This window comes from Vigna unguiculata, chromosome 11 (genome assembly GCF_037176805.1).
Source record: "Vigna unguiculata cultivar grain cowpea cultivar isolate G323 ecotype 2 chromosome 11, ASM3717680v1, whole genome shotgun sequence".
Classification (NCBI taxonomy): domain Eukaryota; kingdom Viridiplantae; phylum Streptophyta; class Magnoliopsida; order Fabales; family Fabaceae; genus Vigna; species Vigna unguiculata.
This window is the reverse complement of record NC_140802.1, coordinates 29,981,260-30,053,348: the sequence shown is the minus strand read 5'-3', so window position 1 is coordinate 30,053,348 and position 72,089 is coordinate 29,981,260. Positions and strand designations below refer to the sequence as shown.

General features: G+C 35.5%; 1 protein-coding gene and 9 non-coding genes across 10 annotated transcripts; 9 read left to right on the top strand and 1 right to left on the bottom strand.

Annotated features, from left to right (window-relative positions):
- The first annotated feature begins 20,747 nt into the window (after window positions 1–20,747).
- On the top strand, window positions 20,748–20,831 carry TRNAL-CAA (transfer RNA leucine (anticodon CAA)). The gene has a single exon. It is a non-coding gene; the product is annotated as a tRNA-Leu (tRNA).
- Window positions 20,832–26,016: 5,185 nt separating this feature from the next.
- On the top strand, window positions 26,017–26,322 carry LOC146881746 (signal recognition particle RNA). Its single transcript, XR_014986708.1, has one exon.
- A 2,439-nt stretch (window positions 26,323–28,761) lies between these two features.
- Window positions 28,762–29,067, top strand: LOC146881745 (signal recognition particle RNA). The gene has a single exon (XR_014986805.1).
- A 2,439-nt stretch (window positions 29,068–31,506) lies between these two features.
- On the top strand, window positions 31,507–31,812 carry LOC146881744 (signal recognition particle RNA). Its single transcript, XR_014986707.1, has one exon.
- Window positions 31,813–34,252: 2,440 nt separating this feature from the next.
- Window positions 34,253–34,558, top strand: LOC146881743 (signal recognition particle RNA). Its single transcript, XR_014986837.1, has one exon.
- A 2,437-nt stretch (window positions 34,559–36,995) lies between these two features.
- Window positions 36,996–37,301, top strand: LOC146881742 (signal recognition particle RNA). The gene has a single exon (XR_014986794.1).
- A 2,437-nt stretch (window positions 37,302–39,738) lies between these two features.
- LOC146881741 (signal recognition particle RNA) lies at window positions 39,739–40,044 on the top strand. The gene has a single exon (XR_014986783.1).
- Window positions 40,045–42,482: 2,438 nt separating this feature from the next.
- LOC146881740 (signal recognition particle RNA) lies at window positions 42,483–42,788 on the top strand. The gene has a single exon (XR_014986836.1).
- Window positions 42,789–45,226: 2,438 nt separating this feature from the next.
- On the top strand, window positions 45,227–45,532 carry LOC146881739 (signal recognition particle RNA). Its single transcript, XR_014986704.1, has one exon.
- A 15,034-nt stretch (window positions 45,533–60,566) lies between these two features.
- Window positions 60,567–61,594, bottom strand: LOC146881738 (uncharacterized). Its single transcript, XM_085669328.1, has 2 exons — window positions 61,062–61,594; window positions 60,567–60,975 (listed from the first exon to the last, which is right to left on the bottom strand). The coding sequence occupies exons 1-2, from the start codon at window positions 61,592–61,594 to the stop codon at window positions 60,567–60,569; spliced, it is 942 nt and encodes a 313-aa protein (XP_085525454.1).
- Window positions 61,595–72,089: the final 10,495 nt, after the last annotated feature.

Genomic DNA, 72,089 nt, shown 5'->3' with positions numbered 1-72,089 from the left:
TATTTTTATTTTTATTCTTTTGATTTGATTTGATTTTTTATTTTTATTTTTATTTTTATTTTTATTTTTTTCTTTTGATTTTATTTTTTTGTTTATCACTAACATTTTTTTTATCTCAAATTTTTTGTTCTAACAAATTTTTTATATTCTTTAGTTATTTTATTTTATTTTTTTAAAGCATAGTTTTTGTTCTAACTAGTTGGGAAACACTCTGGCTAAGGAAAGACAAGGTACTTAAGTTGTCCACTGAGACGCACCTCTCCTTCCTGGAAGTCTACTCATCAAGGTTTCAACTTATTTCTTTTCAGAAAACCTCTTTCAAAAAGGCAAAATAATTTTTCATATGAAAATAATCAACATTGTAGTTTTCAAATGGATTACAATTGTTATCCACAATAACCACGTGATTTTCAACAACAAATTGTCACACCTACTTCTGCACCTGATATAAGTGGGTTAACTTTACGACAATTTAATGATCTATATCCTAGATCATCTTTTTTGGGATATGAGCAACAACCATATTTTGAGTGTCCACCTCAGCAACTATATGTTCCAAATAGTTTTCAACAACAATATGTACCACCACAGCAATTTGAAGCAACCAATGGACCATCCTATAGGGAAGTTATGATATTAATGGGTGAAGTTATAGAGAAATTAGAGTCTATGGATGAAAGGTTGCGAGTTGATCAAAGATGCAGAAATATTGAGCAAGAGTGGTACGAAAATAAGCAAATATTGTCTGATATGTTGAGGGATGCAAGTAAGAACAACTTCATAGAATTACTTGTAACTGTTAATACCACCCCTCAACCCCATCAAAGATTTCCTGAAAATCTAGATTTTAATGCACTTCGTCATGAAATCAAAAATGTGCTTCTGAAGTTGGCCATCAGAGCTGAACAAATGTCTGAAGATTTGAGTCAGCTAATGAATGATGCAGTGAGAAAGGTCACTTTGGAAGATATGATGAAAATGATGACTGAAATGATGAAGATGAATCAGACAGATCATAAACAGATGATGAATGCCGCCACACAAAGCTTGCAGAGTCAGTCTGAAAAACCAATAGCGGAATCACATCACATTGATATATCTACTGATGGATATAATGATGCTCAAAGTAATATGTCTACTGATGGACATATCAATTTTGCTAAAGATGTTGCTGATGAAGAAATTAAAGATTCTCACACAAACATATCTACTGATGGATATGTTGATGCTGCTCAATGTGAATATAAAATTGTACCCGTTGATGAGGATATGAGTACAAATGATCATTTTCAAGAGCAAAGTTATGAGAACAATACAATAGAGGAACCAAGTGCAGTTGAAGAGAAAACAATATTCAAAGATGCAGCTAAAGCATCTACTATTGCAACTGACTTGGTTAATGATGAAGCAGTAGAGTCAACAACACCAGGTGAAAAATTGTGCTCACAAGATGAGATTACAAGGATTACTGATGATCCGATTAACCATCCGAATGCACCTGATGATGCTCAAGTTGAGTTGAAGCCACACACTCCACACATCAAGTTTGTTGATGTAAATGATACAAATAAGTTTTCAGTGGTTATCTTTGTTGACATGGCTGCAAAAAAAGAAGAAAGGTTGCTACAACGGATAAAAAGCTTATATTCAAATTCTTTTGAAATCATTGTTGATAGAAAAGTTAATTTGCATGCATGTTTGTTTTTTGTTTCTGTTTTTAATTTTAAAAATATTAAAAAAATTTCAAAAATATGTGTTTTTGTTTTCTTTAATAAAATTGTACAAGCTGACTTGTACTTTATAAAATTAAAGAAAATAAATTTTGACATATGGCCAGATTGAGCCAATAGTCACAAGATTTTTCGTTTCCTCCCCAAAATAAGTCCATCAAGGACATTTTTTTTGAAATAAGTATGGGGGAAACAAACTATATTTAGAATTTTTCTTTTTTCTGTTTTTCAATTTTTTGTTTTTGTTTTCATTTAAAAAGAAAAAAAAATTGTGATTTCTTTTTGAGAAAATTATGAAAGTATTAACGTTTTACTAAGTGGAACTTTTAAACAATATGTCTCTTAAGAAATCCACCAAAAATATTTCCCTGTTTTCAATAAAACATATTGACATTGGATTTTTAGGATTTGATTCAATAATTGGGATGATCATAATTCTGGAAAAATAAAAGTCATGTTGATATGAGTGAATTGTTTCTATGATTTGCTAATTGAGTTGATTTGAGAATTTCTTGATTAAATCTTTTGTGAAAGAATATGATCTTGTGAGTCTTGAGCCTTAATGCAAAGGATGGACTGCCATGTGCCATTCCTATTTTTTCTTGAGTGACTTGCTCATGTTTGTTTATACTCAAATATTTAGCTTGATTGTTTTGTTTTGCAACTTAGGTGAATATGCATGATTTGATATGATTGAGGCATTTCTTATTTTTAGCTACTTGGCCAAATAAGCCCACCTTGATATTAATCCATTGGTAGCCCCTTTGAGCTTTAAACCTCTTTTTCTTGTTTTAAGCCTATTGCATAAACATTGAAAAGAAAAAGACCATGTTTTACCTTAGGAAGAAAGAAGGAGCTAATGGATTGTGTTCAGGAATTGTTGAGGAATAAAGTGTGTGGTTGAGTACCTCACCCACAAATTAAAAAAAATGGCAAAAGGAAAAATTGTTGATGAAAAAGTGCTGAAATGAAAAAAAAATAATAATTGCTTTCTAAAAAAAAGAGAGAGAGAGAGAGAGCAACAAGCAATAAACACAAAAGAGTTGTTTTTGAAATTATGATCCATTATTCTGTCTATATTTAAATTTCAAAAACCCAAAAATCCTAAAATTTTTCCTACCTTTGCCTTGGCCCCATTATAACCTGTAAAAGAGTCCTCATGATCTTTTAATGCATGTTTTTTGAAAGTTTGTGAATATTAGAGTCTTGTTAAGTATTACAAGTGTTTACTTGCATGAGTATTTTGAGTGAAAACACAAGCCAAAACACTTGAGCGAATTTTGGTGAGAAAATACACATTTAACTTGAGTACTTTCTTTCATAATTGATTGTCTTGTGAATTCAAAAGATTAACTCATGTGTGAAAAATAGAATCTTTCTGTTTGTATATACATGATAATTGATTTCTAGAAGATTGATTTGTCTCCAATGATGTTCATTGCTTTGATCCAGTATTGATGTGAAATAAAATACCTCAGAACAAGTTTTGAAATTACTCAATTTTGCCAAGGAGTGCAAAAGGATAAGTGTGTGGGTATGATGAGTGCATATTTTTGCCCTCATTTAATGTTTAATTCTGGGTATTTAATTGAATTTGTGTGCTTAAAGATTGATTTAATTGGGATTTCCTATTATTGGGATTATTGAGCATGAGATACAAAAACATGTTAAAAATAGCTTTTTAGTTGCATAAATGTTCTTTGGATATTTTGAAGTGTGTTAATGCAGTTGCAGCTAAGTTGAGCTCATGGAGGTGTGGAAATAAATTGATTAAAGCTTCATGACACCTTAAAGATAAATCCAAGAATAAGAAATTATCAAAAGCACAAAAATCCAAGCCAAGCATTGCATGAAGACGACAAGAAAAGCTTGAAAAAGTGAAGAAGTTTGGCTAAACCAAGAAGAGAGGAAAGAAAAATTGGACCTTGCGGTTTTCTTTATCTTTATGATAGAACATAATTTGGGAAAATATATCTTTAGATATTTTATTTGATATTTTTAAATAATTATCTTATTTAATTATATCATAAAATATTAAAAGATAATAACTACCAAATCTTTTCAAATATGACAAGATCTTCTTGAATCTTTTTAGTTCCATAACAAACAAATATATCTTGAAGATATTGGATTCTTTAGAAGATAATTTAAGGAGATTGCAAAGGGTTGATTTGGAAAATTAATACAAATACTAATTGGTGATAATTTATCATATATCTTTAATTAATTAATTAATTTAATTATATTAGATATTGATATTATCAACCAATTATATTTGTCAAATAGTCTATATCTCTCCAAATATTTTTAAATATTTATCTTTATCTTTATTTTAAAAGATATTTGAGAGATTTTAGCAACAGAAAAGCCCAGTCCAATTCCTATGTAAAGAGACCAAGGGAGAAGCAGAAAAAAGACAAGCTCGGGACTTCGGAGTTTTGGAACCCTTAGGGGTGCCTAATTTCGTTTCCTTTCTCTCTCTTTTCTTGTCTCTATTCTTCTATTTTTATTTTGCATTCATGGAGTTCTAAACTTCTTGGGTTGATTCCATTGTAATTTCTTAATTGGATTCTGAGGTTAGATCAATTAATTTCTTTGTTCTTTTTATTATTGTTGAGATTTTAATTCATCTATGTCTTTTATCTTTGAATCATGTAAGAAGTAATGATTTTAAATCTATATGCATGTTGGTCCTACGAGTCCAAGGGTTTTTAAATTGAATTGAGACTTTACTTTGATTTTATTTAGAAACTTTCATATGATTAAAGGAGTTTTTACCAATAATTGAGACTTTACTTTGGTTAAAGGTATTTACTCTAAATACAATTAATTGAGACTTTACTTTGATTAATTAAGCTTTTTTATTTGGTGAGGAGATAAAAGAATAGACATGATTAATTATAGTAAAGTTGATTGAGACTGTACTTTGGTTGAATTTACTATGGATAATCTAAAAGTTCTCACTTTTAATTGAGACTGTACTTTGGTTAAAAGTGAGAACGCCAACAAATTAATTGAGACTTTACATTGATTAATTTGTAAATTTACAACAATAATTAATTGAGCAATAATCTTTAGATAACCGATGATGAATCTATTTTGAAAAAGCAATGGAATCAATCTATTTTCTTTACTATTGTTTTTATCTTTTTTTATCTTTCCTTTATCTTAATCTTCCAATAATTTTATTATTTTATTTGACTAACCGTTTTGTATAGATTTTATAAGAACTAACTTGTTAAAAATCAATTCCGTGTTCGTTTGGAGACGACTTAGGGTTACTTTATCCTTTCTATTTTCTTGACTACTATCTTAGCAATACTGAAGTTGCTATAGTTTAGTAGTATTAATTTGATCGCGTCAATGACAGCGTTATCAAATTTGAGAAAACCAGAGCTTATCTCTGTTCTCTCGTGCATTTACACTCCACAGGTCACAAATGGCACAAATTCCTCGTATCCCAGTTCATATAACATATCAAACATAACCAAACGGTAAAACAGAGGCACAATCAATATTACTCAAAAGAAAAAGGGTGAACCCTAGCTTCCCTTACCTGGAAAGGGTTACACGAGGCTTCGACACGGGACTACGGAGCACAACAGCTCGAGAGACGGCCTTGGAAACTTGTAGAACAGTAGGAAAATAAGATTATTACTGAACCCTAAACGGTGGAATACGAAGAAGGGCTTTAGGGAGTAAGGGCAGTAGGTTTAGAATTACTTACATGGAGCAGAACGTAGTACTTGAGCCTTGAGCGGACTGGTTCGAGACGGGAAAGCTAACCCTAGCAGAGCTCTAGTGGTACAGTTGAGGGAGACAGCTGCAAATCTGTGAATGAATGAAAGTGGAAACGTTAGGGTAACTGGAAAAGGTTTTATCCTTTGGGCCAACCTTTAGGCCCAACAGTTGTTAGGCAGCCCTTAAAATGCTAAGGCAGAATAATTGGGCCTTACATTCTCCCCAACAAGAAAATTTTCGACCTCGAAAATTAAGACTCACCAGGTAAACAAATGTGGATGTGATTTTCTCATGTCCTCCTCTAACTCCCAAGTCGAGTCACCCGTCCTCCGATCCTAGATGACTTTAACAAGACTAACGGCCTTTCCTCGGCGTTCCTCAACCTTGCCATCCTCTAAAGTGATGGGGGGTACTTCCACTGTGAGGTCTTCCCTAATCTGTATATCTTCAACTTCTAGCACATGAGACGGGTCGAAAACATATTTTCTCAGTTGTGATACATGAAATACCGGGTGAAGGTTCGCCAACTGAGGGGGGCAAAGCTATCTCGTAAGCCACTGGCCCAATCCTCCTCGTGATCTGATATGGACCAAGGAACTTAGGAGAGAGCTTCCTCGAGCGGAGAGCCCTTCCCACACCAGTGGTTCGGGTCACCCTCAGGAACACATGATCGCCCGCCGCAAACTCCAAGGGTCTTCTTCTACGATCTGCATAAGCCTTTTGCCTACTCTGAGAGGCTTGCATCCTATCTCTCACCATCTTGAATTTCTCCGTAGTTTGTTCCAACAACTCTGGTCCGACAAGCACTGCTTCCCCATCCTGATACTAACATAGGGGAGTCCTACACTTCCTACTATAAAGAGTCTCATACGGCGCCATGCCAATGCTCGCATGAAAGCTGTTGTTGTAGGTAAACTCGATCAAGGGCAACACCTCATCCAAGCCCCTAGGTGATCCAATATACACGTCCGCAGTAAGTCCTCAAGTGACTGAATGGTCCTCTCTGATTGGCCATCGGTTTGGGGATGGTAGGCTGAGCTCATAGTCAACTTGGTCCCCAAAGCCTCTTGTAAGGTTTGCCAGAACCGGGATGTAAATCGTGGGTCTCTATTAGAAACTATGCTCGAAGGTACTCCATGCAACCTTATGATCTCCTTAATGTACAACTAGGCTAACTTGGCCATGGACATCCTCAAGTTCATCGCCAAGAAGTGGGCACTCTTGGTCAGTCGATCCACGATCACCCAGATGGTGTCATGTCCTCTAAAAGTCCGTGGCAGATGGGTCAAAAAATCCATGGAGATGCTGTCTCATTTCCACACTGGTATCTCTAAGGGTTATAGGATCCCACCGGGTCTCTAGTGCTTCACTTTCGCCTTCTAAAAGGTCAGACAGGCTGATACAAACAGGGCCACATCTTTCTTCATCCCCTGCCACCAGAAGGTCTCCTTGAGGTCCTGATACATCTTAGTCATGCCAGGATGCAAGCTAAGACGACTTTTGTGTCCTTCCTCAAGGATTAACTTCTTCACCCCTGCATCATCAGGTATACATACTCTACCTTGGAACCTCAGTATGCCATCATCACCCAAAGCAAAGTCTCTGGCTTCATCTGATCCAAGTTGTTCTCTGACCTTGTTCAAACTGGCATCCAACAACTGCCTCTCTCTGACTGAGTCCAAAAAGTCACTAGATATAGCAAGAGTACTACAACTAATGGATTCGGGCCCCAACTCCACCTGCAGCCTCATGTCTCTGAACTTCTCCAATAGTTCCACCTCCTTAATCATAAGGTGTGCAATGTGCACTATCTTCCTACTCAAGGTATCTGCCACCACATTTGCCTTCCCAGGATGATATAGGAGCTCGAAGTCATAATCCTTTAGCAATTCCATCCACCTCCTCTGCCTCATGTTCAGCTCCTTCTGATCAAACAAGTACTTGAGGCTCTTGTGGTCACTGAACACGCGAAACTAAGCACCATACAGATAGTGTCTCCAGATCTTCAAGCCGAATACTATGGCTGCCAACTCCAAGTCATGAGTGGGATAGTTATGCTCATGTACCTTAAGTTGTCTTGAAGCATACTAGTATAACAACGCAGTCTTGGGGTCCTTAACGCCACCCCTACAAAACTAGGCACACCACGATGCCAACAAAAACAGGATAACGGTTTTACCAAATGTATATAAATCCAAGAACAAACAAATAGATGGGCCATAGCCCTAAAGAAAAGCCCAAAAGAAACTAAAGTCCAGTCCACACGGACTATGTGGCGGAACCATCACCTCCCTGTTGCCCACGGGTGTTCCTCGCATCTGCTCACACCAACAAGTTGATGATCATCGCAAAAGGGAGTACCACACAGTAGAACACACAACAAAGAAAGTAGGGTAAGCTAGAGCACCAAAGATTTCATCCATACGATCAAATATATATATTCACCATACCATACACACATATCACCCAAGCATGTTATGACTTTTCAAACAATACACTAAGACACGACTCGACTCATCCGGATACATATAACCTGGTCGGATTCAGCGGATGCTTGCACTTGTGGTGGATACCTCTGCTCACCCCCGATCTATGTGTTACAGTGTTACAATTGTCAACACCCAATTTCGTCCGGGTGAATAAATTTATTTTCGAAAAAAATAAAAAAAAATAAAAAAAAAAGGTTTTTTAGTTAATGGAAAATAAAAAAAAATGTGAAACAAAATTTTCTTCAAAAAGATTTTCAAACATCAACTTTAGAGAAAAAAAAAAAGGAATAAAGAGGGAAAAGCCCAATTTGTTATTAATTTTCATGAGCCCAATAAATCAAATATTTTCTACCTTTGTTCCTGATAGAGAAATTAATTATATAATAATAATTAGAAGCAATATTTCTTCAAATGGTAAGAATCAATATTATTAATTGGGATTAATTTTGTGCTCTAATTTGCTGCGATTTGATACTCATAATTTGATACTATCATGACCAATTCCTTCCTTATATTGTTCGTTACAATTAAGGCTGAGATTGCATTGACATTGCATGTTGTGAATATAAATACGCACTCTATCATGACCAGAAAAAAAGAATTCTCTACACTTCTCTAATTCGTTCCCATCACCACTCTCACATACACACCTCCTTTTTTATATCTCTTAAAAAAACATTGAAGGAAGTAGAAAGAAGAAGAAGAAGAAAACATTCTCTACACTCTCTCTTCCTCTCATTATCACCCACATAGGCACCTCTCATTTTTATCTCTCTTGAGAAAAAACACAAAAATATTAGAAGAGGAAGCAAAGAAAGAAAAAAGAAAAGGTGAGGAGATATTGAAATTTTTGTAAGGTACGTCATTCTCAATTCTTTCATCTTTTGATTTAGTTTTTTTAATTTTCATTCTTTTTTTTATCATAAATTTTTTTTTCCCATTTCTTTATTGTCTGCCCAGCCGCTCGCGTCGCATGACATCCAATTTAGACTTTTATTTTTTCTAAAAATATATACAAATGATATAAAAATAAAAAAACATTTTTCTTTGTTTATTCTTTATATCTATTTGGTTGCTCATGTCGCAACGACATCCATAACTATTTTAAAATAACTTTAAAAAAATATGAAAAATATATAAATGATTTAAAAAGATAAAAAAATAAAAGATTAGAAAACAAGAATTTATTTCAAGTGTCTATCCGACCGCTCGCGTTGCATGACACCAATTTTAAAATAATACTAAAATTTAAATAAAAAGGTTTTCAAAATTATAAAACAAATTAAATCATTTTTTAAATAGTTTTCCAAATAGTTTTTTCAAAACGTACTACGTAACCCTGATTCTCCATTCACATGGAGATACGTAGGAGTGAGGATTAATCCTCGTCGGGCCCAAAAAATCAAAAAAATAGTTTTGTTGTTTTTTGTACAATCTTTTATTAATATTTTTAGGGAAAATTAAATATTTTGAAAAAATCACATAACTTTTGCACATTTAATTAAAGGTATTGTCTTAGGACGGACGTGGTGGGGGTGCTAATACCTTCCCCACGTGTAATCGACTCCCGGACCTAAATTCTGGTTTTTCGCAGACCTTGCTTTTTTTGTTATGGTTTTCCATAGTTTCCTATAATAACTATGGTGGCGACTCCAAAACTCTGTTTTTACAAATTTTATTTTTTTGGTTTGTCGTCCCGTTGCGATTTCGGTTGCGACAACAATGAATCAATTTCCCTCACCACAAGGTTAGTCCTTAAAGAATTTCAGGCCTCCTGCTACTCTCACCACAGGAGTCAGTCCGCTCTAGGTGAGACTAACTGACTCCTTAGAGTGTCAGGATGCAACCTTACCTTGAATCCTTACCTGGTTATACATATGGGGCACCACCATGGACACCCACTAAGAGGGGCCATGGAATTACGTCCCGACCACTAAAGCACGACCCTGAAAGTCTCACCTAGAGACCCCAAGGAATTATGCACTAAGATCGACCAAACATGATCATACAGCCAAGAACATTCACCATGCATGTATATGTTCATCATACCAATCTTGAAAGCCAACGCCTTTCATGTTCCAGGCCCAACTCATTCCAACTCATCATAAGCCTTTCATGCATAAAGGATTTCCAACTCTTCTCATTATCATGCATCTTTAATACCAACCATCTCATTTGAAATCAATGATAAACTCATGCCAACCCATTATTCACATCTCATAACTTTACACTACTCATACATACTCATTTATCTCATACTTTCAACACAATACTTAAAACCAAGCAAGCATTATTCATACAAGGTCAAGAAAGCATCCACACATCGCACTGCCTCGCACAGCACCTCGCTTAGGCTGAAGGGTCTCGCTCAGGCGAGGGCTCGAAAAAGGGGAACAGTAGCTCACGCAAGGTCTCGCTTGGGCGAGATGCTCGCTCGTTCAGGAGCAACGTGGCTCGCCTGAGCGACCGCTCGCGTGAAACATCTTGGGCGAGCCTCTGTTGATCTCGCTTAGGCGAGACAAGCTCGCTTGGGCGAGAAAACCAGAGGTCACCTTTGTTCTCTTGTGCATTTACACTCCACAGATCACAAATGGCACAAATTCCTCGTATCCTAGTTCATATAACATATCAAACACAACCAAACGGCAAAACAGAGGCACAACCAATATTACTCAAAAGAAAAAGGGCGAACCCTAGCTTCCCGTACCTGGAAATGGTTACACGAGGCTTCGACACGGGACTACGGAGTACAGCAACTCGAGAGATGGCCTTGGAAACTTACAGAACAGTAGGAAAATAAGATTATTACCGAACCCTAAACGGTGGAATACGAAGAAGGGCTTTAGGGAGTAAGGGCAGTAGGTTTAGAATTACTTACATGGAGCAGAAAGTAGTACTTGGGTCTTGAGCGGACTGGTTCGAGACGGGAAAGCTAACCCTAGCAGAGCTCTAGTGGTACAGTTGAGGGAGACGGCTGCAAATCTGTGAATGAATGAAAGTGGAAACGTTAGGGTAACTGGAAAAGGTTTTATCCTTTGGGTCAGCCTTTAGGCCCAACAGTTGTAAGGCAACCCTTAAAATGCTAAGGCAGAATAATTGGGCCTTACAAAAGTAAACTATTTCTGGTGTTTCTGTTGCTATCAGACAAGTTATTTTTTTTTGTTTAGCATATAAATCTTAAATTTACTTTCAGTTGTTTCTTTTTAGGTGAAGATTTTGTTTTACTCTAAAGCAGATTGCAGTACAACATTATGTTCTTTACATTCAAATTTTAATTGTTTTCATTATTCACATGTTTTGATTAAATAATAATTGCATTGTTATGGAGTTTAGAATGTTGGTATTACTTTCCCTTGAATCCAAAGTTGACTTCTGATGAAGAGAGGAAACAAATGTTGTGATGACATTTTCATTTAATGTTCTTTGGTTTTTTATGCGTGTTTGTGTCTAAAATCACAATCATAATTATTTATTCATTTAAAGTATTTTAGAAGAAAAAAAAAAGCTTGATCCTTTTGTCGCAACCGAGATCGCGAGGGGACAGCGAACAAAGAAAGAAAATGAGTTTAAAAAAGAGATTTAGGAGTCGCCACCATAGTTATTCTGGAAAACTACGAAAAACCATAAAGATAAGACAAGTTTGCGAAAAACTAGATTTTGGATCTGGGAGTCGGTTACATGTAGGGAAGGTTTTAGCACCCTACAACGTCCGCCCGAGGGCAGTACCTTTAATTAAATATGCAAAGTTTATGTGATTTTCAAAATGTTATTTTACCCAAAAATAAAGAGACAAAGATGCTAAAAAGAAACAAAAATAATTTTTAATTTTTTGGGCCCGACAAGGATTGACCTTGGTCCTACGTATTCTCATTCAAAATGAGAAATTGGGGTTACGTAGTTCTTAAAAGATATATGGAAGACAAAGAAAATGATTTGATTTTTGGAGGTGAACCTGACAAGAACTGGCCTTGCTCCTACGTATCTCACAGTGGAGAATCAAGGACCACGTAGTTCTTAGGAGAAACATAGTTGTTTGAAAATGTTGATATTTTTATATTTTTGAAATTTTATATTTTTTTTGTATTTGTTGAATTACTTGAAAATATGTGTCACACGACGCAAGCGGTCGGACAAACACTAAAAGAGAAAGAAAACTATTTTTGGTATTTTTGAAAATGAGTGTCACGCGGTGCAAGCGACCGGACAGACACAGTAAAGTGAAAAAGAATTTTTAGATTTTCCTATTTTTGTAATTTTGATAATTTTCAAATATATTTGTTTTTTTTAAATAAATAAAATAAAATAAAGAATAATAAAAAATAGATAAATAAATAAAAGGATGAAATTATTTAAGAAGGATAAAAGTGGAAAATAAAATACGGGATGCATGAGTAATTAGTGGGAGATACATGAAGTAAATGAGGTGTGTTTATTAAAGGTGGGGTACAACAAGTAAAGTATAAAACAAACCCAAAATAGGAATAAAACACAAGTGAGTAGTAGAGTTAGTAAACCTGGTGGTGCAGCAGGTAGTTACTAGAGATGTGTGAAGTGGAACATGGGTTGCACACAGTAACAACAAACGAATCCAAAACAGAAATGGGGGTGTGGTGCTAACAAATATCAGGGGTGCACGAAAAAAAAAACAGAAACAACCCAACTCAAATAAATGGAGGTGCAGATATAAAAAAGGAGTGCGCGGAGAAAACAAATTCAATTCTAATACACAAGAGTGGGAGGGTGAGAATATTAAAAGTGGCGGTGTAAGAAGGGAAGTGGGCTAATCAGCCCAATATGAGATGTGGTATGGTGAACTTAACCTAAACCCTAGTTGCTTGAAAAAACAAGAGCCAAGCCCCCTCTCTATCACTCTCGACCCCAAAAATATCCTCATGGGTACTGTCCACCAACACACCACCTTCATCATTGCATCACCACGCCACCGCGCCTTCATGCAGCTAGCATGCCGGCGGCACCTATTGACGCTGGAGACGTCGCCCTCGTTCTCAACGGCTCAAAGACTCGTTCTCGCGCACTCATCTAACCCAAGAGATCATCTCCCCGCTGCAACCAGCCAAAGACGCTGTTGGCGACAACGACGCCACCACAGACCTCGATGAGAGCCTAGGATACGCGACCTTCACTCTCCCACCTCCCAGGCACGACTTGAACGACCGTTGCTCCAGCGTCCAAGGCCACTGCCGACAATGCATAGATCACCGCGACCCAAATCGCCATCGTAGCGCCGTTGCCGGGAACTTGGAACACCGTTGGAGATTCTAGTTCAATTCCCTTTTCCTCGCATCAACACGGCTCAACCCTAGCACCAATTTGCACACGAGTCCTCTGCGAGAAACCCTGACTCGCCGGCGGCTTCGCGTCAACGCGGCTCAATTCCTTTTTTCATTTCTCTGTTCCGATTGGATGTAGCTAATGATGAATGTAATGCAAGGACAGGAATGAACGCTTGTTGTTGAAATGGGGTTCTAGTCTTGTGTGATGTTGAATTACAGGGGCGAGGCTGTAACAGAATCAATGGGTGGTTCCTATAGATGATGAAGAATGGATGTGATTCTGGTTTGGTTTTTTGCTTGTGTGTTTTGTTTGCAGGTTGAGATGGTATTGTGATGTTGAGGTGAATGGGAATGCTACGGGATTGAAATGGAGAATGGTTTTTTTTTGTGTATTGCTGATGCCAACTATCAGAGTGAACCGAATGAACGAGCCAAGAAACCACCATGTTATTGCACCTTCTCCATGCTTGATAGATGTCTTCATCCTTTGCTGGTTCAGGAGTTGATCCATCAACGAACTCGAACTTGTTCTTTGCAATGAGAGCCGTAGTCATGGACCTCTTCCATGAATGATAGTTGTTGATGTCTAGGACCGGCAAGACCAACGCAACAGCCGGACTTTCATTTGGATGCAAGTATAGGTAACTATTGACAGAAATGATATCAGATGAATCTTTGCTCATGGTGAAAGAAAGAAAGAAGTACCAGAAATGCAATAACAGATTAAAGAACAAAGAAAGAAAGAACGATCAAAGATGCGCAGTAGAGCACTTCAAATGAAGTGCTCTGATACCATCTTAGAATCGTATGGGCATATCAAAAACACTTGAAGATGCAGCAGAGCGTTAGGCATGCAGTGCGAAAGTTGCATATTCGCTCAGACTCAACATGAAAAGCAAAAAGCACAGAGAAAAGAAAAGAAAAGAGAAACTGTATATTGAATGATAGTTTTGTGTACAAAAAGAGAGAGAAAGGTGGGTATATAAAGGCTAAGAGGAAAGGTCCGTGTGTATGTGACGTGCAGGGTTACCCAAGCAACGAACCATGCACACGTGATTAATAAACAGTAAAAAAGGACGTTTTAAGTGGAAGCACACTAAACAACTTCTACAACTTGGTGATCCTCTTTCTGAAGCTTTATCCCATTATTCTGACATACTCAGATTTGTTGATTAGAACCCAAGGTGGAACTGTTGTCTTAGGCAGTGTTGGAGTCTATACATAATACAATTTAAGGTAGCACAAATTACAATTCAAGATCGAAGTAAGTTCATTAACTGCATTGTGATCTTCCAGCAGAGGCATTGTTTTATTAGCAAGACATTTCTGTTTTATTATCATTTCATCATCACAACATATTGGCATGTTACTTCTATCAAATTTGACTATATCATCATTGTTATTCTTAAGATTCGGTGATTGGATGTATAAGGAATTATGACGTTACAACAGAAAAAAAAGTGTACAAGAGCCAAGCAAATAAAAATCATAGCAGAATTTTGTAACAAGATCGCGCAAAATTTTTAACTAATCATTAAGCATAGATCGTATCATTTTATGTCTAATGATCATGGATAGACCTAGGTGAAATAGGTTTCTTCCATTGAAAAGAAAAAAATTCAATGAACTACAAATAAAAAACGTTTAATAGTACATGTTAAGTTATATCATTTTGTTAAGTTATATCATTGTAGTAGTAAGCAATTTGATTATGATACAATTTTATAAACCAACATTGCTTTAGTAATTTATTTAGTATGGAAGTTGTTACTATTGTCCTTAAAACACATTAATTGTTGGATGGTAAGTGGGATTTTTGTTTCTATAAGGGGAATGTGGTGGAGCACTTGGATGGTCACACAAACATTATTCACAAGCAACTATTTAGTGATTGGTTACCTTGGTAAAGATCCAAGCCTTTGGTGCCAATCATTTCCTGTGCGCATCAGTTTTTTAAATTTAATATGTCCGTCACCACCGCTAATTGCAAAATGCTAATTTCAGGTGCTCAAAATCATCAGATCCTGCAATTGTCTTCCATTTTCTCAACTTATTCTTTCAGGATTGGATTCATACTGTCTTGATATTTGTTCAATGTTATTACATTTAAATCTAGGTTATGCACATTTATTTTTATTTAAGATGTTTTCTTATTCTTTCAATGTCCTGTGAGCATCAGTTTCTTTTTTTCAATTCTTTTGATTTTTTTTTCAATTCTTCCTTTTAGGTTGAAGTTCATTTCTTGATCACCGTTTCGGGTATATAATAAGAAATTGTTCATGAAATTGTTTCACTGACATATAATATGTTTTAATATAATCGAATCATTTAAACACATATGAACTAATTTAAACACATATGAATTATTGCTTATTAAGTCATTCATGGAATATTTTGCAGTCGTCCCATTATCTAATTTATCCCTTTAAATACGTCATCTTCTTTTGAAGTGTGAGAATTGATAAGTTAATTAACTAATTTTCAAATTTATTTTTTCGTTAGTCTTTATACATATACATATATATAATATAAAAGAACCTCTTTAATGAAACTTTGGTTTCGTGACTGATTTTGTTTTCTATTCTTTTGATGTGATATGACTAGGCATTCCATATGAGTACAAAGAAGAGGACCAAGTAAAAGGAGAACATTATAGTCTAGGTGAATTCAGAGCGACAAAGCAAAAGGAGAGTATTATAGTCCACGTGAATTTAGAGCTCAATAAGAAATGTAGTGTGATACGAGCCAAACTTAACAGTGGTAAGGAAAGTTTCTTTGATTGTAAAAGTTTCTATTATCATCAGAATTCGAGAGATTGAATCCTCTGTACTATGTTTCCATATTAGTTGATGATAATGTAGTGGTTTTAGTAAGTCTAATGATAAGGACTATGTAGTATGTAGAATTCAGAGGGATGACAACCTCATATCTTTACTTTTTGCTGATTTTTTTTATGATATGATAAATTTTAGGTTTTTCTTTTATAGTTGTAGTTTCTTTCAAGTTTGTAGAATAATTAATGATTTTATTTTAATACTGATTTTGGTGAAAAAAGAAGGTATTTAAGCTCTCTCATTAATATTTAATTACATAATTTAATATTTAATTTAATTTTTTAGTACTTTATTTTATATTGTGCACTTTTAAAATATAATATTTTGTTTCAAACACGAAATATTAATATATAATTTTGAAATTATTTATATTTGTTTTTTTTAATAATAAGTATGGAAATATGAAAAGAATTAAAATAAAATAAAAGAGGGAAAATAAATCAAAAGAAATAATCTTTTACCAGTCTTAACGAATAGCATTAATATATAAAATATAAAAATATGAAAAGAATTAAAATAAAATAAAAGAGGGAAAATAAATCAAAAGAAGCAATTTCTTATCCATCATGAATAACATTAATATAAATTTATATATACAAGAAATAATAAATACTAACATTATAATTAATAAATACGAAAAGTAATAAATACTAACGTTATAATTAATAAATACTAAATGTTATTATGTTTTGGTTCTATACAAAATTGTGGTTGCAAAATTACGAAATTATGATTGTATTAAATTTTAATTGAAAATTTGTGTGATGTATTGTAGTTGGATTTTAATTATATTATTTTTTTATTGAGAAATGAATTTTAGTTATATTAATATTTAATTTAATTAAGAAATGAATTTGTGTGATGTATTGTGAATATTTAATTTAATTAGTTATAAACCCTCTCTAAAGTTGGACTTTATCTTCCTCGCTCCATATTCATTCATGGACAACTATATGTAACAGATTCTACAGTGAAATAATAAAGAAGATTGGATTGAAAATACTAATTATGGATGAAAATGGAAATGTAACTAACCGCTACAACTACAAATGTGGTTTACAAATAAATATTTAAAAATATTTGATAAGAGGTATACAAATTAATCTTATACTATTTTGGTTATTTGTCAATTATTGTATTGCATTCTTTTGCTTTTTTGGTCAAACTTTAAATTTAATAAAGTTATATCAATTTTATATTGCAGACTATAATGGTCTTCTAACCCATGAAATCTATCAGAAGTTTTGTATACATATTATAAATGTTCAAAAAGTTAAAACTTTATATTAGACAAAACAATAATTACTACAATTAATATTGTTATGATCCTGAATGTTCAGAATTTTATGCATTCATTTATAAACATGATAAAATTAATATCACCTATTTTAAACTTATTTATCATTACTATTAATATTTATTTTTAATTTCTTAATTTTTTTCCATTTACTATAAAAAAACAAAATTCATTCATCTAAAAAATACCCTGTGCGTTGCACGAGTCATAATTCTAGTATATATATATCAACAATCTCACTTAAATGATTTTTCCCCTTTCTAGTTTGGCTCTCTAACAGTTTGCATTCTAAGTTAGTGTACAACTAATAGTGAACCTTCCCAACTAATCAACTTCACTTACAACAAGTCATCTAACCAAAAGTCTCAATACCATATAAGATCTCCAAACCGAAATTTCAACTAATTATAATGTCTTAAGTACAATCTTACTAATCCAATAAATCATTGATAGTCTTACGCACCTGTTCTAACTTCATCATCTTGTCATATAGCTAAGCTTATATCAGATTTCCTTTGTTTACCAATCTTTGTTTAGTACTAATATATTACAATTTATCCACTTTGGCTTATCTCAATTAATCATACTATTCTGTGTTTTCTCCTATCCCCATTACTGTCTCCATGCGAGTTGTACAACACCCCACTGTCGCTCCAGCTGTAGCCCTTGTTGTACCTAAGATATATGTCCTCTCCACTTCAACTCTCCAAATGTCATACTCCAATTTCCACATATCACCACCAAGTTTTCACATCCCTCTACTGCACCCAACTTTGTTCTCCTCACAAATCTACTCCTCCCCCAAAATCAAGACTCAGCAACAAAACCCCTCCAGTACACCTCACAGCCACACAATTTCCCCTTCTCTGTGCTTGCACCTGGCGACTAAACCATTACCGCCAGGCGGTGCTTAGGATTCTGGGAAACTCCAGAAATTCCAGCGCTATAAAGCCCACCTTGGACACTCCTCCATTTTGTTCTATGTTAGGTTCATCTTTCCGATCGTACACATGCTAGCAAGGGTACAAATTTTCAGCGTCGACCACATCTAACACAATTCCAGTGCAAATCACCACCCATTATCCAAAAATTCGTTAAAACATCACTTTGCCAACCCTACGTTCCATACTCACTGTTCATCGAATTACTCTATCAACTACGCCCAAAGTCAGAGATTTACTAATCTCGATCATCTCCTAAGAGCCACTCCTCGCTTTTGCTGGTCCACGCATGTCGCCTGGCGACAATTTTTCACTCCCCAACATTTCCAAAACGCGTTCCTCTAATGATTTTCATAATTTAACAGTCAATTGTACATCCCACGCTAGGAAATATCAATTCGGAAGAGTGCCTACAGGTACCCAACTTCAATTCGCACCTTAATCCTTATCAACTTGAAAACCCCCAATTTCTTAAACCCTAAACCGATGTTCCTACAATTTCCTTTCAATTTAACCCCCAATCACATGAAATTCGACGATACCTGGCATCTAATCATTCACCAATAGTTAGAATATCCCTTTTTCCCCATCAAAATCATTCCATAACCAGTAAAACTACAAAATTGAGTCACTATCCTCAGATCGCTTGGCGGGTATTCATCATCGCCAGGTAGTTCATGAAAAAACCTATAAACTGGGTGGATTAGGCTTGTGTCGCTTGGCGGCACGTTGCTTACCGTCAGGCGGTTCCTTAGCAGGAACCCAAAAAACCACACAAAATATATGAGTCGCCTGACGGCAGTTCATATCCCGCCAGGCGATTTTTGGAAAAATTTTAGAAAAACGAATTTCAATGCAAAAGAGGAATGATCATACATATACATGCTATAATTCATACAGTTACACATAAAACATAAATAGAATGTGGTTCAGCTCCCCTAACCTTTTTTCCATTGCTTAAAATTGGACTTTTGAGAGTTTCTTTTATCGCCAATGGCCTCCCTTTTTGCTCTCTCCCAATTCAGTTCCTTTGCCTCAATCACTACCAAAGTTTCACTCTTAAGATTCTAGGATTATATTATCACTCATCATGATCCATCATATTATTAAAATAATAATCAAGTAAATATCACATATATGGCACACATAGGACTTGAACCCAAGTCCTCTCACATAACCAAGTACTTTCAACCATTTTAGCTAATACTTTTCTACATCACATTAATTAACATTTAATGTTATAAAGGCTCCTCCTACCCACATTTATTAATTAATTATTTATTTATTTAATTAAATTTAGCGAATCTTACACCAACTGTGGCTGAAACACATGAATTTGTGGACTCGACAATGGAGAATAGATTAAAGGAAATGATTCATGATGTTGAAGTACAAACATTTGCTAAAGCTGTGTATGAAAATATGACTACAAATGCAGAGACCCCGTTGTACGCTGGTTCACCTAACTTCACACGGTTATCATCAGTGTTAAGGTTGATAAATTTGAAGGTATTAAATGGATGGAATGATAAAAGCTTCACAGAATTGCTTCAGTTGTTGAAAGAAATGCTTCCTGAAAGTAATACACTACCTGATCTAATGTATGAGGCAAAAAAGATACTTTGTCCAATGGATATGGAATATGAAAAGATTCATGCATGTCTTAATGGTTGTATTTTATATAGAAAATACAAAGATAGTGACAAAGAGAATAGTGATGAGGTCACAAAGCACGACCCTCCTTCGAAGGCAGTTTGGTATCTACCAATAATTCCAAGGTTTAAATGTATGTTTACGAATCCAAATGATGCTAGAAACCTTAGATGACATGCTGATGAGCGGAAATGTGATGGACTAGTTCGTCATCTTGCAGATTATGTGCAATGGAAGAACATTGATAAAGAATTTCCTACATTCAAAAATGAATCAAGAAATTTGAGACTTGGACTAGCTTCAGATGGAACGAATCCTTATGGGAATTTAAGTACCAATCATAGTTCATGACCCGTTTTGTTAGTGATTTATAACTTGCCTCCAAGTTTATGTATGAAGATAAAGTACACGATGTTATCTATGATGATATCGAGTCCATTGATTAAGGACATGAAGTTATGGGATAATGGGGTTGAATTTTTTGATGGGTTTGCTAATGTACCTTTCCAAATGCATGCCATATTATTTTGTACAATCAATAATTTTCCTACATATGGAAAATTGTCAAGTTATAGTGTGAGATGTCATAGAGCATGTCCGATATGTGAAGAAAACACATCATACGAACAGTTAAAGCATGAGAGGAATTTTTCTATTTGAATGCATATTCCTTTTAGGGTTAAGGGTTAATTACACGTACTTTTTTATATAGCTTTATTAAATATATAAATATAGTATATACAAGCTAGGCTTGAGACTTGCATTTGTGTCAGGATGGCCGAGTGGTCTAAGGCGCTAGACTCAAGTTTTGGTCTTTGAAAGAGGACGTGGATTCAAATCCCACTTCTGACATTTTAACAATATTTTCTTTACCGTTTTATATTTTTTAATTTACATTTATATTATTAGTGCAGAAAGATAAGAGAATGAATGACCACAATTGATCGAGCTTAGGAACTTAATTTGATTTTTGGAAATTTAGGAACTTAATTAATAAAGGTTTTTTACTTCACCACAGTGTGAAGATTACATTCCTCATGTCCAACGTGAAGAAATATCCTTTACATTTAGCATTATCATGAAGATATATTTAATAATATGTTTTTTGTGTATATATTTTTTATAATATTTGCACTTATTCAATTTTAAACTATTTAGAATAATATTTTAATTTTAATTTAACATATGAGAATAAATTACAGGAAAACATTTTACAATGATTCACCTTAGTTGAGAAGCACAAGCCCCTTTTTCATAGAGAATTTCTTTTATCCAAAAGAACTTGTTGACAGTGTTTTTATTAAAAACATTTGTGAAGAACTTTAACACTTTGTTAGATAAATCTTTTGATAAGTTTTGTCATTTGGCCAATGAACCTATTTGACAAATGAAAACAGGAAGCATTCTTTTAAAAATATCTTTCTCAAATAAGAAATGATTTCTTTCCAAGTTAATTTTACTAAAATCTGTATAAGTAGAGGATAAGAAATCAAAAGGAAAGACAATAATGAATCAAAACTAACAAAAGGTTAGAATCGTACTTATATTTAGTTTTCCATATCTTGAATTTCCTTCAAATATATCTAATCTCACGATCCTCCATAACAGAGAACAGAAACTTGTCAAAACTTTTGGAAGGTCCAAAATAATATAATTTTTTTATAATTAAACTAGATTATTAGTATAATGTTTCAAAAAATAATTCTTTAAACTAAACAATTGGATCATTAGATTAGATTATTAGTATAATATTTTAAAATATATGAAGAAGTGGAATGTATCTGTTTTTATCTTCATGAATACCTTTCCTTAAATCATTTAAAAATAAATAAATCTATTATTTTATTTTCCATCTATATAAATATTTTTTTTTTCAAAATAATATTAGAATACAAATTTTATCTTATATATTCATAAAAAAATGAATTTGCAAAAGGCTTGTAAGATAAAAAAAATCATGTTAATAACTCTTCAACTAATATTTTATTATCAGGGAAGACGATAGAGAGTTACCTTCTTTTTTTAAGAAAGAAAGAAACAAATGAGAAATCAAAAAAAAAATGAGTGTGTCTAATTTTTTTTTCTTCAAAAAGAAAAAAGAAAACATATGAGAATGAGAGATGATACAATTTGTGAAAAATTAGAAAGACAATGAGAAAGAAATAAAAAATATCTTAATAAATATTTGGTTTAATGATATTTTTTGTTTCTTTATTGTCCAAAAATGTCTAGTTGGTTGTCTAATGTTTTCTTAGTCTCAATTTGTTGAAAATTGAAACGATTAATAAGGATGTTTTGTTTTGTTGGTGCAATTAACATAACCCAAGTGTATCAAAACTCTTTTGATTCGCTTCAAAAAATTTAATGAAAATAACCAAATTGCATCAACTTTTTCAAAAATCGAAACCAAATTGAGACTAAAAAACACTACATGACCAACTTTGTTAAGATTTAAAGGTTGTGTTTTATAAAAAAAATAAAAAGTCACACAATTTAATTTCCATTAATTTCTAAAATATACTACATATAATTTTTAAAAATATATAGAATTTAAAATAATTTCAAAAATATAAATATAATTTTAAAAAATTTCAAAAACATACATATAATTTAAAAAAAAATAAAAAATATTTGGGGGGGGTGGCATGGCCCCTCCCTGCCCTGTGAATGATTTGTCCCTGCTTTAATGGTTGTTTCTCCAACATCTCAAAACACTCAAATCGAAAACGTAGCCAAGTACCATACCTCCATAGGTGGAGCCTCATAGAAGCAGGGATGGGCCTAGGCCCCCCCAAATATTTTTGATTTTTTTCAAAATTATATATCCATTTTTTTAATTTTTAAAAATTTTGAAATTTTTAAAATTATAAATAGTATATTTTAGAAATTGATGATAATTAAATTGTGTCTCTTTATTTATTTTATAAAATACAATAGTTAATGTTAATAAATAATAAAAAATAAAAAAAATATATTTAGGTTTAATTAGTCTTCTAGTATCTGTTTTCGTCTAAAAATATCAAATTGTCACTAAATTGAAACTAAAAGAATTGGAAGATCAACTTACATTTTTGAAAACCGTAACCAAAAGAGTAATTAAATCAAACATTTATTAAAATATTTTTTATTTTCTTCTGTCATTGCCTTTTAAAATTTTAACAAAATTGTACTCATCTCTCACTATCATATGTTTTTTTTTAAGAAAAATGAAGTTAGACACATACTCATTATGTTTGCTCTCATTTCTCATCTGTTTCCTTCATTTCTCGAAGAAACAAAATGTAACTCCCTCTTGTCTTACTTAATGATGAAATATTACTTTAATAGTTATTAAAATTATTTTTTATCTCATGAGCCTTTTATGATTATAGAAGAAAAAAATCATGTATTATGTGTTTTTTTATAACCGATTTTTAATTGTGACTTGATTATAATATATTTTTCTTCTAATACTTATGTCACTCAATATTTTATTAGATTATGATAAATTAGTTTTTAATATATTTAAAAAAAAAGCATATAGATGAAGAATAAAATAATGAATTTATTTTGTAGAAGTAGTAAAAGGGAAGCTACACGTGAAAATGAAAACAAGTTAAATTATATTTCTTCACATCTTCTAAAGTATTTAAAGCATTATACTAATAATCCAATCTAACGATCCAATTGTTTATAGAAGAGTCATTTTTTAAAGTGTTATACTCTTGGTCAAGATCCGCCACTGCATACCTCTTCTTTCTTTTTGAAGTCCCACATTGAAGAGTTAACGGAAGATAGAGGGCTTATAAGCCTTTGACTTACAAGAGGGATTGCCAAGCTAGGTCGTGATAGCTTGTAATACAAACAGGAGTGTAAAAGGTGGTGGCACTTGTAATATTAGACTCAGAGTGGTGCCTATGGTGGTAGCCTGCTTCTCACTTGAAGAAAAGTGGTATCTCCTCCGGTACCACTAGTGCAGAATTCCCATTTTACCTCGCCTTATATGCCTCAGTTGGCCAAAAACCGAAGCATATAATGGTGCGGTGGTATTTTTGCAATTAGAGCCAAGTTTTAGGCCTCGGTTCTCCAAATACCCGAAGCCAAAAAGGGGTATAGGCCCCGGTTCGCTCAAAACCGGTGCCAAAGAGGGGTATAGGCCTCGATCTAGTAGGACCCGAAGCCAAAAAGTGGCTGGAAGTCAGGGGTATAGGCCTCGGTCCAAGGAGACCCGGTGCCAAAAGGGGGTCAATGGCTTCAGTTCCTCTAACAACCGAAGCCATAGGGTTTATTTAGGGTTCGAAATTCGCGAACCCTTCTTCCTCCCTGCGCCAGCGCCTCTCTAATTCCACTCTCTCTCTCTCCGCGAGCACGAGCCCTTCCTTCACTTTCCCTTTCTTCCTCCTTCACCGTCCGCATCCCGCGCCGCCGCGCGGATCACTTTTTCCCTCTGTGCTCCACAATAGGAGCTTCTGTCGGCGGATCCTTCGGAGGACACAATGGTGGGCATTGTGGTGGTCACGGACACGGGTCATGGTGGCGGCGGTGGTGACGAGGAACACAATAGTGAGGGAAAGAACGAGGCTTTAATGGTGGTGATGGAGGCGGGGAGGGTTTTGGACAGCGTGCTGGCGGATTTGCCGGTGGGATACGTGCAGATTCCTGTGCGGGTGGCGGGGCCGTTGCTGCTGGACGGGTTCGAGTACACGGTGCCGATGGCCACCACGGAGGGGTGCCTTGTTGCTAGCACCAATCGAGCCTGACATGTGAATTTATTTATAGCAATTTTTTTTCATCTATCCACAATTAAGTTTCATTAAATTATGTAACAATTTCATGTGGAAAGTGAATCACATTAAAGAGAAGCAGATAAGTAAAGATCATAAAAACTTTTCTTACATCTATTGGTTTTCCATTTATGAGACACACATAAGACAAGTCAAGAAATAACCTTGTCTTCGTAAACTTCTATCAAAACACATGTAATTTACCGAAATAAGTAGTACTACCTTGTAACCTAAGCGGGGTCATTAAGATGACGGAATACCAACTTCATTGTTGATTGTCTTGTCTTTTTATGACATTATTACTGCATCACGGTGTGGTAGCTCTTATGAGACCGACAGTAGTGGTTTCTCAAGAAATCTCATATTGTGAACGATGTGTACAACTACGTGGGTTCTTCATTAACAATATTGGATAAGGTGGATGTCTACACACAATCTTAAAAGAGCAGCGGGTGCTTTAACTCCGGATGACCTACACCTTATTGTGAAAAGGAGTAACGGACTACTAGAACTTGAAAAGTGATTCATGAACATTATGCTTGAACCATCTACATTCTTTCTTTTATGAAATCATCAATATGGAAGTTGAACAAACTATATATTAAAGCAATTTGTAGTATTGTACCTGTGCAGAAAGATGCAAACTAAGAAACAACATCAAACATTATTTTGGTTGTTACTTAACAATCTAGTAAATAGTTGAATTGATCATATGTCTTAGAAAGATAGAAAGCAATGGATTGATTTTTTTTTTCTTTTGTGATCTCTATGTTCTTCATTGACAAGAAGGTGGGTTTAACTTCTACCTTTTTTCCTTTTCTTTTTTTCTTTAAATGAGCTACAAGAAAGTAAAAATAGTTCGTAAACAAAGAGTATCCTTCATTAATCTTAAAATAAGATATAAACACATATTTGCATTTTATGATTTATCTTCCAGAATTCTATTTTTACAAAAAAATAATTGGAAAATATTTGATCGACAACCTAACTGTCCATCTACAAATAAAACGAGAAAAAGAAATAAAAATGGCAATTTGTAAGAGAAGCGATAGTACGAAATGAGAGGGAAAGAGAGAAACAAAGACGGTAACATAGGTTTGTTAAGAAATGTAAAGAGATACAAGGTTGTGAATGTGTGTTAGTGCATTTGAACCATATTTTTTCATAAGGGTTGGTATAATTTACCATTTATGCAATGTAATGTAAAACTCCCACATTGTGTGGAATGTGAAAGAAAAGAAACTTTATATAGTGGATGAAAAGGTTGTGTTCTCGCCGAGCTAAGTAACAAGAGCTTGTAACCCAAGTGGGGGCACGAAGGTGATGGAACAACTTTGAGGCTCCCTGGTTGGAGTTGTGGATGCCAAAAGTTGGCTTGCCCATTCCAAGTTGAGAGTTGGGTGATGGAACTTGTGTGAAGGCATAGGTCCCATCTCTCTTAGACAAGAGGGCACTGCGTGAGGCTGGTTTCACAGAGCAGCGATTACCTCTACCTCCCAACAGTGGAGGGATAACAAGTTGTTGCAACCACCCTCAAAACAAATACTTAGGCAGCCTCACTTGCTTGGACTATCACCTTTTTCCAATTTTTATTCAACATTGCTTTAGATTTGAGATATTACTTAACACCTCTCTCTAATATCTAATTTTCCTTTCAAAGTTTTTATAGTTGATTCTCTCAAAGTAACATATATGAATATGGTCGATATAACTTCTACAATGATGCTTAGGTATGTCCACTAATTTTTTTATTCTCAATTATTGTCTGTTTATGATATACATAAAGTATACTAAAGTCCACTTTTATACTAATACTGACAAACTTTCTTTTTCTAACCAAAATATTATTTTTCTTCAAATTGTTTCAATATGATGTAGTTACCTATATTTTTATATATTCTATACACTGTTTTGGAGTATTAATGTATCACTTTTATATATTTAACAACCTTTTAAATTTGAGATGTAATAATTAAAACAAAAGTAAGGAAATAGGGTTTGATATGTTTGAATGAGTCTTTTTTATTTTACATGTGCTAGTAAAAATTAAACTGGATTTTGTACAATGACATGATATTAAAATGTTTAAGAGTTATGAATTCTGCAGTACTGTTATTTGTCATTATTCTAGATCTATTTCTTGGTTGACCAATCCCATAACCAATTAGAGAATTGGTAAGTTTTTGAATAATCCTCACACACCGAATGACATACAATAATTAGACAAATGTAACAAAACAAACAACTTAAACTTGAAAACTACTATAGGAAGAAAAAAAAATACTTATGAGAGTAGAAGAAGATAAATTAGTAGTGATGTTTAATAAGGCTTGCATCTATAACCAACAAAATTATGCAACCTAGCAATTGAAAAATAAGTGTTGCAAATTTTCAACAATCTATCTATTTTTCATTAAATAAACAAATTATAACATAAAAGAATAAATAAATAGTTTACATAAAACAAAATAAATAAATTTATCACGAACAAAGTGGATTTTTATATATTTAGCACCGTATGAAAATTTTCTATTTTTTCTTAGACACGACAAATATTTAAGAATCACACTATTTAAAATTAAAAGGAAGTGTATATTGTATATTTAGAAAAAAAAAGGTGAAAGTCTAACTTAATAGAAAATCGAATACCATTTTTCCATTTAAAAAATAATATTAATTTCCAACACGTCAATTTGGATAAGTTATTTGAGTGAGCCTGACATGTGAATTTATTTATAGCAATTTTTTTTCATCTATCCACAATTAAGTTTCATTAAATTATGTAACAATTTCATGTGGAAAGTGAATCACATTAAAGAGAAGCAGATAAGTAAAGATCATAAAAACTTTTCTAACATCTATTGGTTTTCGCATTTATGAGACACACATAAGACAAGTCAAGAAATAACCTTGTCTTCGTAAACTTCTATCAAAACACATGTAATTTATCGAAATAAGTAGTACTACCTTGTAACCTAAGCGGGGTCACTAAGATGACGGAATACCAACTTCATTGTTGATTGTCTTGTCTTTTTATGACATTATTACTGCATCACGGTGTGGTAGCTCTTATGAGACCGGCAGTAGTGGTTTCTCAAGAAAGCTCATATTGTGAACGATGTGTACAACTACGTGGGTTCTTCATTAACAATATTGGATAAGGTGGATGTCTACACACAATCTTAAAAGAGCAGCGAGTGCTCAAACTCCGGATGACCTACACCTTATTGTGAAAAGGAGTAACGGACTACTAGAACTTGAAAAGTGATTCATGAACATTATGCTTGAACCATCTACATTCTTTCTTTTATGAAATCATGAATATTGAAGTTGAACAAACTATATATTAAAGCAATTGGTAGTATTGTACCTGTGCAGAAAGGTGCAAACTAAGAAACAACATCAAACATTAGTTTGGTTGTTACTTAACAATCTAGTAAATAGTTGAATTGATCATATGTCTTAGAAAGATAGAAAGCAATGGATTGATTTTTTTTCTTTTGTGATCTCTATGTTCTTCATTGACAAGAAGGTGGGTTTAACTTCTACCTTTTTTTCCTGTTCTTTTTTTCTTTAAATGAGCTATAAGAAAGTAAAAATAGTTCGTAAACAAAGAGTATCCTTCATTAATCTTAAAATAAGATATAAACACATATTTGCATTTTATAATTTATCTTCCAGAATTCTATTTTTACAAAAAAAATAATTGGAAAATATTTGATTGACAACCTAACTGTCCATCTACAAATAAAACGAGAAAAAGAAAGAAAAATGGCAATTTGTAAGAGAAGCGATAGTACAAAATGAGAGGGAAAGAGAGAAACAAAGACGATAACATAGGTTTGTTAAGAAATGTAAAGAGATACAAGGTTGTGAATGTGTGTGAGTGCATTTGAACAATATTTTTTCATAAGGGTTGGTCTAATTTAACATTTATGCAATGTAATGTAAAAGTCCCACATTGTGTGCAATGTGAAAGAAAAGAAACTTTATATAGTGTATGAAAAGGTTGTGTTCTCGCCGAGCTAAGTAACAAGAGCTTGTAACCCAAGTGGGGGCACGAAGGTGATGGAACAACTTTGAGGCTCCCTGGTTGGAGTTGTGGATGCCAAAAGTTGGCTTGCCCATTCCAAGTTGAGAGTTGGGTGATGGAACTTGTGTGAAGGCATAGGTCCCATCTCTCTTAGACAAGAGGGCACTGCGTGAGGCTGGTTTCACAGAGCAACGATTACCTTTACCTCCCAACAGTGGAGGGATAACAAGTTGTTGCAACCACCCTCAAAACAAATACTTAGGCAGCCTCACTTGCTTGGACCATCACCTTTTTCCAATTTTTATTCAACATTGCTTTAGATTTGAGATATTACTTAACACCTCTCTCTAATATCTAATTTTCCTTTCAAAGTTTTTATAGTTGATTCTCTCAAAGTAACATATATGAATATGGTCGATATAACTTCTACAATGATGCTTAGGTATGTCCACTAATTTTTTTATTCTCAATTATTGTCTGTTTATGATATACATAAAGTATACTAAAGTCCACTTTTATACTAATACTGACAAACTTTCTTTTTCTAACCAAAATATTATTTTTCTTCAAATTGTTTCAATATGATGTAGTTACCTATATTTTTATATATTCTATACACTGTTTTGGAGTATTAATGTATCACTTTTATATATTTAACAACCTTTTAAATTTGAGATGTAATAATTAAAACAAAAGTAAGGAAATAGGGTTTGATATGTTTGAATGAGTCTTTTTTATTTTACATATGCTAGTAAAAATTAAAATGGATTTTGTACAATGACATGATATTAAAAGGTTTAAGAGTTATGAATTCTGCAGTACTGTTATTTGTCACTATTCTAGATCTATTTCTTGGAAGACCAATCCCACAACCAATTAGAGAATTGGTAAGTTTTTGAATAATCCTCACACACCGAATGACATACAATAATTAGACAAATGTAACAAAACAAACAACTTAAACTTGAAAACTACTATAAGAAGAAAAAAAAATACTTATGAGAGTAGAAGAAGATAAATTAGTAGTGATGTTTAATAAGGCTTGCATCTATAACCAACAAAATTATGCAACCTAGCAATTGAAAAATAAGTGTTGCAAATTTTCAACAATCTATCTATTTTTCATTAAATAAACAAATTATAACATAAAAGAATAAATAAATAGTTTACATAAAACAAAATAAATAAATTTATCACGAACAAAGTGGATTTTTATATATTTAGCACCGTATGAAAATTTTCTATTTTTTCTTAGACACGACAAATATTTAAGAATCACACTATTTAAAATTAAAAGGAAGTGTATATTGTATATTTAGAAAAAAAAAGGTGAAAGTCTAACTTAATAGAAAATCGAATACCATTTTTCCATTTAAAAAATAATATTAATTTCCAACACGTCAATTTGGATAAGTTATTTGAGTGAGCCTGACATGTGAATTTATTTATAGCAATTTTTTTTCATCTATCCACAATTAAGTTTCATTAAATTATGTAACAATTTCATGTGGAAAGTGAATCACATTAAAGAGAAGCAGATAAGTAAAGATCATAAAAACTTTTCTAACATCTATTGGTTTTCGCATTTATGAGACACACATAAGACAAGTCAAGAAATAACCTTGTCTTCGTAAACTTCTATCAAAACACATGTAATTTATCGAAATAAGTAGTACTACCTTGTAACCTAAGCGGGGTCACTAAGATGACGGAATACCAACTTCATTGTTGATTGTCTTGTCTTTTTATGACATTATTACTGCATCACGGTGTGGTAGCTCTTATGAGACCGGCAGTAGTGGTTTCTCAAGAAAGCTCATATTGTGAACGATGTGTACAACTACGTGGGTTCTTCATTAACAATATTGGATAAGGTGGATGTCTACACACAATCTTAAAAGAGCAGCGAGTGCTCAAACTCCGGATGACCTACACCTTATTGTGAAAAGGAGTAACGGACTACTAGAACTTGAAAAGTGATTCATGAACATTATGCTTGAACCATCTACATTCTTTCTTTTATGAAATCATGAATATTGAAGTTGAACAAACTATATATTAAAGCAATTGGTAGTATTGTACCTGTGCAGAAAGGTGCAAACTAAGAAACAACATCAAACATTAGTTTGGTTGTTACTTAACAATCTAGTAAATAGTTGAATTGATCATATGTCTTAGAAAGATAGAAAGCAATGGATTGATTTTTTTTCTTTTGTGATCTCTATGTTCTTCATTGACAAGAAGGTGGGTTTAACTTCTACCTTTTTTTCCTGTTCTTTTTTTCTTTAAATGAGCTATAAGAAAGTAAAAATAGTTCGTAAACAAAGAGTATCCTTCATTAATCTTAAAATAAGATATAAACACATATTTGCATTTTATAATTTATCTTCCAGAATTCTATTTTTACAAAAAAAATAATTGGAAAATATTTGATTGACAACCTAACTGTCCATCTACAAATAAAACGAGAAAAAGAAAGAAAAATGGCAATTTGTAAGAGAAGCGATAGTACAAAATGAGAGGGAAAGAGAGAAACAAAGACGATAACATAGGTTTGTTAAGAAATGTAAAGAGATACAAGGTTGTGAATGTGTGTGAGTGCATTTGAACAATATTTTTTCATAAGGGTTGGTCTAATTTAACATTTATGCAATGTAATGTAAAAGTCCCACATTGTGTGCAATGTGAAAGAAAAGAAACTTTATATAGTGTATGAAAAGGTTGTGTTCTCGCCGAGCTAAGTAACAAGAGCTTGTAACCCAAGTGGGGGCACGAAGGTGATGGAACAACTTTGAGGCTCCCTGGTTGGAGTTGTGGATGCCAAAAGTTGGCTTGCCCATTCCAAGTTGAGAGTTGGGTGATGGAACTTGTGTGAAGGCATAGGTCCCATCTCTCTTAGACAAGAGGGCACTGCGTGAGGCTGGTTTCACAGAGCAGCGATTACCTCTACCTCCCAACAGTGGAGGGATAACAAGTTGTTGCAACCACCCTCAAAACAAATACTTAGGCAGCCTCACTTGCTTGGACTATCACCTTTTTCCAATTTTTATTCAACATTGCTTTAGATTTGAGATATTACTTAACACCTCTCTCTAATATCTAATTTTCCTTTCAAAGTTTTTATAGTTGATTCTCTCAAAGTAACATATATGAATATGGTCGATATAACTTCTACAATGATGCTTAGGTATGTCCACTAATTTTTTTATTCTCAATTATTGTCTGTTTATGATATACATAAAGTATACTAAAGTCCACTTTTATACTAATACTGACAAACTTTCTTTTTCTAACCAAAATATTATTTTTCTTCAAATTGTTTCAATATGATGTAGTTACCTATATTTTTATATATTCTATACACTGTTTTGGAGTATTAATGTATCACTTTTATATATTTAACAACCTTTTAAATTTGAGATGTAATAATTAAAACAAAAGTAAGGAAATAGGGTTTGATATGTTTGAATGAGTCTTTTTTATTTTACATGTGCTAGTAAAAATTAAACTGGATTTTGTACAATGACATGATATTAAAATGTTTAAGAGTTATGAATTCTGCAGTACTGTTATTTGTCATTATTCTAGATCTATTTCTTGGTTGACCAATCCCACAACCAATTAGAGAATTGGTAAGTTTTTGAATAATCCTCACACACCGAATGACATACAATAATTAGACAAATGTAACAAAACAAACAACTTAAACTTGAAAACTACTATAGGAAGAAAAAAAAAATACTTATGAGAGTAGAAGAAGATAAATTAGTAGTGATGTTTAATAAGGCTTGCATCTATAACCAACAAAATTATGCAACCTAGCAATTGAAAAATAAGTGTTGCAAATTTTCAACAATCTATCTATTTTTCATTAAATAAACAAATTATAACATAAAAGAATAAATAAATAGTTTACATAAAACAAAATAAATAAATTTATCACGAACAAAGTGGATTTTTATATATTTAGCACCGTATGAAAATTTTCTATTTTTTCTTAGACACGACAAATATTTAAGAATCACACTATTTAAAATTAAAAGGAAGTGTATATTGTATATTTAGAAAAAAAAAGGTGAAAGTCTAACTTAATAGAAAATCGAATACCATTTTTCCATTTAAAAAATAATATTAATTTCCAACACGTCAATTTGGATAAGTTATTTGAGTGAGCCTGACATGTGAATTTATTTATAGCAATTTTTTTTCATCTATCCACAATTAAGTTTCATTAAATTATGTAACAATTTCATGTGGAAAGTGAATCACATTAAAGAGAAGCAGATAAGTAAAGATCATAAAAACTTTTCTAACATCTATTGGTTTTCGCATTTATGAGACACACATAAGACAAGTCAAGAAATAACCTTGTCTTCGTAAACTTCTATCAAAACACATGTAATTTATCGAAATAAGTAGTACTACCTTGTAACCTAAGCGGGGTCACTAAGATGACGGAATACCAACTTCATTGTTGATTGTCTTGTCTTTTTATGACATTATTACTGCATCACGGTGTGGTAGCTCTTATGAGACCGGCAGTAGTGGTTTCTCAAGAAAGCTCATATTGTGAACGATGTGTACAACTACGTGGGTTCTTCATTAACAATATTGGATAAGGTGGATGTCTACACACAATCTTAAAAGAGCAGCGAGTGCTCAAACTCCGGATGACCTACACCTTATTGTGAAAAGGAGTAACGGACTACTAGAACTTGAAAAGTGATTCATGAACATTATGCTTGAACCATCTACATTCTTTCTTTTATGAAATCATGAATATTGAAGTTGAACAAACTATATATTAAAGCAATTGGTAGTATTGTACCTGTGCAGAAAGGTGCAAACTAAGAAACAACATCAAACATTAGTTTGGTTGTTACTTAACAATCTAGTAAATAGTTGAATTGATCATATGTCTTAGAAAGATAGAAAGCAATGGATTGATTTTTTTTCTTTTGTGATCTCTATGTTCTTCATTGACAAGAAGGTGGGTTTAACTTCTACCTTTTTTTCCTGTTCTTTTTTTCTTTAAATGAGCTATAAGAAAGTAAAAATAGTTCGTAAACAAAGAGTATCCTTCATTAATCTTAAAATAAGATATAAACACATATTTGCATTTTATAATTTATCTTCCAGAATTCTATTTTTACAAAAAAAATAATTGGAAAATATTTGATTGACAACCTAACTGTCCATCTACAAATAAAACGAGAAAAAGAAAGAAAAATGGCAATTTGTAAGAGAAGCGATAGTACAAAATGAGAGGGAAAGAGAGAAACAAAGACGATAACATAGGTTTGTTAAGAAATGTAAAGAGATACAAGGTTGTGAATGTGTGTGAGTGCATTTGAACAATATTTTTTCATAAGGGTTGGTCTAATTTAACATTTATGCAATGTAATGTAAAAGTCCCACATTGTGTGCAATGTGAAAGAAAAGAAACTTTATATAGTGTATGAAAAGGTTGTGTTCTCGCCGAGCTAAGTAACAAGAGCTTGTAACCCAAGTGGGGGCACGAAGGTGATGGAACAACTTTGAGGCTCCCTGGTTGGAGTTGTGGATGCCAAAAGTTGGCTTGCCCATTCCAAGTTGAGAGTTGGGTGATGGAACTTGTGTGAAGGCATAGGTCCCATCTCTCTTAGACAAGAGGGCACTGCGTGAGGCTGGTTTCACAGAGCAACGATTACCTTTACCTCCCAACAGTGGAGGGATAACAAGTTCTTGCAACCACCCTCAAAACAAATACTTAGGCAGCCTCACTTGCTTGGACCATCACCTTTTTCCAATTTTTATTCAACATTGCTTTAGATTTGAGATATTACTTAACACCTCTCTCTAATATCTAATTTTCCTTTCAAAGTTTTTATAGTTGATTCTCTCAAAGTAACATATATGAATATGGTCGATATAACTTCTACAATGATGCTTAGGTATGTCCACTAATTTTTTTATTCTCAATTATTGTCTGTTTATGATATACATAAAGTATACTAAAGTCCACTTTTATACTAATACTGACAAACTTTCTTTTTCTAACCAAAATATTATTTTTCTTCAAATTGTTTCAATATGATGTAGTTACCTATATTTTTATATATTCTATACACTGTTTTGGAGTATTAATGTATCACTTTTATATATTTAACAACCTTTTAAATTTGAGATGTAATAATTAAAACAAAAGTAAGGAAATAGGGTTTGATATGTTTGAATGAGTCTTTTTTATTTTACATATGCTAGTAAAAATTAAAATGGATTTTGTACAATGACATGATATTAAAAGGTTTAAGAGTTATGAATTCTGCAGTACTGTTATTTGTCACTATTCTAGATCTATTTCTTGGAAGACCAATCCCACAACCAATTAGAGAATTGGTAAGTTTTTGAATAATCCTCACACACCGAATGACATACAATAATTAGACAAATGTAACAAAACAAACAACTTAAACTTGAAAACTACTATAAGAAGAAAAAAAAATACTTATGAGAGTAGAAGAAGATAAATTAGTAGTGATGTTTAATAAGGCTTGCATCTATAACCAACAAAATTATGCAACCTAGCAATTGAAAAATAAGTGTTGCAAATTTTCAACAATCTATCTATTTTTCATTAAATAAACAAATTATAACATAAAAGAATAAATAAATAGTTTACATAAAACAAAATAAATAAATTTATCACGAACAAAGTGGATTTTTATATATTTAGCACCGTATGAAAATTTTCTATTTTTTCTTAGACACGACAAATATTTAAGAATCACACTATTTAAAATTAAAAGGAAGTGTATATTGTATATTTAGAAAAAAAAAGGTGAAAGTCTAACTTAATAGAAAATCGAATACCATTTTTCCATTTAAAAAATAATATTAATTTCCAACACGTCAATTTGGATAAGTTATTTGAGTGAGCCTGACATGTGAATTTATTTATAGCAACTTTTTTTCATCTATCCACAATTAAGTTTCATTAAATTATGTAACAATTTCATGTGGAAAGTGAATCACATTAAAGAGAAGCAGATAAGTAAAGATCATAAAAATTTTTCTAACATCTATTGGTTTTCGCATTTATGAGACACACATAAGACAAGTCAAGGAATAACCTTGTCTTCGTAAACTTCTATCAAAACACATGTAATTTATCGAAATAAGTAGTACTACCTTGTAACCTAAGCGAGGTCATTAAGATGACAATACCAACTTCATTGTTGATTGTCTTGTCTTTTTATGACATTATTACTGCATCACGGTGTGGTAGCTCTTATGAGACCGGCAGTAGTGGTTTCTCAAGAAAGCTCATATTGTGAACGATGTGTACAACTACGTGGGTTCTTCATTAACAATATTGGATAAGGTGGATGTCTACACACAATCTTAAAAGAGCAGCGAGTGCTCAAACTCCGGATGACCTACACCTTATTGTGAAAAGGAGTAACGGACTACTAGAACTTGAAAAGTGATTCATGAACATTATGCTTGAACCATCTACATTCTTTCTTTTATGAAATCATGAATATTGAAGTTGAACAAACTATATATTAAAGCAATTGGTAGTATTGTACCTGTGCAGAAAGGTGCAAACTAAGAAACAACATCAAACATTAGTTTGGTTGTTACTTAACAATCTAGTAAATAGTTGAATTGATCATATGTCTTAGAAAGATAGAAAGCAATGGATTGATTTTTTTTCTTTTGTGATCTCTATGTTCTTCATTGACAAGAAGGTGGGTTTAACTTCTACCTTTTTTTCCTGTTCTTTTTTTCTTTAAATGAGCTATAAGAAAGTAAAAATAGTTCGTAAACAAAGAGTATCCTTCATTAATCTTAAAATAAGATATAAACACATATTTGCATTTTATAATTTATCTTCCAGAATTCTATTTTTACAAAAAAAATAATTGGAAAATATTTGATTGACAACCTAACTGTCCATCTACAAATAAAACGAGAAAAAGAAAGAAAAATGGCAATTTGTAAGAGAAGCGATAGTACAAAATGAGAGGGAAAGAGAGAAACAAAGACGATAACATAGGTTTGTTAAGAAATGTAAAGAGATACAAGGTTGTGAATGTGTGTGAGTGCATTTGAACAATATTTTTTCATAAGGGTTGGTCTAATTTAACATTTATGCAATGTAATGTAAAAGTCCCACATTGTGTGCAATGTGAAAGAAAAGAAACTTTATATAGTGTATGAAAAGGTTATGTTCTCGCCGAGCTAAGTAACAAGAGCTTGTAACCCAAGTGGGGGCACGAAGGTGATGGAACAACTTTGAGGCTCCCTGGTTGGAGTTGTGGATGCCAAAAGTTGGCTTGCCCATTCCAAGTTGAGAGTTGGGTGATGGAACTTGTGTGAAGGCATAGGTCCCATCTCTCTTAGACAAGAGGGCACTGCGTGAGGCTGGTTTCACAGAGCAACGATTACCTTTACCTCCCAACAGTGGAGGGATAACAAGTTGTTGCAACCACCCTCAAAACAAATACTTAGGCAGCCTCACTTGCTTGGACCATCACCTTTTTCCAATTTTTATTCAACATTGCTTTAGATTTGAGATATTACTTAACACCTCTCTCTAATATCTAATTTTCCTTTCAAAGTTTTTATAGTTGATTCTCTCAAAGTAACATATATGAATATGGTCGATATAACTTCTACAATGATGCTTAGGTATGTCCACTAATTTTTTTATTCTCAATTATTGTCTGTTTATGATATACATAAAGTATACTAAAGTCCACTTTTATACTAATACTGACAAACTTTCTTTTTCTAACCAAAATATTATTTTTCTTCAAATTGTTTCAATATGATGTAGTTACCTATATTTTTATATATTCTATACACTGTTTTGGAGTATTAATGTATCACTTTTATATATTTAACAACCTTTTAAATTTGAGATGTAATAATTAAAACAAAAGTAAGGAAATAGGGTTTGATATGTTTGAATGAGTCTTTTTTATTTTACATATGCTAGTAAAAATTAAAATGGATTTTGTACAATGACATGATATTAAAAGGTTTAAGAGTTATGAATTCTGCAGTACTGTTATTTGTCACTATTCTAGATCTATTTCTTGGAAGACCAATCCCACAACCAATTAGAGAATTGGTAAGTTTTTGAATAATCCTCACACACCGAATGACATACAATAATTAGACAAATGTAACAAAACAAACAACTTAAACTTGAAAACTACTATAAGAAGAAAAAAAAATACTTATGAGAGTAGAAGAAGATAAATTAGTAGTGATGTTTAATAAGGCTTGCATCTATAACCAACAAAATTATGCAACCTAGCAATTGAAAAATAAGTGTTGCAAATTTTCAACAATCTATCTATTTTTCATTAAATAAACAAATTATAACATAAAAGAATAAATAAATAGTTTACATAAAACAAAATAAATAAATTTATCACGAACAAAGTGGATTTTTATATATTTAGCACCGTATGAAAATTTTCTATTTTTTCTTAGACACGACAAATATTTAAGAATCACACTATTTAAAATTAAAAGGAAGTGTATATTGTATATTTAGAAAAAAAAAGGTGAAAGTCTAACTTAATAGAAAATCGAATACCATTTTTCCATTTAAAAAATAATATTAATTTCCAACACGTCAATTTGGATAAGTTATTTGAGTGAGCCTGACATGTGAATTTATTTATAGCAACTTTTTTTCATCTATCCACAATTAAGTTTCATTAAATTATGTAACAATTTCATGTGGAAAGTGAATCACATTAAAGAGAAGCAGATAAGTAAAGATCATAAAAATTTTTCTAACATCTATTGGTTTTCGCATTTATGAGACACACATAAGACAAGTCAAGGAATAACCTTGTCTTCGTAAACTTCTATCAAAACACATGTAATTTATCGAAATAAGTAGTACTACCTTGTAACCTAAGCGAGGTCATTAAGATGACAATACCAACTTCATTGTTGATTGTCTTGTCTTTTTATGACATTATTACTGCATCACGGTGTGGTAGCTCTTATGAGACCGGCAGTAGTGGTTTCTCAAGAAAGCTCATATTGTGAACGATGTGTACAACTACGTGGGTTCTTCATTAACAATATTGGATAAGGTGGATGTCTACACACAATCTTAAAAGAGCAGCGAGTGCTCAAACTCCGGATGACCTACACCTTATTGTGAAAAGGAGTAACGGACTACTAGAACTTGAAAAGTGATTCATGAACATTATGCTTGAACCATCTACATTCTTTCTTTTATGAAATCATGAATATTGAAGTTGAACAAACTATATATTAAAGCAATTGGTAGTATTGTACCTGTGCAGAAAGGTGCAAACTAAGAAACAACATCAAACATTAGTTTGGTTGTTACTTAACAATCTAGTAAATAGTTGAATTGATCATATGTCTTAGAAAGATAGAAAGCAATGGATTGATTTTTTTTCTTTTGTGATCTCTATGTTCTTCATTGACAAGAAGGTGGGTTTAACTTCTACCTTTTTTTCCTGTTCTTTTTTTCTTTAAATGAGCTATAAGAAAGTAAAAATAGTTCGTAAACAAAGAGTATCCTTCATTAATCTTAAAATAAGATATAAACACATATTTGCATTTTATAATTTATCTTCCAGAATTCTATTTTTACAAAAAAAATAATTGGAAAATATTTGATTGACAACCTAACTGTCCATCTACAAATAAAACGAGAAAAAGAAAGAAAAATGGCAATTTGTAAGAGAAGCGATAGTACAAAATGAGAGGGAAAGAGAGAAACAAAGACGATAACATAGGTTTGTTAAGAAATGTAAAGAGATACAAGGTTGTGAATGTGTGTGAGTGCATTTGAACAATATTTTTTCATAAGGGTTGGTCTAATTTAACATTTATGCAATGTAATGTAAAAGTCCCACATTGTGTGCAATGTGAAAGAAAAGAAACTTTATATAGTGTATGAAAAGGTTGTGTTCTCGCCGAGCTAAGTAACAAGAGCTTGTAACCCAAGTGGGGGCACGAAGGTGATGGAACAACTTTGAGGCTCCCTGGTTGGAGTTGTGGATGCCAAAAGTTGGCTTGCCCATTCCAAGTTGAGAGTTGGGTGATGGAACTTGTGTGAAGGCATAGGTCCCATCTCTCTTAGACAAGAGGGCACTGCGTGAGGCTGGTTTCACAGAGCAACGATTACCTTTACCTCCCAACAGTGGAGGGATAACAAGTTGTTGCAACCACCCTCAAAACAAATACTTAGGCAGCCTCACTTGCTTGGACCATCACCTTTTTCCAATTTTTATTCAACATTGCTTTAGATTTGAGATATTACTTAACACCTCTCTCTAATATCTAATTTTCCTTTCAAAGTTTTTATAGTTGATTCTCTCAAAGTAACATATATGAATATGGTCGATATAACTTCTACAATGATGCTTAGGTATGTCCACTAATTTTTTTATTCTCAATTATTGTCTGTTTATGATATACATAAAGTATACTAAAGTCCACTTTTATACTAATACTGACAAACTTTCTTTTTCTAACCAAAATATTATTTTTCTTCAAATTGTTTCAATATGATGTAGTTACCTATATTTTTATATATTCTATACACTGTTTTGGAGTATTAATGTATCACTTTTATATATTTAACAACCTTTTAAATTTGAGATGTAATAATTAAAACAAAAGTAAGGAAATAGGGTTTGATATGTTTGAATGAGTCTTTTTTATTTTACATATGCTAGTAAAAATTAAAATGGATTTTGTACAATGACATGATATTAAAAGGTTTAAGAGTTATGAATTCTGCAGTACTGTTATTTGTCACTATTCTAGATCTATTTCTTGGAAGACCAATCCCACAACCAATTAGAGAATTGGTAAGTTTTTGAATAATCCTCACACACCGAATGACATACAATAATTAGACAAATGTAACAAAACAAACAACTTAAACTTGAAAACTACTATAAGAAGAAAAAAAAATACTTATGAGAGTAGAAGAAGATAAATTAGTAGTGATGTTTAATAAGGCTTGCATCTATAACCAACAAAATTATGCAACCTAGCAATTGAAAAATAAGTGTTGCAAATTTTCAACAATCTATCTATTTTTCATTAAATAAACAAATTATAACATAAAAGAATAAATAAATAGTTTACATAAAACAAAATAAATAAATTTATCACGAACAAAGTGGATTTTTATATATTTAGCACCGTATGAAAATTTTCTATTTTTTCTTAGACACGACAAATATTTAAGAATCACACTATTTAAAATTAAAAGGAAGTGTATATTGTATATTTAGAAAAAAAAAAGGTGAAAGTCTAACTTAATAGAAAATCGAATACCATTTTTCCATTTAAAAAATAATATTAATTTCCAACACGTCAATTTGGATAAGTTATTTGAGTGAGCCTGACATGTGAATTTATTTATAGCAACTTTTTTTTATCTATCCACAATTAAGTTTCATTAAATTATGTAACAATTTCATGTGGAAAGTGAATCACATTAAAGAGAAGCAGATAAGTAAAGATCATAAAAATTTTTCTAACATCTATTGGTTTTCGCATTTATGAGACACACATAAGACAAGTCAAGGAATAACCTTGTCTTCGTAAACTTCTATCAAAACACATGTAATTTATCGAAATAAGTAGTACTACCTTGTAACCTAAGCGAGGTCATTAAGATGACAATACCAACTTCATTGTTGATTGTCTTGTCTTTTTATGACATTATTACTGCATCACGGTGTGGTAGCTCTTATGAGACCGGCAGTAGTGGTTTCTCAAGAAAGCTCATATTGTGAACGATGTGTACAACTACGTGGGTTCTTCATTAACAATATTGGATAAGGTGGATGTCTACACACAATCTTAAAAGAGCAGCGAGTGCTCAAACTCCGGATGACCTACACCTTATTGTGAAAAGGAGTAACGGACTACTAGAACTTGAAAAGTGATTCATGAACATTATGCTTGAACCATCTACATTCTTTCTTTTATGAAATCATGAATATTGAAGTTGAACAAACTATATATTAAAGCAATTGGTAGTATTGTACCTGTGCAGAAAGGTGCAAACTAAGAAACAACATCAAACATTAGTTTGGTTGTTACTTAACAATCTAGTAAATAGTTGAATTGATCATATGTCTTAGAAAGATAGAAAGCAATGGATTGATTTTTTTTCTTTTGTGATCTCTATGTTCTTCATTGACAAGAAGGTGGGTTTAACTTCTACCTTTTTTTCCTGTTCTTTTTTTCTTTAAATGAGCTATAAGAAAGTAAAAATAGTTCGTAAACAAAGAGTATCCTTCATTAATCTTAAAATAAGATATAAACACATATTTGCATTTTATAATTTATCTTCCAGAATTCTATTTTTACAAAAAAAATAATTGGAAAATATTTGATTGACAACCTAACTGTCCATCTACAAATAAAACGAGAAAAAGAAAGAAAAATGGCAATTTGTAAGAGAAGCGATAGTACAAAATGAGAGGGAAAGAGAGAAACAAAGACGATAACATAGGTTTGTTAAGAAATGTAAAGAGATACAAGGTTGTGAATGTGTGTGAGTGCATTTGAACAATATTTTTTCATAAGGGTTGGTCTAATTTAACATTTATGCAATGTAATGTAAAAGTCCCACATTGTGTGCAATGTGAAAGAAAAGAAACTTTATATAGTGTATGAAAAGGTTGTGTTCTCGCCGAGCTAAGTAACAAGAGCTTGTAACCCAAGTGGGGGCACGAAGGTGATGGAACAACTTTGAGGCTCCCTGGTTGGAGTTGTGGATGCCAAAAGTTGGCTTGCCCATTCCAAGTTGAGAGTTGGGTGATGGAACTTGTGTGAAGGCATAGGTCCCATCTCTCTTAGACAAGAGGGCACTGCGTGAGGCTGGTTTCACAGAGCAACGATTACCTTTACCTCCCAACAGTGGAGGGATAACAAGTTCTTGCAACCACCCTCAAAACAAATACTTAGGCAGCCTCACTTGCTTGGACCATCACCTTTTTCCAATTTTTATTCAACATTGCTTTAGATTTGAGATATTACTTAACACCTCTCTCTAATATCTAATTTTCCTTTCAAAGTTTTTATAGTTGATTCTCTCAAAGTAACATATATGAATATGGTCGATATAACTTCTACAATGATGCTTAGGTATGTCCACTAATTTTTTTATTCTCAATTATTGTCTGTTTATGATATACATAAAGTATACTAAAGTCCACTTTTATACTAATACTGACAAACTTTCTTTTTCTAACCAAAATATTATTTTTCTTCAAATTGTTTCAATATGATGTAGTTACCTATATTTTTATATATTCTATACACTGTTTTGGAGTATTAATGTATCACTTTTATATATTTAACAACCTTTTAAATTTGAGATGTAATAATTAAAACAAAAGTAAGGAAATAGGGTTTGATATGTTTGAATGAGTCTTTTTTATTTTACATATGCTAGTAAAAATTAAAATGGATTTTGTACAATGACATGATATTAAAAGGTTTAAGAGTTATGAATTCTGCAGTACTGTTATTTGTCACTATTCTAGATCTATTTCTTGGAAGACCAATCCCACAACCAATTAGAGAATTGGTAAGTTTTTGAATAATCCTCACACACCGAATGACATACAATAATTAGACAAATGTAACAAAACAAACAACTTAAACTTGAAAACTACTATAAGAAGAAAAAAAAATACTTATGAGAGTAGAAGAAGATAAATTAGTAGTGATGTTTAATAAGGCTTGCATCTATAACCAACAAAATTATGCAACCTAGCAATTGAAAAATAAGTGTTGCAAATTTTCAACAATCTATCTATTTTTCATTAAATAAACAAATTATAACATAAAAGAATAAATAAATAGTTTACATAAAACAAAATAAATAAATTTATCACGAACAAAGTGGATTTTTATATATTTAGCACCGTATGAAAATTTTCTATTTTTTCTTAGACACGACAAATATTTAAGAATCACACTATTTAAAATTAAAAGGAAGTGTATATTGTATATTTAGAAAAAAAAAGGTGAAAGTCTAACTTAATAGAAAATCGAATACCATTTTTCCATTTAAAAAATAATATTAATTTCCAACACGTCAATTTGGATAAGTTATTTGAGTGAGCCTGACATGTGAATTTATTTATAGCAACTTTTTTTCATCTATCCACAATTAAGTTTCATTAAATTATGTAACAATTTCATGTGGAAAGTGAATCACATTAAAGAGAAGCAGATAAGTAAAGATCATAAAAATTTTTCTAACATCTATTGGTTTTCGCATTTATGAGACACACATAAGACAAGTCAAGGAATAACCTTGTCTTCGTAAACTTCTATCAAAACACATGTAATTTATCGAAATAAGTAGTACTACCTTGTAACCTAAGCGAGGTCATTAAGATGACAATACCAACTTCATTGTTGATTGTCTTGTCTCTTTATGACATTATTACTGCATCACGGTGTGGTAGCTCTTATGAGACCGGCAGTAGTGGTTTCTCAAGAAAGCTCATATTGTGAACGATGTGTACAACTACGTGGGTTCTTCATTAACAATATTGGATAAGGTGGATGTCTACACACAATCTTAAAAGAGCAGCGAGTGCTCAAACTCCGGATGACCTACACCTTATTGTGAAAAGGAGTAACGGACTACTAGAACTTGAAAAGTGATTCATGAATATTATGCTTGAACCATCTACATTCTTTCTTTTATGAAATCATGAATATTGAAGTTGAACAAACTATATATTAAAGCAATTTGTAGTATTGTACCTGTGCAGAAAGATGCAAACTAAGAAACAACATCAAACATTATTTTGGTTGTTACTTAACAATCTAGTAAATAGTTGAATTGATCATATGTCTTAGAAAGATAGAAAGCAATGGATTGATTTTTTTTTTCTTTTGTGATCTCTATGTTCTTCATTGACAAGAAGGTGGGTTTAACTTCTACCTTTTTTTCCTGTTCTTTTTTTTTTAAAATGAGCTATAAGAAAGTAAAAATAGTTCGTAAACAAAGAGTATCCTTCATTAATCTTAAAATAAGATATAAACACATATTTGCATTTTATAATTTATCTTCCAGAATTCTATTTTTACAAAAAAATAATTGGAAAATATTTGATTGACAACCTAACTGTCCATCTACAAATAAAACGAGAAAAAGAAATAAAAATGGCAATTTGTAAGAGAAGCGATAGTACGAAATCAGAGGGAAAGAGAGAAACAAAGACGGTAACATAGGTTTGTTAAGAAATGTAAAGAGATACAAGGTTGTGAATGTGTGTCAGTGCACTTGAACCATATTTTTTCATAAGGGTTGGTATAATTTACCATTTATGCAATGTAATGTAAAAGTCCCACATTGTGTGCAATGTGAAAGAAAAGAAACTTTATATAGTGGATGAAAAGGTTGTGTTCTCGCCGAGCTAAGTAACAAGAGCTTGTAACCCAAGTGGGGGCACGAAGGTGATGGAACAACTTTGAGGCTCCCTGGTTGGAGTTGTGGATGCCAAAAGTTGGCTTGCCCATTCCAAGTTGAGAGTTGGGTGATGGAACTTGTGTGAAGGCATAGGTCCCATCTCTCTTAGACGAGAGGGCACTGCGTGAGGCTGGTTTCACAGAGCAGCGATTACCTCTACCTCCCAACAGTGGAGGGATAACAAGTTGTTGCAACCACCCTCAAAACAAATACTTAGGCAGCCTCACTTGCTTGGACCATCACCTTTTTCCAATTTTTATTCAACATTGCGTTAGATTTGAGATATTTCTTAACACCTCTCTCTAATATCTAATTTTCCTTTCAAAGTTTTTATAGTTGATTCTCTCAAAGTAACATATATGAATATGCTCGATATAACTTCTACAATGATGCGTAGGTATGTTCACTAACTTTTTATACTCTATTATTTAATGTTTATGATATACACAAAGTATACTAAAGTCCACTTCTATACTAATACTGACAAACTCCGGATGACCTACACCTTATTGTGAAAAGGAGTAACAGACTACTAGAACTTGAAAAATGATTAATGAACATTATGCTTGAACCATCTACATTTTTTCTTTAATGAAATCATGGATATTGAAGTTGAACAAACTATATATTAAAGCAATTTGTAATATTGTACCTGTGAAGAAAGATGCAAACTAAGAAACAACATCAAACATTATTTTAGTGGTTACTTAACAATCTTGTAAATAGTTGAAGTGATCATATGTTTTAGAGAAGATAATTATTTTAAAATATCAAATAAAATATCTAAAGATATATTTTCCCCATATTATATTTTATCATAAATATTTATGAATTATCAAAGCCTTTTCTTTTGGAAAAGGATAGAGAAAATCACAAGGACCAATTTTTGTTTTTCGTTCCCTCTTCTTGGCTTAGCCAAACTCTTCTTCACTTTTTCAATTTTTTGTTGCCTTCTTCATGCAATATTTGTCTTGGAGTTTTGTGATTTTGATAATTTTCAATTCTTGGATTTATCTTTAAGGTTTCATGAAGCTTTTATCAATTTATTTCCATACCTCCATGAGCTCAACTTAGTTGCAGCTACACTAACACACCTCAAAATATTCAAAGTACATTTATGCAACTAAAAAGGTATTTTTAACATGTTCTTACATCTCATGCTCAATAAACCCAATTATAAGAAATCTCAATTAAATCAATATTTTAAGAACAAAACTCAATTAAAAATCAAAAATTTAACTTTAAATGAGGGTAAAAATATGCACTCATTAGTGACAAAGTGATGGAGTGACAAAGTGGAAGTGGCGTGTGGAGTGGGTGACGAAGCTAGAGTAGTGCCTAGAGATGGGAGTTACAGAGTGGCTGAGGGAGAACGTGCTTAGGTTTTCTATTTTGTGGAAAAAGTCTTAGTAGTGTAAAGTTTTGGATGGGAATGAGTGAAAGAAATGAGGGAAAAATGTATTATAATTTATAGAGGTGATAAACCTCTTCAGAAAAAATACAAAACCCCAACTATTATGAGCATTATGATAATCCACCAGAATCATCCTAAATCATTTTTATTTGTGGGGTTTTTTATAACCACCGCAAAATAACTCCCACAAAATAACTTCTTTTTTTGCAGTACTATAGTTCTTCACCTACAAGAAGACATTGGATTGGAGTACATATACTTCGTTACCTTAAGGATATTATGACTTTGGACTTATTTTATCCAAATGATTCAAAATTAAATCTAATGGGTTTTGCATATACATGTTATTTATTCGATCATCATATTGTCATAGTAGTTGATCACAAACAAGATATTTTTTCACATGTGGTAGCACAATACTTTCATATCTGTCTGTGAAACAAATAATCACAATAACATCGTCAGATCATGTAAAATTTTAGCATTACATGAGGTACATCGTTAATGTGTTTGGTTAAGGTCTATAATTCAACATGTACAACAAATTTGTTGTCTATCCTTGGAAAAAAAATGGAATCAACAACCATATATGAAAATAATAGTGCATTGTTCAATTAAAAGGGTGATATAGAGATCCAAAAGATATGTTCATGTGAAAATGTAGCAGATTTATTCACAAAGTCTTTGTCAAGGAGAACTATTGAGCAATAGGTTCACAAGATTGAATTCCTTCATCTTAATGATGTAACTTTACATAAGGGTGAGAAATAGAATATGTAATGAACAATATTATATTGAAAATATAGAATGATAAGATTGATACACTTACTCATATGATTGATACGATTGATTGATTTGCTATAGTTACTCATATGATTAATTACCCTTTATGAGGTTTAAAAATTTGTATTAATTATTTAATTTGTATCCTTTATGGGTTACATTTTGTATTTATAAACAAGACTCTTTCTATTAGTAATAAGACACACAAAATAATTGTTCTACATTCTCTATTCTTCCTTTTCATTTTCTCTCTATTATGAGCTTGATTTTATAACAATACAAAGTTTATTTTGGTTTAATTACTTGGATGGTACCCACTTTGGTAGAGTTGTGTCATTCTAGTACCCGTTTTTAAAAAAGTGTCAATTGCATCCCAACTTTTGAAAAATGGCTTCAATTAGGTCCTATTCAGACAGAGATGACTAACATTATTAACAGCATGCCACATGTCAGTCTGTGGTTTTTTTGACTTTTTTTTTTGGAAGCAAAGAGGAAAATGTCGACTATCTCGTGAAGCAGAGTACAACCCTTGGAAGCTTCTTTGACCATGGGAAGAAGATGACAATGAATAAGGAGAAATGTCTCTTTATGTGTTTTGTGAACCCCATCTTTAATGAAGTGGAGAAAAGAAAAAATAACTCGAGGGACGAACGTTAGAGACTATGAGATCCTGAGACCCTCTTTTAGCATTGTCTAAGATATTAACTATGTGTGGAGGTTGAGAGAAACATGGAGATAATCTAGATTGTGGGAGTATCAGTAGGATGTAGTTGAGTAACGGTAACATATAACCACTTATTTTGAGATTTCCTTACTTTTTCTAATTTCAATTTTACTTCTTTCTTTAGTAAAAACTATATATATCTTTTTATTTTATTTTTATTTTTATTACTTTGTTTTATATACTTATTAGCCTAATATATTTTTTTTTAATAATATTTTTATAGTTTTTTTACCATTATCTTTTTTTTCATTTTTTTATAAATTCAATTATATTTTATAAAACTATTTTTATTATTTAAAAACTATTTTTCTATTTTAAATTTATCATTACTATTATTTTATTATAAAACTCTTTTTCTTTAATTCTTATTCTTAATCATTATTTTTATGTTTTTTTTTGTGTTTATCTTTTAAAAACTCATTTTCACTGTAAAAATATTTTTCTTATCTTTTTCTATTTCGTTTACTTTTTTATTTAAAAAAAATGTTTAGTTATGTTATATTATATATTTAAATTATTTGTCTAGGAAATAAGAAAAAAATAAGATTATTATTACTAAAAATTATTTAGTTACCCGGACGAAATTGAGTATTGACACATTCATATCAGAAACTATATACAATAAGCCTTTTAACCTTTTAAAACCCATTTTAACAAATTAAAAAGGACACACTAAGACTAACAAGATATCTAAACTTTGTCATATAGCCTACCAACATGATATAACATGTAACACATCAATTACATATTTAATACTATTGAAACATAATCTTCAAGCGGATCTTCATCAATCTTCATCAATCACATGAGATCTTCATGCACTTGGATTTATCAAATCTTTGCTTCAAGCTGCTTGTGTCAGCACCAACCATTGAATCCCTCGTCTAGTGAGAAAGTTAGACACTCGCCTAGCGAGTTTGGGCAATTAGCCGTTTTACAGAAGCAATCTCTTGTCGAGCGAGAGGCTATGCTCACCCGACAAGAAGAAACTTTTTGAGTGGTTAAAGGGTCGAGAGTTAGATGAAATAAAAAGCTTTTGATTGTGGGAACGCAATAGCGGGCAAAAAAACGTGTAGAGTCAATTCTAGGGCTTTAAAGCTTCATCTTCCTTCATCCATTCCACCATTTTAATCCCCTTTTGTGTTATATATATGTAATAGTAGCTAAACTCCCATTTCATTAGGGTTAGATGTAATGTACCTATATGTACTGCACCCAAACGGACTAATAAAACCGCACGGCCAAGCCCGCATACACATAACCCCGCAAATGAAATTATCAGATGAGACACAAGACAAGCGAAAGCACATAGCGGCCTAGGCGCCTACTTCAGAAAACATAACGACATCTGTTGACCACTCCTAACTTAGAATATTACCCATGGTACCAACAAATATTAACTCAGGGCCTAGGCTAGGCCCGTGCCCATCTAGGGCCCAAGCAATGGCCCAGACCACAAGAAGGACATACATAATTAATAACTCTATAAATACACGTGGACCCCAACAATTAAAGGTATGCTTTCATTAATCCCTTAATCAAGAGATTTGACTTTCTGAGAGCTTTCTCGCTGACTTGATCGTCGGAGCCCTCTTCGCAAGTAACCCCTCAAGGGTCCAAACCATGTACATCAACAAATGGCCTATTCAAGCTGAGGAAGAGCCAACTTGAGAGATTGAGGATTGAGGTAAGGTGATATTTATGTCCTTAACATCTCTTTTTGTTTCTGCAGGAACAATTGGCGCCTACTGTGGGGTACGAAGCAATACCTTACTAAGTGATCCGCATACTATCGAGAATTCTTTTTACTCGTAGCAGAGCTGGAGTCATGAAGCAACCTGAGACGGTCCCTACTGCGCCTGCTAACGTCACCCAAGACTTGGCCGCCATCCTTGAAGGCCAAGCCAAGATACAACACGAACTCGTTAACCTGAGAAAGCACAACGTTGACGAGATGGAAGCGTTGAGGCAAGAAAACTCGAGGCTGAGAAGAAAGATCGAGGCCGACCCTACCTAGAAAGGGAAGGCCAAGGAATCGTCAGAAGCCCCCAAGTCCTCGGCTTACCAGCCCAATAGGAAGAAAGCGAGTACAACCCCACCCCACACACCTTCACCACCACTCAACAAACACCCATCATCTCTACCCACCACACAAACATTTATCCCACCATCCCTAGGCACCCCGCACCCCGCAACACCCACCCCTGCTGCCACCCTCCCCACCACCCATATCCCACCTCATCACTTCACCACTACCTTTGCTACGCCCATCCACCATCCCATTCCACCACACCCGTTACCACTATCACGGGTCACGAACCAGTGATAGTGGTCACAATGCGAGCAGGGCGCCTGGTGTAACATCCCTGGCTACCCCTCCTCGGGCCCCAGAGGCTGTCAGGTTACTACAGCCCAATGCACCCCAACCCCTTCACCCTTCTCTGTCCATTCATACTGGGTGGGTTGTTGCCAGTGGGAATCGAACCCCCAACCTGACCTTTAACACCTCTAGCACACCAACAGATGCTACCAGTTGCGCTGCAGCATAACTGGTAGCATCTGCTGGTGAGCTAGAGGTGTTAAAGGTCAGGTTGGGGGTTCGATCCCCACTGGCAACAACCCACCCAGTATGAATGGATGGAGAAGGGTGAGGGGTTGGGGTGCATCGGGCTATAGTAACCTGACATGCTCTGGGACCAGGGATTGGTGCGCCAGGGGTGTTATAGACGACATTTGACAAGCCAAGAAATAAACGGATCAGACCGCCCTCGAAGACTTAGTAAAATGGAGGTCCCCGCGTTTGATGGACCTTGGGGGCCTGGGTTAGGGCCCAGGCCCACTCATAACCCAGGCTAGGGCCCAAACCAAGGCCCGGCCCATTGGGTAAACGAACATCATTAATGCTCTATAAATACGCATGGACCCCACGAATTAAAGGTACACATTCATTAATCACCAATTTGACTTTCTGAGAGCTTTGACTTACTTGAGCTTCAAAGACTCTTCTGCAGGTAACCCCTCCTCGGTTCAAGCTGACATGTATCAACCGGGGAGAGACCAACTGAAGAGATAGCGGACTACATGGTAAGGTGACACTTGTGCCTAACACATCTTATTTGTTCTCTGCAGGAATAATTGGCGCCCACCGTGGGGCACGAGACGAACACCTTCAGTACCCGTTGTTCTCTGAAGATGGTTTCCACCCGTAGCAAGGTTGGAGTGAACAAGCAAGCGGATGATGGTCCCTCTTGACCTCCTGGCATCACCCCTGATCTGGCCGCCATCCTAGACGGCCAAGCAAAGATGCAACAAGAACTCGCAAATTTGAAGAAACGCAACGTTGATGAAATGGAGGCATTGAGGCAAGAGAACTCTCGCTTGAGGCGAAGGATCGAGGCTGACCCCAATCTGAAGGGAAAAGCCAAAGAAACTTCTGAAGCTCTACCCATCCCCATCACTTCCCATCTGGTCAACTAGGGCTTACTGCACCCCCAACCCCCGCCGCTACCCTCCCTACCATCCAGATCCCCTACAACATACCCACCGCCCTACACATCACACATATTCCACCATATAACCCACAATATCTTCCGACAACCCACATCCCCCCTCACAACCTAACCTCCACCTTCCCCGCTATGATCAACCACCCCCTGCCAAAGCCAAAACTGGACCACCCCCTACATCCAATACCTCAAAACCGGCACCCCTCCCCCAGACGCGGACAAAACTTGGCTGGCTAAGGCGGCCAGGTACACCATGATAGGCGATGACCTCTACAAGCGCGGATATGGCCAACCCCTCCTTAAATGTGTCACGGCAGAGCAAGCCCAATACATCATCAAAGAGTTACACGAAGGCATTTGTGGTTATCATTCCGGTGCACGCACCATGGATACTAGAGTTCTTAGTGCCGGATACTTCTGGCCGACCATAGAAGCAGACTGCCAAGATCATGTCAGGAAATGCAAGCCATGTCAAAAACATGGCAACCTTATTCACTAGAAACAAGAACAACTACACCACATACTGTCCCCATGGCCTTTGACTAAGTGGGGAATGGACATCCTTAGCCCATTTTCACCCGGCAAGGGGCAGGTAAAATGTAGCCGTCGATTATTTCACTAAATGGATCAAAGCCAAGCCACTAACTACCATCACGACCCAGCAAGTTCAACAATTTGTGTGGAAGGGCATTATATGCAGATATGGTGTACCACACACCATCATCACAAGTTCTGTAGAACATCCACAAACAAACGGACAAGCAGAGGCGGCAAATAAAGTTATCCTCGTGGAACTACGCAAGAGATTGGATACCGCAAAAGGCCGATGGCCAGAAGAGTTAATAGAAGTACTATGGGCTTACAGATGCACCCCCCAATCATCAACAAACGAATCCCCATTCATCCTAGTCTACGGCGCAGACGCCATAATACCGGTAGAAATCGATGAACCATCCCTACGCTGAGAACTGTACGACCCTACGCACAATCACCAAAACATGGCCCTACATCTCGACCTTCTACCCAAACTCAGATAAAAAGCCCAGATACGCAATTTAGCTGCCAAACGATGAGCTGCCAGGAGATATAATGCAAATCTACGTCCACAATCATTCGTCATCAGGGACCTAGTATGGAGAATGGCCAGTAGTGCTAGAAAGAAGGATGGCAAGTTCTCCGCCAATTGGGACGGCCCATACCGCATACGCGAAGATGCAGGAGGAGGAGCATATCGCCTAGAACAATTATGGGGGGAAGAGATTCCCAACACTTGGAATGTATCCCACCTCAAGTTCTACTTCAGCTGAATATGTATTGTAATCGAACCAATACTTGTAACCTTGGGTGTACTCTTTTTCCTCACCTGGTTTTTTTTTCCTAAGGAGGGTTTTGGCCAGGGAGGTTTTAACGAGGCACCCCTATTCAATAAATAAAAAGAAGGGTTCCCAACTATATGACTTTCCATGTGTTTTCCTTTACATCCGTTTAAGTTCCCCACCCTTACCCCAAGTAAGCGGCCTGGGTCGAACACCCTTATCTTGTGCTTAATTCGTTTAAGTTCCCCACCCTTACCCCAAGTAAGCGGCCTGGGTCGAACACCCTTATCTTGTGCTTAATTCGTTTAAGTTTCCCACCCTTACCCTAAGTAAGCGGCCTGGGTCGAACACCATTTTCTTGTGCTTAATTCGTTTAAGTTCCCCACCCTTACCCCAAATTAGAATGAGTGTAAAATAATATTTTTTATTTTTAATTAATTCGTTAGAAAAACTACGAGTGATTAATTATTTATTTTTTTTCGTATTATTATTATTATATTGTATGAGATCTATAATTTACACTATTATATTAATGTATACCACAATATACAATATGCTTAAACCGTTCTATTATTACTATCATTATTATTATTTATAGTACTATTAATATCACTAGTATTAACAAATATTTAATATTATTTTAATGTTATTGTGATTTATTATTAATATTATTAATATTATTATTAATATTATTATTATTATTATTATTATTATTATTATTATTATTATTATTGTTGGTGTTGTTGTTTTATACTGGATTCATAATATATAATATGCCTATATTTGATTTTAAAAATAACATGAGTCTATAAATAAAATAAGAATTCAATTCATATTTTCTTCCTTCATTTCCAATATATTTATTATTGATATTATAATCTTATTCAATAATATTAGGATTGGTATTGAAATTATTATTAGTGTAAAATATTATTATTATTATTGTTCCTACAGAGAACAAACAAGATAAGTTAGGCACAAGCGTCACCTTACCCATGTAGTCTGTTATCTCCTTAGTTGGCCTCTTCCCGGTTGATACATGTCGGCTTGGACCCAGGAGGGGTTACCTGCAGAAGGGACTCCGAAGCTCAAGTAAGTCAAAGCTCTCAAAAGGTCAAATCAGTGATTAATGGAGTAATGAATGCGTACCTTTAATTACTGGGGTCCACGTTTATTTATAGAGCATTAATCATTTTATGTTATGTCATGGGCCGGGCCTTGGCTTGGGCTCTAGTTTGGGCTGTAAGTGGGTCTGAGCCCTAACCCAGGCCCTTAGGAGGACCTACTGAACACTAGGGGGCTTGGATTTTATTAAGTATATTTGGAGTAGCCGGCCTAGGCTGACTACTTTTGTTGGCAGTTTACATTGGTCATGTGTGGTCTTGTGCAGGTTGTCCCTCTAGACGTTTAGGTTATCGGTTTAGGCTGGTAAGGCTCAGGCCAACTCAGCCTAGGTTGATTACTTGACTGCTTTAGCATATATGTATCGTTTTATTACTATTTGGTCAAGTTGGCTAGGTGTGGTACACCAGTCCCCCAGCCTTGGCCAATATAGGTGTCGGTCAAGGGTGATATATGTTGGTATGTTAACGGGATCGGTTGGGTGTGGTACACCAGTCCCCCAGCCTTTAAGTGTGATGAACAGTGTTAATGCTAAAGGTGATGAAAGGTTGATGGTTGGTGAAGGGGTGTTAGGGGTCAAATCAGGGGGGTTTTGGCGCCGTCGCTTTTAAGAGTTATGTCTCTTGTAATGATTGTGTCGATTGGTATGGGTTGTTGTTTTGGCGGGAAGGGGTTTTTGCCGTTTGGGATTCTGCCCTATAAATATGAATTTCAAAACAAGTAAGGGTTTATTGGTTCATTTGCGAGAATTTCCTATTCAGAGATCTTGTGTGCCTTTTCTTGTCCGACTAGTTCCCAATTTCAGCCGACATCTTTCTAGAAACACGAGTAAAGGTATGTCCAGTAGTGATAGCGTGTCGTTATCTACGTCTAGTAGTGAGAGTGTAGAGTCGGAGAGGAGTATAGGTAGGCAAGTTGACGGGGAGTGTACCAGTTTTGGCGGTAATGTAAGTGGAATCCCTATGGAAACGTTGAGGGAGGTCCGAGAAGATCCCCAGAGGAGCTGACCGAGAGTAACTGGCCGGCCAAGGGTAGTTACGGGTGGGTAGTTGCTGATGTCCGTAATCAATCATCCTTATTCCGATGGTCTCACCTTCTGAACTTCTGGCTGAATTATGCGCCTGTCATCGTAAAGGGTGTAAGCAGAAGTATTGTTTCCCTAGAGAGGGTTAGCGCCATTGACTGTGTGTGTCACGGGCAGGAGGGGGCAACGAAGAAGTTCTTCTACATGTACATGTGTCACTTTTCTCAGCTGCATGTGCGGCTGCCGTTAGATGATTTCACTATGGGTGTGTTGCGCGCACTGGACGTGGCATCTACGCAGTTGCACTTGAACAGTTGGGCTTACATGCAAGCCTTTCGCATTTTGTGTCAATCTTTATATTTGGAGCCTTCGCCTTATGCCTTCCTGTATTTCTATGATACTAGACCCCGCCAAGCGACAACTTGGCTGTCTCTGATAAGTCGTCCCAGCATTAGTAGATTGGACGCATTTTCCCAGTCTTTCAAGCATTTTAAGGACGGGTACTTCAAAGTCGTGGTGAAGGAAGAGGGCAAGCCCTATTTCTTGAACGCAGATGGGAGTACAAAGTTCCCATTTAGCTGGACGGGCACTCCTTCTCGGTACAAGGATATGGGGATCGATGAGTTGTCGGCGGGGGATGAGGAGGTGGTGGAGATGTTGATGAAGTTTGTTGATAAGTTGCCCACTAAGGGCCTAGTTAGAGTTTATAATTTGGTGCATCCGATTATAGATATTGAAGGTATCTGTTTGTTACTTAAATTGTGTTATTGATTCTAAGTTGTTTTAAACGGGGTTTAATATGTTATTGTAGGGCACATGGCGCAATCGGGGAAGAAGAATTTGGCGCTATTCCAGTCGTTGAGGAAGGAGATGGCCGCTAAAGCGAAGGCGGCTGGGAAGACTAATGTTCCCAACCTGAAAGAGTCCGTAGTGGAAGTACACGTGCACGGCGGAACGAAGAGGAAGGCCGAGTTGCCGCTTAGCCACGGCAAGGGGAAGGATGTGAAGAACGTAAGGGCGACCTAACTCGGGGCGGGGTCAGCCAGTGGGGCGGGGTCGGTTAGCGGAGTGAAGGGGTCGGAATCTGGGTTGATTGAGTTACTGAAAATATCTGTCAGGAAAGATATCGCGATCAATCTCCCAGATACCATTATAAACTCCATTGATAGCATGGAGGCGGATCATATCGTGAGGACAATGGTGGAGTTTGGAAGCAAAGCCTTGATATTAAGCCGTCGTGTGGGGTCTTTATATCGGCGGGAGGTGAAGGAGGGAGGTCGGGAAAAGGTAGAAGAGTTGCAGGGGAAAGTCGACAAGTTTGAGGAAGAGAGGGTTGTGTGGAAGAAGGAAAAGGAGGGTTGGGAGGAAGAGAGAATGAGGCTGGCAATGTGGAGGGTTCGGTGTTTGGATTCAGAGGAAAAATTGAACAAGAGAATAAGGGAGTTGGAGGAAGACTACGATGATCTGAAAGACAAGTATGATGGTGTTGTAGGTGAGCTTTGTGACCTGAAGAATTGCATTATACAAGAGCACATCAATGACTTTGAGAAGGGACTACGTCAAGCATCCTTTTTCCATCAGGAGGTTGACATTACGGACTCGAAGTTTAATGTGAACAAGGACGTTATTGATGGGAAGCTTGTTAAGGAAGATGGAAGCAGTCCAGATGGGGAACTTAAACGATTTAACTAACGAGTTGAGGGTGTTCGACCCAAGCCACTTACTTGTAGTAAGGGTGGGGAACTTAAAACGATTAACATCAAGTTAAGGGTGTTCGACCTAGGCCGCTTACTTGTGGAAAGGGTGAGGAACTTAAACGATTATGAAAGTGAAATAGAGAAAAGATGTATAGTTGAGAACCCTTCGTTTTATTCATTGAATCTGGGGTGCCTCGTTAAAACCTCCCTGGCCAAAACCCTCCTTAGGGAAAAAAGACCGGGTGAGGAAAAAGAGTACACCCAGGGTTACAAGTATTCAGTTTAATATAGTATGCATTTAACTAAAGTAGAATTTGAGGTGGGACACATTTCAGGTATTGGGAATCTCTTCTCCAGATAAGTGTTCCAAGCGATAAGTTCCTCTTCATGTGTCTTCAGGATGCGGTATGGGTCGTCCCAGTTGGCGGAGAATTTGCCATCCTTCTTTCTTACGTTGCTGGCAATTCTCCATACTAAGTCCCCTATTGCGAATGATGGTGGACTTAGGTTTGCATTATACTTTATGGCAGCTCTTCGTTTGGCAGCTAAATTGCGTATCTGGGCTTTTTCTCTAAGTTCGAGTAAGAGGTCGAGATGAGTAACCATGTTTTGGTGGTTGTGGGTTGGGTCGTATAGTTCTCGGCGCAGGGTGGGTTCGCCAATTTCAACCGGTATCATGACGTCTGCGCCGTAAACTAGGCGAAATGGGGATTCGTTTGTTGATGATTGAGGGGTGCACCTGTAAGCCCATAGCACTTCTACTAACTCTTCGAGCCATCGGCCTTTGGTGTTATCTAATCTCTTGCGCAGTTCCACTAGGATAACCTTGTTGGCCGCCTCTCCTTGTCCATTAGTTTGTGGGTGTTCTACAGAACTTGTGATGTGTTTGATGCCTAGGCTAGTGTAGAACTTGGCTAGCTCCTTATCTATAAATTGTCGGTCATTGTCGGTGATGATGGTATGTGGGACACCATATCTACATATAATATCTTTCCAAACAAACTGTTGAACTTGCTAGGCCGTGATGGTGGTTAGTGGCTTGGCTTCTATCCATTTGGTGAAGTAGTCGACGGCTACAATTAGAAATTTCACTTGCCCCTTGCCGGCTGAGAAGGGGTCAAGGATGTCCATTCCCCATTTAGCAAAGCGCCATGGGGATAGTATGTGATGGAGTTGTTCTTGCTTTTGGTGGATGAGGTTGCCATGTTTTTGGTATGGTTTGCACTTTCTGACATAGTCCTGACAGTCTGCTTCTATAGTCGGCCAGAAGTACCTGACTCTAAGGACTCTGGTAGCCATGGTACATGTGCCGGAATGGTAGCCATAAATTCCTTCATGTAGCTCTTTAATAATATATTGTGCTTGCTCTGCCGTGACACATTTGAGGAGAGGTTGGTCGTATCCGCGTTTGTAAAGGTCATTGCCTATCATGGTATACCTGGCGGCCTTAGCCAGCCAAGTTTTGTCTGCATCTTGTGGAGGGTTGCCGGTTTTTAGGTATTGGATATAGGGGGTGGTCCAGTTATGGCTTTGGGAAGGGGTGGTGTTTTCAATTGGGGCGTGGGTTAGGTTTTGACAGGTATGTGTGATGGAGGGTGTAGATAATGTTTGCTGTAATAGGGATCGGTGGCGGCTTTTTAATTTGGTGCTGGCCAATTTGGAGAGGATGTCGGCTCTGATGTTGTCGGTCCTTGGGATGTGTTCGATGCAGACTCGTTCAAAGGCGAATTGAATGACTGCACGGACCAGATGGTAATATTGTAGAAGGATGGGGTCTTTAATCTGGAACTCGTCATTTAGGTGCCCTACAGTAAGCTTGGAGTCGGTTTTGCACGTTAGCGTCTTGACACCTACTTCACGGGCAAGGGAAAGGCCGGCGAGGATAGCTTCGTATTCGGCCTGGTTGTTTGATGTTTTGAAGGCAAAGTGAAGGGATTTTTCGATGAGGATGTCATTAGGCCCTTCTAACACGATGCCAGCACCGACACCTTTTGGATTTGAGGAACCATCTACATGAAGCGTCCACTGGTCCTCTGTGGGTGTGTGCTGGAGGTCATTGACAAAATCTAAGAGACATTGGGCTTTAATGGGGCCATGGGGTTCGTAGCGAATGTTGAATTCTGACAGCTCGACGGCCCAAGATGACATCCGTCCGGCTAGATCTGGTTTTTGCAATATTTTTTGGATGGGGTAGTCGGTTTTGACGATGATGCTGTGGTTTTGGAAGTATGGGCGTAGACGGCGAGCTGCGTGGACTAAGGATAGGGCCAACTTCTCTACTATTTGATATCTAGTTTCAGAATCTTGCAGCGTTCTGCTAACGAAGTAGACAAGATGTTGCGTGCCTTCTATCTCTTGAACGAGCACGGCGCTAACGGTGTGGTCGGTGGCTGTGATGTATACGTGGAGGGGATGGCGGATGTCCGGCTTGTGGAGGATAGGTGGTGAGGTTAGGGTAGTTTTTAGTTTTTGAAAGATTTGTTCACAATCGTCAGTCCTCGTGAACCGGGTGGATTTCATTAGGAGTTAGACTATGGGTTGGGTTTGTTCAGCCAGTTTGGGTAGGAAGCGGGAAATGGTTGTGGGGCGGCCTATGAGGCGTTGGACCTCTTTGATGGTAGCGGGACTGCGCATCTCGATAATTGCCTTGCATTTTTCGGGATTGGCCTCTATGCTGCGTTGGGTCAACATAAACCCAAGAAATTTACCACGGTCGATGCCGAATACACACTTGTCAAGGTTGAGGTGAGGGTTGTATTGGCGTAGTGCGGAGAAAACCGCCGAGAGGTCCTTGGCATGTTGGTGGTGGCTTGGAGACTTGACAACCATATCGTCAACATATACTTCGACACATTGTCCCATTAGATGACTGAAAACCTTGTCCATTAACCGTTGGTAGGTCGCTCTAGCGTTCTTAAGACCGAAAGGCATAACTCTATAGAAGTAGTTGGCATCATCCGTGATGAAGGCGGTCTTGTTCATGTGAGATGCGGCCATGGGGATTTGGTTGTACCTGGAATATGCATCCAAAAAGCTAAGCATTTTATTCCCTGCCGCACCGTCAACAAGTCGGTCTATATTGGGTAAGGGGTAGGCATCGCGAGGGCAGGCCTTGTTCAGATCCGTGTAGTCTACACACATCCGCCATTTGCCATTGGCTTTTTTCACAAAGACTACGTTAGAAAGCCAAGTGGTGTACTGAGCTTCTTCGATGAATCCTGCATTTAGTAACTTGTCGGCTTCAACCTTAGCCTCTAGTCGGCGTTCTTCGCCAAGTTTGCGCTTCTTCTGGGAGATGTAGCGGGCTTCTTTGTAGATGGATAGTTTGTGGGATGCTACTAGGGGGTCCACCCCAGGTAGGTCAGCGGCTCACTAGGCGAAAAAGTCTGTGTTGCTGATGAGGATGGGTGTGAGGATGGCACGCTCGTCAGAGTTCAAACCGGTGCCAAGGTTGATGGAGTGGCCGTTGGGAAGCTCTAGAGGGGAGGTCTCCTCAACTGGTTCGAGACGAATGTCCCGGCCTACTCTGGGGTCGAGATCTTCGCCTGATAGGGCGATGCCGGAACCAGGTGGTCGCTCAATGTGGTTGGTTTGTTGAATTGGGAGTTACGAGTGCAGGCTGGCCATGTAGCATTCGTGTGCCAGGCGCTAGTCGCAGTGGACAGTGAGGATGTCACCGGAAGGAGAAGGGAACTTCATGGCCAAGTGGGGGTGGAGATAACAGCGCCAAGGGTGTTAAGGGAAGGACGGCCCAGGAGGACATTGTAGGATGTTGGCGCGTCGACGATAAGGAAGCGAATTGGAATGGTTTTGGTCTGGGTTCCTTCGCGAAACATGGTGTGAAGGTCGATGTAGCCGCAGGTGGATACTTGTTCGCCAGAAAAGTCATAGATGGGTTCGTCATACGGGACCATAGCGGTGTCCGGGAGTTGGAGTTTTTCATAGGTGGCCCAGTAGAGAATATCAACGAAGCTGCCTTGGTCGACAAGGACTTTCTTAACGGCGTAGTTCTCGATTTCAACGGTGATGACCATGGGGTCATCTTGATGATGGTCGAGGCCATGAAAGTCGTCATATGTGAAAATGATGGGAGGCATACGGCATCTGTGGTGGGAATGGATGATATGATTGATGAATTGGATATGGCGGAGGTGTTTCTTTCTGGCAGAAGAAGTGGATCCCCCACTAGCGAAGCCACCAAAGATAGTGTTGATAGTGTCACGTAGTGGAGGATCTGTGGGGGTGATGTCGGTACGGGCTGGTTGGGGTTCCTCGTTAGCGGTTTGAGCTGGGCGTCTGTCGTGACGGGAGTCGTGTGGAGGGCGTCTGTGGTCGGATCGAGGGAGTGGCGGGATCGAGAGGAATGGTCGTCTTGTCGGAGGAAGCGGCGAACATGTCCAGCACGGACCAGTTCTTCTATCTTATCCTGGAGTGCTTTGCAGTCTTTTGTAATGTGGCCATGGTTGCGGTGGTAGCGGCAATACTTGGTCATATCAGCGTTAGGAGGTGTGGTTGTCTTACGTGGTGGAGGGATGAGGTCAGCTTGTAGGGCTTCATCGAGGATACGGGAGCGGGCTACGGTAAGAGGGGCGTATTTGGTGAAGCGGGGTTGGCGGGGCTCGCGTGGGCGGGTAACAAGGCAGGGAGGTTGCGGGGTAGGGTTGGCGGCGGTGGCTGCATAGTCGTTGCAGAATTTGGTTTGGAGGGTCTGCATCTCCTCCATGCGGACATAGTCGGTCGCGCATAATTTAAGTGTGTGCATAGAGGCAGGTGGGTGGAGGTAGACGTTGTTGGCGAAGGGGTCGGGTTGTAGGGTAAGTGCCATGCACTGGAGGATCATCTCTTGGTTGAGGTGTGGGATGCGAAGAGCTGCCTTACTGAAGCAATCTATGAACGCTCTGAATGGTTTGCCTTGTTCCTGTCTATTGCCAGGAGGGAGATTGTGGTAGTTTGGTGTGGACGGCTGCCAGCAAACTGGGTGGAGAACATGTGTGAAAGAACGTCGAAGCTGTCGATGGAGTAAGGCGGAAGGGTTGTGAACCATTCCAGAGCAGGGCCCTTGAGGGTGGTGGGAAAGGCTTTGCAGAAGACTGCGTCTTGGGATGTGTACAGGGCGACATGGGTGATGTATACTTTAAGGTGTTCATCAGGGTCGGTTTCGCCGGTGTAGCGGTCCAGCGTGAAGGGTTCCCACTGGGCAAGAAGGAGGGTGTTGGCGATAAAGTCGTTGAAGGGGTGACGACGTCTAGGCTAGTGGGGAGGGAACAGATGAGGTGGGATGGGATGGTTGATCATAGCGGGGAAGGTGGAGGTAAGGTTGTGAGGGGGGGTGTGGGTTGTTGGCAGGTATTGGGGTTTGTAGGGTGGTACGTGTGTAGTGTGTAGGGTGGTGGGTACGTTGTAGGGGATTTGGGTGGTGGGGAGGGTAGCAGCAGGGGTTGGGGTTGCAGTATGCTCTGGTTGAGTGGATGGGAAGTGAATGGGATGGGTAGAGGGAATGGATGTTTGTTGGGTGGTGGTGAAGGTGTGATGGGTGGGGTTGTATTCGCTTTCCTCTTATGTGGGCTGGAAGGCCGGGGACCTTGCAGCCTCAAACACCTCCTTGGCCTTTCCCTTCTGGGTGGGATCAGCTTCAATCTTTTGCCTAAGGCGTGAGTTTTCTTACCGCAGCGCCTCCATCTCATCAGCGCTACATTTCTTCATATCTGCTAGTTCTTGTTGCATCTTCGCCTGGCCGTCCAGGATGGCGGCTAGGTCAGGGGTGATGCCAGCAGGTACTGAGGGACCAGCATCTGCCTGCTTGTTCACTCCAGCTCTGCTGCGGGTGGAAACCATCTTCGAAGAAAAACGGGTACTAAAGGTGTTCGTCTCGTACCCCACGGTGGGTGCCAATTGTTCCTGCAGAGAACAAACAAGATAAGTTAGGTACAAGCGTCACCTTACCCATGTAGTCCGCTATCTCCTCAGTTGGCCTCTTCCTGGTTGATACATGTCAGCTTGGACCCAGGAGGGGTTACCTGCAGAAGGGACTCTGAAGCTCAAGTAAGTCAAAGCTCTCAAAAGGACAAATCAATGATTAATGGAGTAATGAATGCGTACCTTTAATTACTGGGTCCATGTGTATTTATAGAGCATTAATCATTTTTGGTTATGTCATGGGCCGGGCCCTGGATTGGGCTCCAGTTTAGGTTGTAAGTGGGCCTGGGCCCTAACGTAGGCCCTTAGGAGGACCTATTGAACACTAGGGGGCTTGGATTTTATTAAGTATATTTGGAGTAGCCGGCCTAGGCCGACTACTTTTGTTGGTGATTTACATTGGTCATGTGTCGTCTTGTGCAGGTTGTCCCTCTAGACGTTCAGGTTATCGGTTTAGGCTGGTAAGGCTCAGGTCAACTCAGTCTAGGTTGATTACTTGACTGCTTTGGCATATATGTATCGTTTTATTACTATTTGGTCGAGTTGGCTAGGTGTGGTATAATTATTTAATTAATTTATTACAAAAAATACATGTGATTAATTATTTAATTATTTCATAATAATAATAATAATATTATTATTATTATTATTATTTTGTATAAGATTCATATAATGTACAATATGTTTATACTATTACATTATTGTTAATCACAATATACATGTATTATTATTATTATTATTATTATTATTATTATTATTATTATTATTATTATTATTATTATTATTATTATTATTATTATTATTATTATTATTATTATTATTATTATTATTATTATTATTATTATTATTATTATTATTATTATTATTATTATTATTATTATTATTATTATTATTATTATTATTATTATTATTATTATTATTATTATTATTATTATTATTATTATTATTATTATTATTATTATTATTATTATTATTATTATTATTATTATTATTATTATTATTATTATTATTATTATTATTATTATTATTATTATTATTATTATTATTATTATTATTATTATTATTATTATTATTATTATTATTATTATTATTATTATTATTATTATTATTATTATTATTATTATTATTATTATTATTATTATTATTATTATTATTATTATTATTATTATTATTATTATTATTATTATTATTATTATTATTATTATTATTATTATTATTATTATTATTATTATTATTATTATTATTATTATTATTATTATTATTATTATTATTATTATTATTATTATTATTATTATTATTATTATTATTATTATTATTATTATTATTATTATTATTATTATTATTATTATTATTATTATTATTATTATTATTATTATTATTATTATTATTATTATTATTATTATTATTATTATTATTATTATTATTATTATTATTATTATTATTATTATTATTATTATTATTATTATTATTATTATTATTATTATTATTATTATTATTATTATTATTATTATTATTATTATTATTATTATTATTATTATTATTATTATTATTATTATTATTATTATTATTATTATTATTATTATTATTATTATTATTATTATTATTATTATTATTATTATTATTATTATTATTATTATTATTATTATTATTATTATTATTATTATTATTATTATTATTATTATTATTATTATTATTATTATTATTGGTAACACACAATATATTAGTGTTATTATTATAAGTATTGGTATTGAAATTAGAATGAGTGTAAAATAATATTTTTTATTTTTAATTAATATGTTACAAAAAATACGAGTGATTAATTATTTAATTTTTTTGGAGTATTATTATTATTATTATATTGTACGATATCTATTGTAACACCTCATTTAAATAATAATTTTAATTTAAATGAAATGCCACACAGATAGAAATTTAGAGACAAGTCTTGGAGTATAAACGTTACTCCTTACAATATCCAAAAATGTTAGGAGAAACTAAGGCACACCATGATGCCAGATACAACCAAGAATCCAAGGACTTAACGAAAGTTAATAGAATACTAAAGAGCAAAGCGTACATGGGCAATAGCCATAAAGAAAAGCCCCAATAAAACATGAAGTCTAGCCAAGGTAGACTATGCAGCGGAATCATCTCTTCCTTGTTGACCTCGAGTGCCTCTCGCAACTGCTCACATCAATGAATTGATGATCATCGCAAAAGGAGAAGGACCACATACAAGACAACCAAACAAGCAAACATGGTAATCTAGAGTAGAAACAGTTTATCAAGCAGTCACATGTTATTACACAATCCAAAACAGTATTCATCCCCCAATCATGTTATGACTTCTCAAACAATACACTAGACTCAAACTTGACTCATCCGGATTACATATAATCAGGTCGGATTCAACGGATGCTTGAACTCTTGGTGGATACCTCTGCTCACCCCCGAGCTGCTCACCCCCGAGCTATGTGTTACAAGTGTTACAATGAATCAATTCCCTCACACACAAGGTTAGCCCTTAATGAGTTTCAGACCTCCTGCTACTCTCACCACATGAGTCAGTCCGCTCTAAGTGAGACTAATTGACTCCTTAGAGTGTGAGGATGCAACCTTACCTTGAATCCTTAGCAGACCATATAGATGGGGCACCACCATGGACTCCCACTAACAAGGGCCATGGAATTACATCCCGACCACTGAAGCACCACTAGGAAGTCTCACCTAGAGACTCGTGGATTTACGTACTGACAACATACCAATCACATTCCAAACAAACAAATAATATTGATCATGCATTTAACACCTCACGCCATCCTTTGTAACCCATCCTCATTCATATTCCATGTTGATTTCATACCATCACATTCTTCCCAATTCGGGGATATAGAACTTCACCTCATACAATACCATGCCATCAATGTAACATTATTGTTCATACCGAATTCATGACCACATATATAACCAACAATTTCATTGAAATCGCAAGCCAAGATTTATCCCAAACACATCATCCACAATCCATGAATCACATCACTCATGCATGATCATTTATCACATGCTTTTAATATAACAATTAGATTCAAGCCAATAATAACCATTCAAGATCAGAGAAACAACCAAACTACAGCGATCTTGCGATAAAAACTACTCTCACTACAAAGCTCTACTTCAAGATCGAACCGGTCAAAGTCAAAAGCTTTGTGTTAAGGATCAGCTATTAAAATATCAGCTCGATCCAACGGTTAACGAAGTAGTAACTTTCATTTTACGAAAAGTGTGCAGTGTTGTCAACAACACAAATTCAGTGACCTTGCGATAAAAATTGCTCTCACTACAGAGTTCCGATTAAAGATCCGACCGATCAAAGTCAAGAATTATGTGTTAAAGATCAACTGTTAAACTTTTCGCTCTATCAAACGGTTAACGTAGTGGAAATCGTCATTTTACGAAAAGTGTGCAGTGTAGAAAAATAGTAGCGCCACATCAATCAAACATACTTGCACACCATACATTTTTATTCGACCAACAACCTCATTCAAGCATCACAACCATACAACAGACCAAAAAATGGCAAAAATAACTTTAAAAACATAAACCCTAGCTTCCCTTACCTGGAAAGGGGTTAGCAGAGGACTTCAACACCCGAACCGTGATGAACAGTAGCTCAAGGAATAGCTTCGAGGGTTGGAAAACAGTGGAACGAGCTTAAAACGAAGAGTAGAAAACTAGTCTGGGCTCACTTGATGAGAAATAGTGGTTCAACCCTAGCAGAGCTTTGCAGTTGCTCAAAGAGGAAGTAAGAGTTCTGTTTTACGAAGATGAGCATAGTGGTTAGGGTTAGGGCAGTTTAGGGTTCTTGGATCCCCTTTGGGCCAGCCCTAGGCCCAACTGATTTGGGGCATCCCTTTTAATTAAAGGCAGAAAATAAAGTGGGCCTTACATTCTCCCCAACAATAAAAAATTTCGTCCTCGAAAATTCACCGATGTGATAGGAAGAAAACTACGTTTTCCTCACACCCTATGACAACCACCACTTAGACATGACAGATTTGATGACTCCAACACCTATAGCTACTGGAAACTTTGCCTATATGCTAAGCGATATGTGTTCAACAGAGTAGATTGGTTTAGTCACTTCACTCGAAATAACTTCCAACATGTAACCTTAAAAATCGAATGCTCCTTTATACTTACCCAACTAATTTGTATCTGATATACTAACTCACCTCTCATAAGCTCCCCACTACCTCTTGTAGGTTTTATCAAAGTCTCATATGACTTTAAGTCTCAAACTATAGCATGTTCGTTATCACTTCCCATCACCTCGTTCACTCCTTTATGCCTCACTCCACTGACTTGATCACTATTGAGTTTTGGCTTACTGCCTTACCATCTACACTCTTGACCACTTTTATGCATAACGACACTCATAACATCTTGCCTCCTTTACAGACTTCAACCAATGGTAACAAAGTCCACAACCAAGTCATTCTGGATCCAAATTAAGCTTTCCTCTATTACGACATTTCGGTATGTCACCTTCATTTCTAATCTACTAACTTGTAATTATCCTTCCACAAAAGCCTTAGAACCAGGTCTTTCCTTGACTTGAAATTTCTAGTTTGATTTATACATATCAACTCTAAGATACTTCTCAAACTAAGATTTTTCTGAATTACTTTTTTTTTTCCAACCTTGTTGAGAGACTCATTAGTTTAGTAAGATGACTAGATTAATGAAATCTCCTCACACATTCTCTTTCCAACCCAAACACTTATGTTTCTCAATCAACCTTTACTCTTAATTCGTCAAATCACGGATCTTGAATTCCATTCCCTGGCTAAACATCTACTTTCACTTTCTCAATTCCAAGATGGCACTCTAACTTGAAATCATAACTCAAACCATCTCCTACTACTCTTACACAACTTTCTCTGAGTAACCCCATAATTCCAACTCTAAATGATTCTATGAACATCTTTAATTGATACTCATAAGAACGACACTTTTGTTGTTTAACAAGAACTGGTTGTCGTAGTAATACTCTAGGTCGTGAGTAAGATAGTTCTTTTCACGCACCTCTTACCCTTCATAAGTATCACTTGTCGTCATCCTATGGCGCTACTCTGATCAACACGCAAAGTCACTTATTTGTTTACTCAAAATAATGCTTCTTTCATGTCTGCCACGCTAAGGAAGCAATCGTCGTTGAGAATCCTTCCTCCAAAACTCATGTAACTTACAAAACCCTTTGAACACCCTTTTGCATAGCCTTAACATCCTATTCTCTCAACATCGTATCCACCGTTTTCAAACCATTTGTCCTACTAGTCACTCCAGTCTTTGTCCATACTCTTCTTGAACATTCCAAAGACCCTTTTCGCGCTTGGAAAACTCACCGCTAAACCTTGATGATACCGCTAACATGTTTGACATTCCTTACCTTTATCAGATTTCCACTCCATAAAACCATAGACCCGAAAAGTCAATCTTCCCTTATCCAACGTTTACCCTTAAACAGTTTATCCTTGTGATTATACTTAGTATAAGCCACTACTTCTCCAACATCTCTTTCACTTCCATATTCACTTCAAACTCTCTGTAGGAACCTTCCATTTGGAAACTATTAACACAGGTTCTTCTTCAGACACCAATGCAAAAGTGAACTCCACCACACCAAGGTCAAAATTTTAGTACTTGCTTCAGTTCACGTCTATAGACTCTTCTACCACCCAGATTATTTGCGTCTATTATTCACTTTTCTTTGTCAGACGACTTTTAATTCACATGAAACCCTGCCCCTACTATTTTACTTGCTCCATACTTCATACTCGATCACTAACTTATCTCTTTTAAATCAAAGAACACTACCTCGTTGGTTGTCCCAGCTCATCAGAATGAGATTGGGAAAGCAACCAATCCACCCTTGAGATTATGTCCCAACCCTGCAAAGGAAATAATTCAAATTGGATTTGAGTTTAAATACTTTGATCCCCACGAAAGAACCACACACCCGAGTGAATCTCCACTTGGCCGCAATTGTAGCAAAACCACCATCTTAACCTCAGCTCCTTCTTACAGATCACCATGACTCCTTTACCATACTGGAGACATCAAGGAATATACGACCTTAAACGAGACCAAAACCTATAATCTAATCACCGCATTCTTAACATGTATCTTTTGAATTAGACCATTTGTGCTAACCACTTTAGTACTAATCATCGCAAACACTCTCGTAGCTACTCAAAACTTTTATTTTCCTTTCCTATTTCCCTGCATCATGACATTACTAACTATCCTTCTCCACCAGGACAAACTCAACTATGTGTTTCTTCTTCTGATACTTGAAACCGCCCATCTCATATCCCAGGTTAAACCTTTCTCTTTTGTGAGCCACCTTATTTAGAACACTCCTTCTACTCTTGACTTGGATGAATGCTATTGCTGAGAAGATCCACCTACTTCTTACTACTATTGATCTTATATATATATATATATATATATATATATATATATATATATATATATATATATATATATATAACCCCTAATATACTTCCTTCTCAGATAACATCATCATACTTGACTGATCTTCAAGGCTCTACCTTATGTAAGCCTCCAACTACCTATTTGCTTTCCTTATACACTTCATGGTCTCTACCCTTAATCTCAAACCTTCCACAATGTTCCACTTCGAACCTCAGACCTTGTCAAGATGTAAAACCTAGTTGATTTCCCAAACCTTGCTATACGAGCACACACCGATATCTTCTCTTTATACCCATCCCTAAACTCAGCTCTTCTCGTAAAACTTGTGGTACACGATCTTAGAATTCGATCTTGTAGTTCTTGCGGCCCAAAGCGTTGCTTCTTAACCTTCAAATTCATTTCTCAGCTAGCCCTCTAAACCAAGACTTAACTTTCATCACCTATCGATATACAACCTTCTACATATTCACATCTTTGAGACAAGAGATTGTCTCATACACCCTACAAATCCTTGTAAGGATGAGTAGGTCAAGTTTCCCTCATCGCTATAGACACGAGACACAAAACACAGGGGCGTAACAGGAAAAACTAGAACATAAAAGGCAACACTCCATCATCTACAGACATCCAAACCTTTCGTCTGTCACCCTTCCTTCTCCAAACCATTGGGATTAAGAAAGGAAAAACAACCTTTGATTTAGTCATGAGTGTGCACCCTCATTACTTTATCAAGGCGTTTTTCTGTTCTTAAAACTTTTGGTTTTACTGACACACTCGACTAGACATGACTACTCATGCCTGCGAGGAATGAACAAACCCACAAACTCAGGTCATCCTAAGGACGAACTGCTCTGATACCATTAATGTAACACCCCATTTAAATAATAACTTTAATTTAAATGAAATGCCACACAGATAGAAATTTAGAGACAAGTCCTGGAGTATAAACATTACTCCTTACAATATCCAAAAATGCTAGGAGAAACTAAGGCACACCATGATGCCAAATACAACCAAGAATTTAAGGACTTAACGAAAATTAATAGAATACTAAAGAGCAAAGCGTACATGGGCCATAGCCCTAAAGAAAAGCCCAAATAAAACATGAAGTCTAGATCAGGTAGACTATGCAGCGGAATCATCTCTTCCCTGTTGACCAAGAGTGCCTCTCGCATCTGCTCACATCAATGAATTGATGATCATCGCAAAAGCAGAAGGACCACACACAAGACAACCAAACAAGCAAACAGGGTAAGCTAGAGTAGAAACAATTTATCAAGCAGTCACATGCTATTACACAATCCAAAACAGTATTCATCAACCAATCATGTTATGACTTCTCAAGCAATACACTAGACTCAAACTCGACTCATCCGGATTACATATAATCAGGTCGGATTCAATGGATGCTTGCACTTGTGGTGGATACCTCTGCTCACCCCCGAGCTATGTGTTACAAGTGTTACAATGAATCAATTCCCTCACACATAAGGTTAGGCCTTAATGAGTTTCAGGTCTCCTACTACTCTCACCACAGGAGTCAGTCCGCTCTAAGTGAGACTAACTGACTCCTTAGAGTGTTAGGATGCAACCTTACCTTGAATCCTTACCAGACCATATAGATGGGGCACCACCATGGACTCCCACTAACAAGGGCCATGGAATTACGTCCCGACCATTGAAGCACCACCAGGAAGTCTCACCTAGAGACTCGTGGATTTACGTACTAACAACATACCAATCACATTCCAAACAAACAGATAATATTGATCATGCATTTAACACCTCACGCCATCCTTTGTAACCCATCCTCATTCATATTCCATGTTGATTTCATACCATCACATTCTTCCCAATTCAGGGATATAGAACTTCACCTCATACCAATACCATGCCATCAATGTAACATTATTGTTCATACCGAATTCATGACCACATATATAACCAACCATTTCATTGAAATCGCAAGCCAAGATTTATCCCAAACCCATCATCCATAATCCATGAATCACATCACTCATGCATGATCATTTATCACATGCATGATCATTTATCACATGCTTTTAATATAACAATTAGATTCAAGCCAATAATAACCATTCAAGATCAGAGAAACAACCAAACTACAGTGTTCTTGCGATAAACACTGCTCTCACTACAGAGCTCTGATTCACGATCGGACCGGTCAAAGTCAAAAGCTATGTGTTAAGGATCAGCTGTTAAAATTTCAGCTCGAGCCAACGGTTAACGTAGTAGAAATCGTCATTTTACGAATAGTGTGCAGTGTAGAAAAATAGTAGCGCCACATCAATCAAACATACTTGCACACCATACATTTTTATTCGACCAACAACCTCATTCAAGCATCACAACCATACAACAGACCAAGAATCAGCAAAAATAACTTTAAAAACATAAACCCTAGCTTCCCTTACCTGGAAAGGGGTTAGTAGAGGACTTCGACACCCGGACCGTGATGAATAGTAGCTCAAGGAATAGCTTAGAGGGCTGGAAAACAGTGAAACGAGCTCAAAACGAGATCATTAAGACAACCCTAGTTGGAATTACGAAGAATGAACAGAATGGAGTAAGAGCATGAGTTGGAAGCTGACTTACGAAGAGTAGAAAACTGGTCTAGGCTCACTTGATGAGAAATAGTGGTTCAACCCTAGCAGAGCTTCGCAACTGCTCAAAGAGAAAGTAAGAGTTCTGTTTTACGAAGATGAGCATAGTGGTTAGGGTTAGGGCAGTTTAGGGTTCTTGGATCCCCTTTGGGCCAGTCCTAGGCCCAACTAATTTGGGGC

Bases quoted from the DNA above. Each gene is read 5' to 3' on its own strand.
- LOC146881738 (XM_085669328.1), bottom strand. From the start codon at position 61,594: ATGGAGGAGATGCAGACCCTCCAAACCAAATTCTGCAACGACTATGCA. The intron at 60,976-61,061 runs GCTAGTGGGGGA...TTCCCACCACAG, and splicing joins ACACTATCTTTGGTGGCTTC to ATGCCGTATGCCTCCCATCA.